Source organism: Aegilops tauschii, chromosome 3, assembly GCF_002575655.3.
Source record: "Aegilops tauschii subsp. strangulata cultivar AL8/78 chromosome 3, Aet v6.0, whole genome shotgun sequence".
NCBI classification, from domain to species: domain Eukaryota; kingdom Viridiplantae; phylum Streptophyta; class Magnoliopsida; order Poales; family Poaceae; genus Aegilops; species Aegilops tauschii.
Genome location: NC_053037.3, coordinates 1480796 through 1552884, shown reverse-complemented (window position 1 = coordinate 1552884; position 72089 = coordinate 1480796). Strand labels below are relative to the sequence as shown.

Genomic DNA, 72089 nt, shown 5'->3' with positions numbered 1-72089 from the left:
TTCGTGAACAAGATAAAGGTATAAAACACATAGGCTGATCCATCATCACGTGGAGAGGTGTGATATATGTATGCATCGATCCGTGACGTGTTTGCCTCCCCTTGTACAACAGAGTCGGTTCCAGCGTGACGAGCATGTGTACAAGTCCTTCCTGGACATTCTCAACATGTACCGCAAGGATAACAAGTCCATCCAAGATGTTTACCATGAGGTGCCCATTTCCTTTCCTTTTTGGCTTATTTCATTTTAACTTATTACTCTTCTTTCATTACAGTCTAGAATCTTTTTTGGCAGGTGGCTGTGCTGTTCAGCGACCACAAAGACTTGCTCGAAGAATTCCAGCACTTCTTGCCTGACACCTCAGCGTCTCCGCAAGCAGGGACCGCTCCAAGAGGCGGCTTAGTTAAGCGGGAAGCTCTAATGCCCCCTGCTAGTAGGGGTCACATTGAAAAGGTATAAATCACGTGAGGGTTGTTTTGTAAGCTTTATTAGCGACTGGCTAAATAGGTGGCAGAAAATAGTGGCATATATTGCAAGGAAAGGCGCCTGATATGTATCTTAATTCTAATATTTCCTAGAATTTTGGGGTAAAACACGGTTGTTGCTTGCCATTTTCTAATGAGTGAAATACACGTCGTGCATACACGGCTTTCATGTAGGTGAAAAATGCTTAGATGTTTAACAAATGCTGCTTCTTAAATTCTGCATGATATTTGGTGTATTCACCAGCTAGTTATATGTCTGTTAACTAAACATTGGAAACCAAGTTATTTTAATGTTCTCCGTTGATGTGATCGGGCTGAGCTGAGGTCAACACAATACCAATCATATGCTTTATCACATTACACATGTTATTGCAACCATGAGGTAATTACTGTATACAGTAGCCTGACCTGTCATCTTATGTCTCATTCCTCAGCCTAGGGCTTTTCCATCTCATACCGACCGTGACGCCAGTGTCGATCGTCCTGATGTGGACCATGATCGCCAAAGACAACGGGAGAAGAACAAGGAACGCAAGGCAGAAAGAGAGAGAAGGGATTATGATAGAGATGATAAGGATGGTGAACAAGACAGCAAAGAGCTGGATGTTGGCCAGCGTAAGCGCAAACCTTTTCCAAGCGCAAACCTTGCAGGTGCTGAGGCACACCAAGGAGGCCACCCTGAGATTCATGGAATTAATAGTGCCTCTGCCTCATCGTATGATAATAAGGATGCGTTAAAGAGTAAGTTTCTCTGAATTAGGAGTAACAAGTACTCCTAATTTGTTGCCTTACATCCACTTTTCATCTCCAAATTAGGAGTAGATAATATCTGGTCATTATGGCAGTTTTGTTGCCTTACATCCACTTTTCATCATACGATCACTAGAATGCAACTTTGTTGCCTTAAAATGCGTGCCCTTTGCAGAAACACTATTTATTGAATCCACCTGTCGCATAACTCAGTTCCAGTGTAGCCTTCTCTTTTCCGTGTTAGATATTCAGAAACAATGTGCATGTGTCTACTTGGTGTTTTTAATGGCTGAATATAGTCAACAGCGTCTTCATATCTGTACAATTTTCGTGTGCTTTCCACTTGCATATTACTTACATCCACAATTTTTCCTTGCAACATTAGGTGGATACACACAGGAGTTCCATTTCTGCGAAAAAGTCAAGGAGAAGCTGGAATATGATGCTTACCAGGAGTTCTTGAAATGTCTTCACATATACAGCCAGGAAATTATTACGAGGAGTGAACTGAAGAACTTGGTGGGTTTCTGTTGGACTTGTGCTTATTCAATATTTAAACTTAAGTTGCTTCACTAAGCATGCTTAAGGATCTTTCCCTTATCTGTTTTTTCTTAATTAGTTGTACGTGACTCGTGCATATCCTCACTGATTTTACAGGTGAGCGATATACTACAACACTACCCCGATCTTATGGATGGATTTAATGAATTCTTGGAACATTGTGAAAATATAGGTACGTTGCATACCTAATGCATATCGATGACCATCTTGCAGGGTTTACATTTAATTCTGTCTGTTTTTTTCCCACTCTGCAGATGGATTTCTGGCTGGAGTCTTCAGTAAAAGTATGTGCTCAAACTTTGTATCCCCCTTTACTAAATCATTTTGAATTTTCTTGTTAACACTATTTATCTGGATTGAAGAGCAACCTGGAAGGCTAATCAAGACAGAGGATAAAGAAAGAGATAAGGAGCATGAGAGGGAGGATAGGAACAGAGATCGGGACAAGGAAAGAGAAAAGGAACGGGAAAGACTACATCCAAAGGAAGGTTCTAGCCAGAAACCCTCGGTTGTCAAAGAGAAGTATCTATGCAAACCAATATCAGAGCTTGATCTCTCAAATTGTCAGCGATGCACTCCAAGTTACCGGCTTCTACCTAAAAATGTAAGATATCATTGCTTCCGCTGTTCTTTTTCATGCTGTGTTCCATATAACATTTGGTTTCATTTTTTGTTTCATCTAACATTTGGTTTAATCCTGTTTTCAGTACCCAATGCCTCCGGCAGGCAACAAGACTGATCTTGGTGCCTCGGTTCTTAATGATCACTGGGTGTCAGTGACATCAGGGAGTGAAGACTATTCCTTTAAGCACATGCGCAAGAATCAGTATGAAGAAAGTTTATTTAGATGCGAAGATGACAGGTATGTTTTATCCCACGTAAACTGCTCTGTTTGTTGAATCATCTATTGATGCTGGCTACAAATTGATCTGAATGTTTCCAGGTTCGAATTGGATATGCTGTTGGAATCAGTTAATGCAGCAACTAAGCGTGTCGAGGAGTTGATAGAAAAAATGCAAGATAACTCAGTAAAACCAGAAAGCCCAATACGCATCGATGAGCACTTGACTCGTAAGTACACTTGTGTTCAGCATATGTTGATACTGTTTGGTGATGCTTGAACTGAATGGAGCTTGACTAGTTGTTTTGGCTTATCAACCACTGCCTTGCAGCTTTGAATCTAAGGTGCATTGAACGGTTATATGGTGACCATGGTCTGGATGTGATGGACGTTCTTCGAAGAAATGCTAGCGTTGCACTGCCTGTTATCTTATCCAGGCTAAAACAAAAGCAGGAGGAATGGTCAAGGTGTCGATCAGATTTCAACAAGGTTTGGGCTGATATTTACGCCAAGAATTATCACAAGTCACTTGATCATCGCAGTTTCTATTTCAAGCAGCAAGACTCGAAGAATCTCAGCACAAAATGTATGTAAACCTTGTATACATGCAAATTTTTCTTATGCTTCCAGCATTGCCTAGTTGCCTAATTTAACTTGATTCTGTTTGTTGTTTGTGTAGCTCTACTGACTGAGATTAAAGAAATTAATGAGAAGAAAAGAAAGGAAGACGATGTTCTCATTGCTATCGCTGCTGGAAATAGGCGGCCTATAGTTCCCAATATGTCATTTGAGTATGTAGATGCAAATATCCATGATGATCTTTATAAGATCGTGAAGTACTCGTGTGGAGAAGTCTGTGGCTCAGACCAACTGGACAAAGTGATGAAGATTTGGACAACTTTTCTGGAGCCTATTTTGGGCATTCCGCCTCGATCCCACGGTACTGTGGATGCAGATCTAACTAAACCCAAGAATGGGATCACAAAATCTGGTACTGCAAATATGGGGGAAAGCAATACTTCTCCTGATGGAGTTGCTGCCCAGCAAGGCCATGGTGATGAAAGCATGCAACAGGAACAAGCACCATCAGCTGTGGCTAGATTGTCTAGGTTAGCGAAAGGAGTTGCAGCAGACTCCCAAAATGGTTCGCATGATGCAGATCGAACTGCTCGTAGAGATGAGGAAGCATCAAATGCTGCACTAAATGAAGTATCTGCAGTAAGCACCCAGAACATGCCTACCGGGAGACCAGCAGGACAACATAGCCATATGAAGGGAAACTCTGAAACTACGCCAGGTTTGCATTTCTGATAGTCGGATACTTCTTTATTTGTTATAATCTATAACTTGATTAGGTCTATTTTTGCCAGTTCTAATGATTTGTCTTGCCTGCCAGGAGTGAATGCATCTAAAAGTTCACATGCTGGAGTTAGTATGGCTGCCGGTGCCAGGGCTGGCCATGAAGTATTACCATCTACTGAGGTATATAACGTCTTGTGAGCTCAATTTATTCCCCACCTTTGTTAAATACGCCAGGACTTCCAATGAAGTATTACCGTCAGTTCACGTGCTGGAGGTCGTATGGCTGCTCATGCCAGGGCTGGCATGCTTTTTCTTTTTCTTCTTATAAGGGTTGTTTTCCCATTCTTGTGTATCTTCCTTTTTTTTCCTTTTTGTTGGTGTCTTTTGCTGCTTTTTTTCCCTCGCCCATTTTATCTGTCTTCTGCCCCGTTAACGACGATGCTTGGAATGTTTGTGCTTGTGTTGAGTGGTATCCGTTCATCAAAGGCAAAACGCACATTAATCCTTTTTACCCATAGATTCATCCAACACCATGCTCATATGTTTCTTTGTCAACAGGGTGGAGAGACTGGCAAGTCAGGATCATCTTTAAATGGTGGGGCTACCAGCGAGGGTAACAAGGGGCGCCTATTTAATGAAGCTGCTGCGCCCCACAATACTTCGAAAGTTGAAAGAGAGGAAGGTGAATTATCGCCTAATGGAGATTTTGAAGAGGACAATTTTGTGCCTTTCGAAGATGGTGCATCTAAAACAAAGGAAGGCTCTACAAGCAGAACGTTCAAGGTTAGACCTGGTCAGGTGGAACCTCATGCTGAGGCAGCCGGCGAGAATGATGCTGATGATGAGGAAAGCACTCAAAGGTCTACCGAGGACAGTGAAAATGCTTCTGAGGCTGGTGAAGATGCATCAGGAAGTGAATCTGGTGACGGTGAGCACGGTTCTCCTGAAGATCATGACGAGGAAGAAGATATGGATCATGATCAGGATCCGAAGGCAGAAAGTGAGGGTGAGGCAGAGGGGACAACTGAGACCCACGACGTTGAAGGAGGAATGTCATTACTTGGAATATCATTACCTTCATCAGAACGCTTTCTGTACTCGGCTAAACCACTGGCCAAGCATGTACCCACATCTTTACATGGCCGGGAAGATAGATCGTCGCATATATTTTATGGGAATGATTCGTTTTACATCTTGTTCAGGCTGCACCAGGTGATGAGCTTTACAACTAGCTAGTATTCACCCTATGTGTTTGCATGTGCTCTCCTTTGCTAAACCAACTTATCAATTGCAGATGCTGTATGAAAGACTGCTTTCAGCAAAGACAAACTCTTCAAGTGCTGAAAAGAAATGGAGAACCTCCAAGGATACAACCCCCCCTGACCTATATGCAAGGTAATTAATATTGCTTTTTTTTCTACTTGTTCAGTTGCTCATACCATACCCAGTCCGTTTGTATATATGACCGTAATTAATTGGTCTGTCATTTTAATGAAGGTTCATAAAGGCACTCTACAACTTGCTTGATGGTACTTCTGATAATACCAAGTTTGAGGATGACTGCCGTGCTATTATCGGGACCCAGTCATACGTTCTCTTTACTTTGGATAAACTGATATACAAAGTTGTGAAGCAGGTAAGTTGAGCCATCCCCTATTTTTATTATTTCACTCTGGGTTGGCTGCAACATTCATTCTTGTTCTTGCCTGGCATCAGCTTCAAGCTATAGCGACGGATGAAATGGACAGCAAGCTTCTCCAGCTTTATATGTATGAGAAGTCAAGATCCCCTGGGAGGTTCTTTGATCTCGTCTATCATGAAAACGCCCGTGTCCTACTCCATGATGAGAGCATGTATCGATTCGAATGTGTAAGCCTCATTCTAGTTTGTATCGATCTGTGTTGCAGATTAACTGGTTTACTTTTGCTGCAATTTTGATAATTAATTGTCCTGGAATAATAAGTTTTAAGCTTCTCTCCCAAATTACAGCGCTCAAGTCCAATGAGGTTGTCTATTCAGCTGATGGAGTATGGTCATGAAAAGCCTGAGGTGACTGCGGTATCCATTGAGCCAAATTTTGCCTCGTATCTTTTCAGCGAGTATCTGTCAAATTCGTCAGGCACGATGTTGCCTGAAGGTGTCTTCCTTGGAAGGTATCCACCGACCCCTACACCCCACAACCAAATTGAATCTCCTGATTACGTTTCTCCTATTTTAACCCATCATCCCACGATGTTGTTCCAGGAATAAGCGGAAACATTCAAATGATGGCGAGCCTTCAGATTCGTTGAAGGCCATGGATGGTATCAAAGTTGCTAATGGTCTTGAATGCAAGATATCCTGCAAGACGTCTAAGGTACTGTATCTTTATTTAATAGGGAATACCATGCGTTCAGTTCTACCTGGATATTGTAGACAGTATAGCTCACAATGCTATATATGCAGGTCTCCTATGTCCTTGACACTGAAGATTTCTTGTTTCGGTTGAGAAAGAGGAGGAGGCTTTCACCTGGTGGAAATGTGGCCGACAAGTCGCCGATCTCCAAAAAATATGATGCAAAAGTGCAGCGCTTTCATTTATTTCTATCCAAGCCTTAAGAGGGCCGTAGGCAAAAAACATTGGTAATTCCACTGTTCCTATCCGTGCATCATGTTATCTATCGTATTGTGCTGTCTGCCCTTTGTAGTATTACGGCAGATATTTTTCAATGCTGGAAAGTGCTATTCCAGAAAAAAATTCATGATTAGGCATTGATCTTTGTTGAAACATGTGCTTTGCAGACATTGTATCCAAATCAGGAGATGCTGCTGGGGTCGCGACCGCCTTGCTCTTTGCTTCGACAGTGACAAGAAGAATAACAATAATCAGCTGGGCGCTGGATAGATGATATACCCGGTAAATACAGCAAAGCAAAGCATGTTAGGGCCACCTCGGTCAGCCTTAGGCCGCGCCAAAAAAGATGTGTGTGTTTGTAAATATGTACTGGCAGAAGAAGGATGTTGTTTGTTCTGTTAACCTGTTATTACCTGTAGTGTCTTTTTTGGTCGTCGTAGAAGGAGGAGAAGGATTCTGTTGAAGTGATGATGATCACCATTTGTTGATGCTGGTATAGGTCTCTTTGTTATGTCGTGTTGACCGTCGGTTTTTCGGTTCAAGATATGTAGCCTTGGTCAGTTAAATGCAACAATTGCAACAGTCATTGTTTTTAATGCGTCGTTTGTGACATGATTATGTTTGGTGTGCTCTAGTTGTTTTTGAAATAATCATGATTGTAGTTTAAGGGAAACTAAGATCCAGCCCATCTATTCCTCTAACTCACCCTGGCCGTTGGATCTGACGAGCCATTATTATGAAGAACTGATACTCTTTATGAAGAAATGATCCAGTATGTCAGCACCAGGCCAAGGACGTTATGCATGCTGTTTGGGTGCAATCGGTCTGCTCAGATCTGGACGTTCCGTGTTAATCAAGCATTTAAAAATATATATTAATCTTGTATTTAAAAATCTTAATCAAGTATTTGCAAAATATGAAATGTGTACAAAAATGTTGACCATGTGTTAAACTATGTTAATCTTGTATTTGAATTTTTTAATCAAGCATTTGAAAAAGTTAAATGGGTATAGAAAAATGTTGACCATGTATTCAAAAGATATTAATCCTATATTGAATCTTTTACTCAAGCATTTTTTTATAAAAACATGTGTGAAAAAAATATTGACCATGTATTCATTTTTTAATATTATATTCAAAAAAATTAAACGTGTATTAAAAAAATGTACAATATATATACCAAGAAAATATAATATGTACAAAAAAGTAGACACCAAAAAATAGAAGTTTTCAAAACTGTTAATCATGTATTTTGATTTTTTTAACATGTATGTAAAATGTTTTTTATGTATATGATATTTTTGAATATGTACTGAAAACAGTTAACATGTGTTGAATAAAAAACAAAACTGATTAAAGTTGAAAAAAAGAGCAAATAAAAAAGAAACAAAGAAAGCCAAAGTATAACGAAGAACGAAAGAAAAATGAAAAAAAACAAGAGAAAAACAAAATAAAACGAAGTTTATAATGAAGAAAAAACCTCAAAGAAAATCAGTAAAGCTAAAAGGAAAAGAAAGAAAAATACCAAAGCAATCCAGCGAAACGAATGGATCGATTGCAGCTAGCGCTCAGCGTGCGAGCAAACGAACGGGCCAGCCCTGTACTGTGGTGAGCAGGGAAAAACGTTCGGCGAGCCGGGAATACAAGTTGGGCCCAGGCTGCCTCTTGAAGGCTGACAAGTTAAGCCTTGATGCAGCATTCCTGGCCCAACCTGATGCCTACGGGACATTTAGATGCTAACTGAGAGCAACTAATTAAGAAGCGTTCGTTCAAGAGCCTTCCAAAAGGTCATCCGCGGTGGGTTGAGAGCGCGTCACTTGGCGTGCTCTCAGATGCCACGTATCTTGTTCTGGGCGCTCCCTCTGATTTTTAATTTTAATTTTTATTTTTTTCACGTCTTTTTGGCTTTTTAGATGGGGTTTTTCGGGTTTTTTCTTCAGCTTTTAGGTCTTCACCAGTCTTTCTTAACTTTTGGACAAAATTCTTTTCTCTGAAAAAGTGTGTTTTTTGCTTCCGTGGGAGGCACAAATTTTGCTTCCTCGTGCCTCTCGGGAACGAAAAAATGTGTTTTTTCTTCTGCGGGAGTAGGCTTGGGCGTTCGTTTTTTTTCGTAAATTCGGTTTGCGGATGTGAAAACCGAATTTGACACTAAAAAACAGCTCACCAAACTTTTGGCCAACTGATCTTTCGGTTCCGTTTTTGGTTTAAACCGAATTCTGTCTCAAGTTCACAAAATGCACTTTTACAACATATTTTGACAGCAGAAACCGCGGAGACGCCGAAACTCAAAGGTCGAAGATCAGTGGGAGTTGGGTGAGAAAGATGATGCAGAAGCGCCGACGGTCCAGTCCTTTGATCCTCTCCTTCCTTGAGTCCAGCGACGGCGCGAAGGTCGGCGGCCGGTGGGCGCTAACGGAAACGTTAGCGGGCGGAGATGCAGAAGTTGCCGCCGGGGCGGACTCCGACAAGGTGGGGAAGAAGATGCGGTGGTGTTGGCCGCCATGGCGGACGGGCGAGGAAGAAGGTGCGGTGGCGCAGGCGGCGGCTCAACTGCATAGATGAGAAGCTTGGAGGAGGCGGCTGAGTCAAGGTGTGGGAAGGGCAGGGCTGCATGTATCTAGGTTTGGCATGCGTGGCTGCGTGCGGCCGTGCGTTGTGACCTGTGAGGGTGCGGTCGAAATCACTAATTGAGGAATACACCTTCCAAAGATCACTCCCACCTCCAAGGTTGTAACAACTGGCGCACTGCATGTGCGTCACTTGTCGCAACCTCAGAGTTTTTCCTTTTTTCGTAGATCCATTTATTCAAAATATTTTATCTCTTAAACTGTGCGTCTAAATCTCGAACAGTTTTCACCATTGGATTCCTCGCGTCGAGATTTTCAAAGCTATATCCCATGTTGATAGGTTTGACAAAAAAAAAATTTCGCAAAAAAAGGACGAAAAGAAGCAGACGAAAAAACCGAACTGGGAGCACGCTTTTTCCCTTTACGGAAGCCGTTTCCGAGAGGCACGACCGTGCCTCTCGCTGAAGCAAATCCGTGCTTCTCATGGAAGCAAAACCGTGCTCTCACGAAAGAAAAAAAAAGAAAATACATTTTTCCGGTTTTCGAGAGGCAAGGTCGTGCCTCTCACGAAAGCAAAACCGTACTTCTCACGGAAGAAAAAAGAAGAGAAAATGCGTTTTTTTTTCTGTTTCCTAGAGGCACGACCGCTTCTCGTGGAAGCAAACACCGTGCCTCTCATGGAAAAATAAAGAGAAAACCTGTTTTTTCGTTTTCCGAGAGGCACGACCATGCCTGTGGCGGAAGCAAAAAAAAAAAAAGCAAAATCGTGCCTCTCACGGGAACATCACATTTTTTTCGTAATTTTTTTTTATTTTTTTATCGAAAAGCTAAGAAAGACTGGTGAAAAAAATGAAAAGTAAAAAAACCCAGAAAAAACTACTCACTCTGTCCCGAAGTATAAGAACCATTTTAACACTGCACTAGTGTAAAAAACGTTCTTATATTATGGGACGGGGGGAGTATGTAAAAAGCCAAAAATACGTGCGGAAAAATAGAAAAAAAATTCTAGAGGGAGCGCCTAGAGCGCGACACGTGGCGATGACTGAGAGTGCGGCAACTGGTAAAGCCCAGATGCCTGGTAGCATTTGTTTCTTGTGAGGTTACTAAAAAATATAATTTGTTTCTTGTGAGTTGTAAGTCCGTATTTTTGGAGCAAAGAAAAAAACTGTCCAAGAGTTACTTTTTGCGGGGCTCCTGTAAAGGTCATTTTTTTTGGCATGCGAACGCGTCAAGTGATGCGCCCAACGGCCGTCACGTGTAGAATCCCATGCATCTCACATTTTGAAAAAGCAATAGTAACAGGTAACCAATCATGAGCTGCAATACACATCAGTTCGAAAAACCGTCTGTCAAATATTAAGAAGTTCTCAGTCATGTCATAAACCTTGGAAACATTGGCTCGTGCAGATACAATATTTATTTATCGTAGAAAGTAAATGGCGAACGGTTCAGTTTTTGAGACAGATGCGAACAATGCTAGCTTCGTCAGATTTGCATCTATGCATGCGAGCGTGTGGGCATGGGTTGCTTGGGTGCTGATCGATACTTATAAACGCACCATTTCAGAGGATGACAGGCGGAGGCTATTGATTTTGGAAATGTTGGTGTTGATTTTTCCACTTGACTGCAAACTGCCCACTCGCATTCAACTTAAGTTGGTGGGATGTTCAATTTTTTAAATCGTGCTGCCTCTCATCCAATTTTCTCCCCCAGTCCCCCCCCCCTCAATGGGCCGACCTAGTTGATCGCTTTATATCAGAATGATCCTTTGTTAAACTACAATAACATTTTTAATATTGAATATTTTTAAATAGGTGATTAATATTTTTCAAATACATATTTTAAACATTTTTTTGAATACTTCTGAAAAATGTTTCAAATACACATTGATTTTTTTGAATAACATGGAACATTTTGTTAAACTACAATAACATTTTTTACACTGTATATTATTTTTTAAATGTCAAAAACCTATTTTTGAAATGCGTGAACATCATTTTTAATATCACTTACATTTTTTAATTGTATGAAACATTTTTTAAACAATGCGAGCATTTTTTACATCATCTTAACATTCACGGACATTTTTTCAAAGGCGCGAACATTTTTGTAAAAATGTATTTCAATTATACAAACATTTTTTACATTGTATAATCATTTTTTCAAATGTGACGTACATTTATTTTGCAACACATGTCATTTTTCAAATGTCACTTTTTTAGAATGCTATCAACATTTTTAAAATTACGCTGACAACTATTAAACACCGTGTTAAAATTCTTTTGAAGAAAAAAACACGCGCTCTATTGTGCTTTAGCGGAAACCTTCGCCCGACTCATCTGAGTTCGCACTGTAAGTGATCGTCTCATACACCTCGCAACAAGCTACGTATGGGCGCTCCCCCAACTCCTATGATGCCTTCTGCGTCCGTTAATGTGGTATCCGCAAACCGGCGCACAACCCTTTCCACGCTGGGCCAACCCATGTATCTTTTTTTTTCTTCCTTTTTTTCTAACATAAAAAAGGTAGAACCGAGAAGATACGAACTCGCGATATCCTCGTTCACATAAATTGCAGTAACCAACTGGGACACCTTACCTGGTGTGAGTATTTGGTTTTTATTTTCCTTCTTTCTTCTTTCTTTTCTATCTTTTATATTTTTATTTTATATTGTTCATTTTTGGTTTCAAGTTCAATTCTTTTTTAAATTCATGAACTTTTTGTCCAAGTTCGTGGTCCTTTTTTTTAATTTTATGTTTTTTAATTTCGTAAAATCCATGAACATTTTTTTTCAAATTTATGATATTGTTTCAGTTTCGTGAAATCCATGACTTTTTTTAAACTCGTGAACTTTCCTCAAATTTGGGAACTTTTTTTCATATTTGCGAAATCCATTAACTTTTCTAGTCCATGAATATTTTCAAATTCCTGAATTTTTCTCAAATTCATGAACCTTTTCAAATTATATATATTAATTTTGCTGAATACATGAAAATTTTCAAATCCATGAACTTTTTCGAACATGTGAACTTTCCTTATATTTGTGAACTTTTTTTTTACAATTTCGCGAAATCCGTGAACATTTTTAAAACTCGTGAACTTCTACAAATTCCTGAACCTCCTCTTCATAACCCAAGTTCATGGTTTAATTCATGTGTTGCTACTGTTAACCCCAATGCATGTAGATGCCGGGGCGGGAGGGAAAGATGCAAAAGCTCTTTTTTACCAGCTGTAAGGCAGTGTGCAATGCAAGACCATAGTGGATGAGGGCACAAGACCAGCTTCAGGGTTTTAGACTTGAGCCAAGAGGAGAAAGGGCTCTGCGTATGAAAAGATACCATCATTATTGTTTCCATGAAATTGGTAATATACTCCTTCCAGTGGCATATGTTTGTTCATCTTTTCTGCAAGAGCAACTTGTGTCCTGACACCTTCTAGTGGTACTGAAAATAGGGACAATCTATCCTAAGTTTATTACTAACTCTATATGTGCTTCTCTACACCTATGCTTGCCTGTATATCTATTTGCTTTATGGACTTGACTCTTGTGTATGTTTGCTTGCTATACTATGACAATTGCAATGCTTATTTAGGCTACTAGGTTGTGTGCTTGTGCTTGTGGTAAAAAAAAACTGAAGATACGTGATTGATCCCAGCACATCTTGTGGTAACCGAACTGAAAATGTTCATCAACATCTTTTAATACTCTAGTTAGGTTAGAATTTTGATACATGCACGCATTGAAGAGAATCAAAATGGAAGGATCAGTTGATAGTTAAGCTGGCGACGACATGCTTGCTTGAAAAGAGCAGGCAAATTAAGTGAACCTGTACAATCTTTCAGTTCTTCCCAATGCTATTTCTATCAACACTTTAAAATCATTTGAGCCAAAAAAACCGCATTAGTCTAAATTGAGTTGGAATGGCAGATATACACATGATCCAAGAATCAAAACATGATATTCGTTGATCATGCATTCTGCTATTCTAGATCATCTGGAAGTAAAGTGTCATAGCCAAATAATTTGTCTCAATTTGATCATTTTCTCCTTCAAATAATCATGTCAGAAGCACAGCAATATGCACTTTCAGCAGTATCACCTGAATTGTGACTTTCTTTAGGTTCTTGTTCTTTCAGCAGTATTCTTCATATTTTTATTCATGAGGTTCTTGTTCTTCAGGTTCTGCCGGACGAGGAGCTCGACGACGCGCCGGATGAGGAGCTTGGTAGGTGCTGGAGCTCGGCGAGGCGCCGGACGAGGAGGTTGGCAAGGCATTGCAGCTCAGCCAGGCACTGGTCGAGGAGCTCTGCGAGGCACTGGAGCTCAGCCAGGTGCTGGTCGAGGAGCTGGAGCTCGGCGAGGCACGGGACGAGGAGCTCGGCAAGGTGCTGCAGCTCGGCTAGACGCTGGTCAAGGAGCTCCGCGAGGCGACACAGCTGGAGCAGAGGGACGGATGTGGGCCCGCGGCCAGGGCCGAGGGGCCTGGGGTAGGAGCTCCAGCCGGCGGTGGAGCGCCTGGAGCAGGATCTCCGGCCTGCGGCGGCGGAGCGCCTGGAGCAGGAGCTCTGGCGGCCGGCAGCGGAAGCTCATGGGAGGATTGAGATCTCGGGCAGGTGCGGAGATCATGGGGAGCTAGGATCGCGGGCAGGTGCGGAGGTCACGACGGGCTGGGATCGCGGGCAGGAGCTGGGATCGTGGATCACGGGGGAGCGTGACACTACTGTACTAGATCACTACCTATTTGAAATGTAAAGTTTGTAATTGCAAAATTGTGCTTAGTTCAAAAATTCTGTCCCTTGCGACAGATATTTCGGGACCAAGGAGTACATGTCTCTACGTCGACGACGCTTGCTGTTCTAGTGCGCTGATCCTATGGGGCCTTAGCATGATAATTTGACTATCTACTACAACAAGTTTTTCCTGGCTTCAGCAAGGGCGGGGTGATGATGGTGGCTTGCCTTTGGCTCGCTTTAGTGCTTGTAGTCATCGTTAGGTGGTCTACAGACCAGGATGTAAATTTTATTATTTATAGTGTTCCGTGTACTGCCATGCTTAATGATGAATATAGATAGGAAGTCCCCCCCCCCCCCCCCCCCCCAAAAAAAAAAGAATAAGTACATATTTTTATCAGGCGGGCACACAAAGACTAAGAGCAACTCCAACGCGCCGACCCAAACAGACGCACACTTTGTCCACTTTTTATCAGTTTGGGTCGGCCGCCCACTCGTCGTCCGCCCTCTTTTTCGTTTGGGTCGGTAGTGTGCTCAACGCGTAGACTCATTTTCTCCCTCACGGCCGGCCTGCCGTGGTTTTTTCTATCATAATTCAAACATTTTACATAGTTTTACAAGCAACCAAATATATCATAGTTCACAAGCCAAATAAATATATCATAGTTTACAAGCCAAATAAAAATTAAATTGTCTCAAGTACATAACTAAAAAAGATACATATATTGGTTGACAGCATGAGCCCACATATGCTCAACCAAATCATCTTGCAGCTGAATGTGAGTTTCCCAATCACGCATTTGATGATGAAATTGGGTGAACTATGCAAACGTTGCCGCTCCTCCATACTCAGGCATAACATTGTCACCTTAGAACTGAAACACTTGGTCGTAGATACGTTCCGGCGCTCATACTCTATGATCATATTGTGCATGATCACTGCTACCTCTTGAGCACTGCGTTGGTTTTCCCTTAAAGAGGAAATGGTGATGCAGCAAAGTAGCGTAAGTATTTCCCTCAGTTTTTGAGAACCAAGGTATCAATCCAGTAGGAGACCACGCGCGAGTCCCACACACCTACACAAACAAATAAGAACCTCGCAACCAACGCGATAAAGGGGTTGTCAATTCCCTCACGGTCACTTACGAGAGTGAGATCTGATAGATATGATAAGATAATATTTTTGGTATTTTTATAATAAAAAGTAAAAGTAAAGATTGCAAAAATAAACGGTGCCAGAAATAACTAAGTGTTGGAAGATTAATATGATGGAAAATAGACCCGGGGGCCATAGGTTTCACTAGTGGCTTCTCTCAAGATAGCATAAGTATTACGGTGGGTAAACGAATTACTGTCGAGCAATTGATAGAATTGAGCATAGTTATGAGAATATCTAGGTATGATCGTGGAAATAGGCATCACGTCTGTGACAAGTAGACCGAAACGATTCTGCATCTACTACTATTACTCCACACATCGACCGCTATCCAGCATGCATCTAGAGTATTAAGTTCATAAGAACAGATTAATGCTTTAAGTAAGATGACATGATGTAGAGGGATAAACTCATGCAATATGATATAAACCCCATCCTTTTTATCCTCGATGGCAACAATACAATACGTGTCGTTTCCCTTTCTGTCACTGGGATCGAGCACCGCAAGATTGATCCCAAAGCTAAGCACTTCTCCCATTGCAAGAAAGATCAATCTAGTAGGCCAAACCAAACTGATAATTCAAAGAGACTTGCAAAGATAATCAATCATACATAAAAGAATTCAGAGAAGATTCAAATATTGTTCATAGATAATCTTGATCATAAACCCACAATTCATCGGATCTCGACAAACACACCGCAAAAGAAGATTATATCGAATAGATCTCCAAGAAGATCGAGGAGAACTTTGTATTGAGATCCAAAGAGAGAGAAGAAGCCATCTAGCTAATAACTATGGACCCGAAGGTCTGAGGTAAACTACTCACACATCATCGGAGAGGCTATGGTGTTGATGTAGAAGCCGTCCGTGATCAATGCCCCCTTTGGCGGAGCGCCGGAAAAGGCCCCAAGATGGGTTCTCACGGGTACAGAAGGTTGCGGCGGTGGAAATAGGGTTTTCGCTCCGTATATGATGTTTCCGGGGTACATGGGTATATACAGGAGGAGGAAGTACGTCGGTGGAGCAACGAGGAGCCCACGAGGGTGGAGGGCGCGCCTGGGCGGGGGGGGGGGGGGGGTAGGCACGCCCCCTGCCTCGTGCCTTCCTCGTTGATTACTTTACGTAGACTCCAAGTCCTCTGGATCACGTTTGTTCCGAAAATCACGTTCCCGAAGGTTTCATTCCGTTTGGACTCCGTTTGATATCCTCTTCCTTCGAAACACTGAAATAGGCAAAAAAAACAGCAATTTGGGCTGGGCCTCCGGTTAATAGGTTAGTCTCAAAAATAATATAAAAGTGTATAATAAAGCCCAATAAACATCTTAAACAAAATATAATATAGCATGGAACAATAAAAAATTATAGATACATTGGAGACGTATCAAGCATCCCCAAGCTTAATTCATTCTCGTCCTCAAGTAGGTAAATGATAAAAACAGAATTTTTGATGTGGAATACTACTTGCCATAATTTTCAATGTAACCCTCTTAATTGTGGTATGAATATTCAGATCCGGAAGATTCAAGATAAAAGTTTAATATTGACATAAAAATAATAATACTTCAAGCATACTAACTAAGCCATTATGTCTTCTCAAAATAACATGGCCAAAGAAAGTTCATCCCTACAAAATCATATAGTTTGGTCATGCTCCATTTTCGTCACACAAGAATGCTCTCATCATGCACAACCCTGATGACAAGCCAAGCAATTGTTTCATACTTTAGTAATCTCAAACTTTTTCAACTTTCACGCAATACATGAGCGTGAGCCATGGATATAGCACTATGGGTGGAATAGAATATAATGATGGGGGTTATGTGGAGAAGACAAAAAGGAGAAAGTCTCACATCAACGCGGCTAATCAACGGGCTATGGAGATGCCCATCAATTGATGTTAATGTGAGGAGTAGGGATTGCCATGCAACGGATGCACTAGAGCTATAAATGTATGAAAGCTCAACAAAAGAAACTAAGTGGGTGTGCATCCAACTTGCTTGCTCACGAAGACCTAGGGCATTTGAGGAAGCCCATTGTTGGAATATACAAGCCAAGTTCTATAACGAAAAATTCCCACTAGTATATGAAAGTGACAAAACAAGAGACTATCTATCATAAAGATCATGGTGCTACTTTGAAGCACAAGTATGGAAAAAGATAGTAGCATTGCCCCTTTTTTTTGGGCCTTCCTTTTTTTCTTTTGGCATTTCTCTTTTTTTGGGACAATGCTCTATGAATGATGATCATCACACTTCTATTTATTTACAACTCAATGATTACAACTTGATACTAGAACAAAGTATGACTCTATATGAATGCCTCCGGCGGTGTACCGGGATGAGCAATGAATCAAGAGTGACATGTATGAAATAATATGCATGGTGGCTTTGCCACAAATACGATGTCAACTACATGATCATGCAAGGCAATATGACAACGATGAACGTGTCATGATAAACGGAACGGTGGAAAGTTGCATGGCAATATATCTCGAAATGGCTATGGAAATGCCATAATAGGTAGGTATGGTGGCTGTTTTGAGGAAGATATAAGGAGGTTTATGTGTGGTAGAGCGTATCGTATCACGGGGTTTGGATGCACCGGCGAAGTTTGCACCAACTCTCAAGGTGAGAAAGGGCAATGCACGGTACCGAAGAGGCTAGCAATGATGGAAGGTTGAGAGTGCGTATAATCCATGGACTCAACATTAGTCATAAAGAACTCACATACTTATTGCAAAAATCTACAACTCATCAAAAACCAAGCACTACGCGCATGCTCCTAGGGGGATAGATTGGTAGGAAAAGACCATCGCTCGTCCCCGACCGCCACTCATAAGGAGGACAATCAAAGAACACCTCATGTTTCAAATTTGTTACATAACGTTTACCATACGTGCATGCTACGGGACTTGCAAACTTCAACACAAGTATTTCTCAAATTCACAACTACTCAACTAGCACAACTTTAATATCACTACCTCCATATCTCAAAACAATTATCAAGCATCAAACTTCTCTTAGTATTCAACACACTCATAAGAAATTTTTTACTAATCTTGAATACCTAGCATATTAGGACTAATTTCACAATTAAAGAAAATTACCATGCTGTTTTGTAGGACTCTCAAAATAATATAACTGAAGCATGAGAGAACAATAGTTTCTATAAAACAAATCCACCACCGTGCTCTAAAAGATATAAGTGAAGCACTAGAGCAAAAACTATATAGCTCAAAAGATATAAGTGAAGCACATAGAATATTCTAATAAATTCCGAAGCATGTGTGTCTCTCTCAAAAGGTGTGAACGCCCCAAGCAAAACACATATCATGTGGTGAATAAAAATATAGCTCCAAATAAAGTTACCGATGGACGAAGACGAAAGAGGGGATGCCTTCCGGGGCATCCCCAAGCTTTGGCTTTTTGGTGTCCTTAGATTATCTTGGGGTGCCATGGGCATACCCAAGCTTAGGCTCTTTCCACTCCTTGTTCCATAATCCATCAAACCTTTACCCAAAACTTGAAAAACTTCACAACACAAAACTCAACAGAAAATCTCGTAAGCTCCGTTAGCGAAAGAAAACAAAACACCACTTCAAGGTACTGTATTGAACTCATTCTTTATTTATATTGGTGTTAAACCTAATGTATTCCAACTTCTCTATGGTTTATAAACTCTTTTACTAGACATAGATTCATCAAAATAAGCAAACAACACACGAAAAACAGAATCTGTCAAAAACAGAACAGTCTGTAGTAATCTGTAACTAACGCAAACTTCTGGAACTCAGAAAAATCTACCAAAATAGGACGACCTAGACAATTTGTTTATTGATCTACTGCAATTGGAATCAGTAATTTATCACGTTCTGGTGATTTTTAACAATTGTTTTCGTGAACAGGAAGTTTCTGGAATTTTCAGCAAGATCAAATAACTATCATCCAAGAAGATCATATAGGTTTAACTTGGCACAAACACTAATTAAGACATAAAAACAAATCTAACCAGAGGCTAGATCAAATATTTATTCCTAAACAGAAGCAAAAACGAAAAAACTAAAATAAAATTGGGTTGCCTCCCAACAAGCGCTATCGTTTAACGCCCCTAGCTAGGCATAAAAACAAGGATAGATCTAGGTATTGCCATCTTTGGTGGGCAATCCATAAGTGGCTCTCATAATAGATTCATAAGGTAATTTAATCTTCTTTCTAGGGAAGTGTTCCATGCCTTTCCTTAACAGAAATTGGAATCTAATATTCCCTTCCTTCATATTAATGATTGCACCGATCGTTCTAAGGAAAGGTCTACCAAGAATAATAGGACATGAAGGATTGCAATCTATATTAAGAACAATAAAATCTACAGGCACATAGTTCCTATTTGCAATAATAAGAACATCATTAATTCTTCCCATAGGTTTCTTAATAGTGGAATCCGCAAGGTGCAAGTTTAAAGAGCAATCATCAAATTCACGGAATCCTAGCAAATCACACAAAGTTTTTGGAATCGTGGAAACACTAGCACCCAAATCACACAAAGCATAGCATTCATGATCTTTAATTTTAATTTTAATAGTAGGTTCCCACTCATCATAAAGTTTTCTAGGGATAGAAACTTCCAACTCAAGTTTTTCTTCATAAGATTGCATCAAAGCATCAACGATATGTTTAGTAAAAGCTTTATTTTGACTATAAGTATGAGGAGAATTTAGCACGGATTGCAACAAGGAAATACAATCTATCAAAGAGCAATTATCATAATTAAATTCCTTGAAATCCAAAATAGTGGGTTCATTAATATCTAAATTTTTGATCTCTTCAATCCCACTTTTACCAAATTTCGTATCAAGATCTAAAAACTCCGAATTTTTGGGACGCCTTCTAGGTAAAGGTAACTCATCTCCAGTCCCATCATTATCAAGATTCATATTGCAAAACAAAGATTTAATAGGAGACACATCACTAACTTTTAGATCTTCATCTTTATTCTCACAAAAATTAGAAGAACACGCTTTCACAAAGCAATCTTTCTTAGCACGCATCCTAGCGGTTCTTTCTTTGCACTCATCAATGGAAATTCTCATGGCTTTGAGAGACTCATTGATATCATGCTTAGGTGGAATAGATCTAAGTTTCAAAGAATCAACATCAAGAGAAATTCTATGAATGTTCCTAGCCAATTCATCAACCTTAAGCAATTTTTCTTCAACCAAAGCATTGAAATTCTTTTGCGAATTCATAAACTCCTTAACACTAGTCTCAAATTCAGAGGGCATCTTATTAAAATTTCCATAAGAATTGTTGTAGGAATTACCATAATTATTAGAGGAATTACTAGGGAACGGCCTAGGATTAAAGTTTCCCTCTATACGCGTTGTTACCAAAATTATTCCTACCAACAAAATTCACATCCATAGATTCATTATTATTCTAAATAAAAGTAGACAAAGGCATATCATTAGGATCAGAAGAAACACTTTTAGTACCAAATAATTTCATAAGTTCATCCATCTTTCCACTCAAAACATTAATTTCTTCTATCGCATGCTCTTTTTTATTAGTAGATCTTTCGGTGTGCCATTGAGAATAATTAACCATAATATTATCTAGGAGTGTAGTAGCTTCTCCTAAAGTGATTTCCATAAAAGTGCCTCCCGCGGCCGAATCAAAAAGATTTCTAGAAGCAAAATTCAATCCGGCATAAAAATTTTGTATAATCATCCAAAGATTCAAACCATGTGTAGGGCAATTACGTATCATTAATTTCATCCTCTCCCAAGCTTGTGCGACATGTTCATGATCAAGTTGCTTAAAATTCATGATATCGTTTCTAAGAGAGATGATTTTAGCGGGAGGAAAATACTTGGAGATAAAAGCATCTTTGCACTTATTCCATGAATCAATACTATTCTTAGGCAAAGACGAAAACCAAGCTTTAGCACGATCTCTAAGTGAAAAAGGAAATAGCTTCAATTTAACAATATCGTTGTCCACATCTTTCTTCTTTTGCATATCACACAAATCAACGAAGCTATTTAGATAGGTAGCGGCATCTTCACTAGGAAGGTCGGCGAATTGTCTTTCATGACAAGATTCAACAAAGCAGCATTAATTTCATAAGATTCAGCATCGGTAAGAGGAGCAATCGGAGTGGTAAGAAAATCATTGTTGTTGGTATTGGTAAAGTCACACAATTTAGTATTATCTTGAGCCATCGTGACAAGCAAGCAATCCAACACACGAGCAAACAAGAAGCAAGCGAAAAAGAGGCGAACGGAAAAGAGAGGGCGAATAAAACGGCAAGGGTGAAGTGGGGGAGAGGAAAACGAGAGGCAAATGGCAAATAATGTAATGCGAGGGATGAGAGTTTGTGATGGGTACTTGGTATGTCTTGACTTGTGCGTAGACTCCCCGGCAACGGCGCCAGAAATCCTTCTTGCTACCTCTTGAGCACTGCGTTGGTTTTCCCTTGAAGAGGAAAGGGTGATGCAGCAAAGTAGCGTAAGTATTTCCCTCAGTTTGTTTGAACCAAGGTATCAATCCAGTAGGAGACCACGCGCGAGTTCCACGCACCTACACAAACAAATAAGAACCTCGCAACCAACGCGATAAAGGGGTTGTCAATCCCTTCATGGTCACTTACGAGAGTGAGATCTGATAGATATGATAAGATAATATTTTTGGTATTTTTATGATAAAGAGTAAAAGTAAAGATTGCAAAAATAAACGGTGCCAGAAATAACTAAGTGTTGGAAGATTAATATGATGGAAAATAGACCCGGGGGCCATAGGTTTCACTAGTGGCTTCTCTCAAGATGGCATAAGTATGGGTAAACGAATTACTGTCGAGCAATTGATAGAATTGAGCATAGTTATGATAATATCTAGGTATGATCATGTATATAGGCATCACGTCTGTGACAAGTAGACCGAAACGATTCTGCATCTACTACTATTACTCCACACATCGACCGCTATCCAGCATGCATCTAGAGTATTAAGTTCATAAGAACAGAGTAATGCTTTAAGTAAGATGACATGATGTAGAGGGATAAACTCATGCAATATGATATAAACCCCATCTTTTTATCCTCGATGGCAACAATACAATACGTGTAGTTTCCCTTTTGTCACTGGGATCGAGCACCGCAAGATTGAACCCAAAACTAAGCACTTCTCCCATTGCAAGAAAGATCAATCTAGTAGGCCAAACCAAACTGATAATTCGAAGAGACTTGCAAAGATAACCAATCATACATAAAAGAATTCAGAGGAGATTCAAATATTGTTCATAGATAATCTTGATCATAAACCCACAATTCATCGGATCTCGACAAACACACTGCAAAAGAAGATTACATCGAATAGATCTCCAAGAAGATCGAGGAGAACTTTGTATTGAGATCCAAAGAGAGAGAAGAAGCCATCTAGCTAATAACTATGGACCCGAAGGTCTGAGGTAAACTACTCACACATCATCGGAGAGGCTATGGTGTTGATGTAGAAGCCCTCTGTGATCAATGCCCCCTCCGGCGGAGCGCCGAAAAAGGCCCCAAGATGGGATCTCACGGGTACAGAAGGTTGCGGCGGTGGAAATAGGGTTTTGGCTCCGTATATGATGTTTCCAGGGTACATGGGTATATATAGGAGGAGGAAGTACGTCGGTGGAGCAACAAGGGGCCCACGAGGGTGGAGGGCGCGCCTCGGGGGGGGGGGGGGTAGGCGCGCCCCCTGCCTCGTGCCTTCCTCGTTGATTACTTTACGTAGACTCCAAGTCCTCTGGACCACGTTTGTTCCGAAAATCACGTTCCCAAAGGTTTCATTCCGTTTGGACTCCGTTTGATATCCATTTCCTTCGAAACACTGAAATAGGCAAAAAAACAACAATTTGGGCTGGGCCTCCGGTTAATAGGTTAGTCCCAAAAATAATATAAAATTGTATAATAAAGCCCAATAAACATCTTAAATAGAATATTATATAGCATGGAACAATCAAAAATTATAGATACGTTGGAGACCTATCAATCACACAAGAAGTCATCACCTCCCACAACTTCTTGGTGCTCCAAGTTCTAGCATGATACCATACAACGCTCCATCGAGATTGCAGAACACCAAAGACACGCTCCACATCCTTCCTAGCACTCTCTTGCTCTTGTGCAAATCTCCTCCTCTTCTCTTCTACAGGGTTGGAGATTGTCTTCACAATAGTAGTCCATTGAGGATAGATACCGTCAGCTAGGTAATATCCTTTGTTATAGTTGTGGCCGTTGATGTTAACATTCACCGGAGGGCAGTTGCCTTTGGCAAGCCTTGCAAACAACGGAGAGCATTGAACCACATTGATATCATTGTGAGATCCGGCCATGCCGAAGAAAGAGTGCCAAATCCAGAGATCTTGTAGAGCCACGACCTCAAGTATGATAGTGCAAACTTTGATATGGCCCCTATACTGCACCTACCAAGCAGAAGGGCAGTTCTTCCACACCCAGTACATACAGTCTATGCTACCAAGCATCCCTGAGAAGCCCCTACTGGCATTCATCGCCAACAAGCTGGCTGTATCTTCAACATTTGGCTCTCTCAAGTACTCAGGGCCAAACACTGCAACCACAGCCTTGCAGAACCTATACATGGAGTCTAGGCACATAGACTATCTCATACGGACATACTCATCAATGAGATCACCGGGAACTCCGTATGCAATCATCCGGATAGCCGTAGTGCATTTCTGATAAGAGGAGAAGCCCATCTTTCCAAGGGCATCCTCCTTGCACTCGAAATACTTATCATATCCGACCATCCCTCCCGAATACGGTTAAAAACATGCCTAGCCATACGGAAACGACGCTGGAATTGGTGATGTTTGAAGAGCGGGTTCGGTGTCTGAAAGTAGTCCTTCGAAAGAAGGAAATGATCCCTCTTTCGGTTGCGATTCAACGCCGGAGTGTGCCCCGGGATCGAGCCCCGGAACAACGGCCGCTGCCTACTAAGGTGGTCATGGACGACCAACACAGTAGCCACCATCTCCTCATCGTCCGATGAAGAATCATCTGAGTTGCAAAGGAAATTGTGGAAAAAGAACTCGCCGGCGGAGTCCATTTGTACCTTGCAGGGAAACCGCCGAACAGCTTGTGGGCGTCGTCGAAGAAGCTGGCCGGCGAAGAGACGCACGCCTCCCCTGGAGCAGGTAGCTGGCGTGGCGGCGTTGTTGAAGGAGCTGGCCGGGGGTGCGGGGGGAGGTCGTGCTTGCGGCGACGTCAGTGGGGGAAGAAAAGCGGACGCACGTCCGTTTGGGTCGGCGCGTTGAGCCGACTTTTGTGTCCGTTTTGACCCGTTTTGTTGCATTTGGACTCTGTTGATAGGGATATTCTGCGAAGTAAAAAACAAGCAAAAAACAGCAACTGACACTGGACACTATGTTAATAGGTTAGTCCCAAAAAATGATATAAAGTTGCTATAAAATGATTGTAAAACATCCAAGAATGATAATATAACAGCATGGAATAATAAAAAATTATAGATACGTTGGAGACATATCAACTGCTGACGAGGGCACATGAACTAGGTGGCAGCGGCAGCGTGGTGGAGCGGCGGGGGTGGGGGGGGGGGTGGGGAGGTTGTGTTCACAGCGGCATCGGTAAGGGAAGTTGCGGTCACCCGACGGCAAGGTGATTGTGGGGGTGACGTGGGAAGGTGGCGGTGACAACGTGGTGGAGCGGCTGGGGTGGGGTGGGGTGGGGTGGGGGGGGGGGGGGTTGTGTTCGCAACGACGTAGGTTGGGGAAGTTGCGGTCACCCAGCGGCAAGGCGGTGGGGAGGGGGGTGACGTGGGAAGGTGGCATGGCGCAATGGAGGTATGTGGATGCAGACTGCTGGCGAGGGCACATGAACTAGGTGGCGAAGGCAACGTGGTGGTGCGGCGGGGGTCGGGGGGGGGGGGGGGTTGTGTTCGCAGCGGCGTTGGTGGGGGAAGTTGCGGTCACCCGGCGGCAAGGCGGTGGTGGGGGTGACGTGGGAAAGTGGCGTGGTGCAAGGGAGGTATGTGGATGCAGACTGTTGGCGAGGGCACATGAACTAGGTGATGGCGGCAACATGGTGGAGCGATGGGGGTGCGAGGGGGGGGGGGGGGGAGTTGTGTTCGCAGCGGCGTCGATGGGGAAAGCGGCGGTCACCCGGCGGCAATGCGGTGGTGGGGTGACGTGGGAAGGTGGCGTGGTGCAAGGGAGGTATGTGGAGCCAGACTGCTGGCGAGGGCACAAGAACTAGGTGGCGGCGGCAACGTGGTGGAGCGGCAGGGGGTTTGCTGTCGATGGGAGGAGGATAATGGCCTATGTTCCACTGACTGGCGGGCGAGGGGGAGAAGTACATGTGCGTCCGTGCCAATGCAAGTGAGGCTTAAATTTGGGCCGGGAATGGGTCGGCAGGCGGAAGAAAAGCGGACGCGCGTCCGTTTGGGTCGGCGCGTTGAGCCGACTTTTGTGTCCGTTTTGACCCGAACAGACACGTGCAGACGAAATGGTTCGGCACATTGGAGTTGCGCTAACAGTCTTGAAATGTTAAAAAAGGGTGGTTGAGATGTTGCTCCACTAGATCAACTAGCTAGATGCTTGAGAGATAGGAGAAACAATGACTTGTAGAGTTTAGTCATGCAAAGATATTAGTTCCATTCAAACGAAGGCATTGGTTGTTACGCGCGCGATGATTGATTATATAATTTCGAACGTCGGGCCAAGACTTTGCTGCCGCATCTCGCGGATCTGGCTGGCCAGTAGGCACTTGTTGTTTGATGGATTTGTCCTTTAAGAATGCTGATTCCAGCAGCTCATTTCTAGCTAGACCCACGACCACCACACAAGAAAGAAGAAACACCTACCCCAGGCGGAAGAAAGAGAGAGAGGTTGCCAAGCATCATGGCAGACCGGTTGGCGATTGCGGTGTCGAAATCGGTGGTGGTAGGGGCGATCACGAAGATCCAGTCGGCCATCGACGAGGATGCCAGGCTCCGGCAAAAGGTGAAGCGTGACCTTGTGTTCATCACTTTGGAACTCGAGATGATGCAGTCCTTCCTGGACGACGCCAATGAGGAGATGAAGAACAATTTGGTGAAGACCTGGGTGAAGCACATAAGGCAACTGGGCTACGAGGTCGAAGACTGCGTCAAAAATGTTGTTCAACTGGACGACAAGCCAATCTTTTGGCGTAGGTTGCTCCCGTCCTGGATGACACCTCCTCTGCCACTGGACCTGGCGGTTGAGGATCTAGAGCATCTCAGGGCCAGAGTGGAGGACGTCAACAACTGCTACAGGCGCTACCACCTCATCAACGAGTCTGCAGGGTCCAAGATGTCGGTCGTCATACAGAAACAACGACAACCGCCAGTGCCCGGCGCGTCCGACATGCTTGCCGAGGCAAGAGCCGTCACCAAGAGGCAGCATGGTGCTTTTGGTGACCTCACCAAATTCATCAACAAGAAAGACAACGACCTTCAAGTGATCTCCCTGTGGGGGGCAGCCGGTGATCATGGGACAACATCCATCATCAGGGACACCTACAACCACGCAGAAGTATGCAAAAACTTTGCCTACCGCTCCTGGGTGAAGGTCGTGCATCCTTTCAGTCCCCACGACTTCATCCGGAGCCTGATGGCTCAGTTCTATGCAAACTTTTGCAGAGAGCAAAGAGCAACCGTCCTAAGGAAGATGGAGGTAACCCAGGAAGATCTGTTCAATGAGTTCGAGAAGATAGTAACGGAGAGGACGTACCTCATCGTCTTGGAAGGCTTGTCAAACATGGTAGATTGGGATGCTATGAGGGCATTACTTCCTGACATGAAGAACGGCAGCTGGATCATTGTGTCAACGCAGCATCATGAAATAGCACGCTTGTGCATCGGCCAATCTTATCAGATATTAGAGCTCAAACAGTTCTCGGAAGAGCACTCTGTTTGTGCCCTCTTCAAGGTAAGACTCAAACACTTTAAGTTGATCATTGATATTGGAGCTGAAACTTTTGTTATAAATGTTAGTTTATTCGTATATCTTCACAATACAACCTCCATTGCATTACTATGCAATAGAGATCCCATCATTTTTTTTCTTTGCGGAAAACATTTTTACCAATTGTCATTTCCATGCTTACAGCAAATTAATCTAGTTAATACTCCTATATGCATTCTGGTTTGTAAGACTTTGACTAAGAATTACGTATTTTGTTAAGACGAGATTGGTGACATAAAATTGAAGTCCCTGGATTTGTATTAAAAATTACTTATTCATGACTATGATTTTATGTAACATAAGCAGCATTTCAGTCAAATAATTATTGTCTAAAGCTTTATCTTGCAAATTAAAATATGCAATACATTTGGACGCAAGTACTATAATCATGTTCTTGAAAAACGAGAAATGAAAGAATCACAGCTATTCGACAAGTTTACGAGAGCATGGCTTCTTCCTTGTTTGATATATTTTATCAAGGTTTGACGAGCAATTGGTTGTTTCAGCACCTAATTGACCCATAATTTTGATTGACTCCTCACGGGCTGAGCATATTACGTATCACTCTTGTTGCAGTATTATTTTCGACCCTCCACTTTATTAATATTCGAGATCTGAACATTTCGGCTGATTTGAGATCTGAACTGACACAATAATTTACTAGTTGGTGGATGTGGCATCTTAGTCTGTCGACCTGACATATATATACTAGCAAAAGAGCCCGTGCGTTGCAACGGGAGAGAAAACATAACACACGCTCTCAACACAACAACCATCACCGAAGACCATAGTAGGTCCATCTCCTTTATTTTAGCGAGGCATCATATTTGTGTTGCAACTTATCCTCCTTCTCACCCTCGCCGGCGATGGCCTCGGTGTTCACACAAAACAAAACAAAATGTGTTTGAATATGGTTAATCCTAAGGCGTCTCTCTCTCCCTCTCTCCTCCCTCTCCCTCTCTCTCTGTCGCTTTCTCTCACTCTTGCGAATCTGTTGTTTTCCCCTGCTACATTTTTCAAAGGTATGCATGTGTAGTTATCGATGTTTTCTTTTCCCTATATGGTAATACTGGGGTGTTTATTTGCAATTCGGATCGCCGCCGGTATGAAAAAAAACGGATCGTGCGCTATAAATTATAAGTTTGCTTCCAAAACAATATTTAAAAAATATTTAACAGGTAAAATTAACATCATATTCAGATTCCACACATTTTTCTAATCAAATTTCATATATAACATGTGAAAATCGGAATTACGGTTTAAAACATACAGATAATTTAGAAAATCATTTGTCTGACTTAATATCTTCCAAAATAATATTTAAAAATACTTAACAGGTAAAAAATAATCTCATATTCATATTCTACATATTTTTCTAATCAAATTTCATATATAACAAATAGAGGAACTTTTCTGAAAAATGCCATGACGGACGACCAGAAGCACTATTTGGTTTATTATTAGGGGAAGATATCTATGCAAACATGTCCGTGCGTTGCAACGGGAGAAAAAAAATCACCCCTCAAACACACTCGACGACATCTGACGGGAATCAACATCTCATATAGTGCCAATAATAACTTTTGTGATAGCACAATATAATCATATTTACTCCATTTAAATGAGCAGGAAACATATATAATAGACATTTGGAAAGTACCCCATATAAAAAAGTATTAACTGTTAATTAAGGTTGCATCCAAAACATAATATTAAAAATGATTAACATGCAAGATATATTGCATACATGGAATCTACATATTTTCTGTGGCATTTTCATATATAATAAATTATATTTGAAATTAGGGTTTAAAAGATATGAATGTTTCAAAAAGCATTTTGAATCTGCCTGAAAAAAAATAAATAAAACTTTAAAACGGAGTAGCGCTGGGCCTAAAAAGGAAGCCTAGGGTCGGAGTTATATCCTACACCCATAAAAAATCGGAATTACGGTTTAAGAGATACAGATAATTTAGAAAATCATTTGTCTGACTTAATATCTTCCAAAATAATATTTAAAAATACTTAACAGGTAAAAAATAATCTCATATTCATATTCTACATATTTTTCTAATCAAATTTCATATATAACAAATAGAGGAACTTTTCTGAAAAATTCCATGACGGACGACCAGAAGCACTATTTGGTTTATTATTAGGGGAAGATATCTATGCAAACATGTCCGTGCGTTGCAACGGGAGAAAAAAAATCACCCCTCAAACACACTCGACGACATCTGACGGGAATCAACATCTCATATAGTGCCAATAATAACTTTTGTGATAGCACAATATAATCATATTTACTCCATTTAAATGAGCAGGAAACATATATAATAGACATTTGGAAAGTACCCCATATAAAAAAGTATTAACTGTTAATTAAGGTTGCATCCAAAACATAATATTAAAAATGATTAACATGCAAGATATATTGCATACTTGGAATCTACTTATTTTTTGTGGCATTTTCATATATAATAAATTATATTTGAAATTAGGGTTTAAAAGATATGAATGTTTCAAAATGCATTTTGAATCTGCCTGAAAAAAATAAATAAAACATTAAAACGGAGTAGCGCTGGGCCTAAAAAGGAAGCCCAGGGGCGGAGTTATATCCTACACCCATAAAAAATCAGAATTACGGTTTAAAAGATACAGATAATTTAGAAAATCATTTGTCTGACTTAATATCTTCCAAAATAATATTTAAAAATACTTAACAGGTAAAAAATAATCTCATATTCATATTCTACATATTTTTCTAATCAAATTTCATATATAACAAATAGAGAAACTTTTCTGAAAAATGCCATGACGGACGACCAGAAGCACTATTTGGTTTATTATTAGGGGAAGATATCTATTCAAACATGTCCGTGCGTTGCAACGGGAGAAAAAAAAATCACCCCTCAAACACACTCGACGACATCTGACGGGAATCAACATCTCATATAGTGCCAATAATAACTTTTGTGATAGCACAATATAATCATATTTACTCCATTTAAATGAGCAGGAAACATATATAATAGACATTTGGAAAGTACCCCATATAAAAAAGTATTAACTGTTAATTAAGGTTGCATCCAAAACATAATATTAAAAATGATTAACATGCAAGATATATTGCATACTTGGAATCTACATATTTTCTGTGGCATTTTCATATATAATAAATTATATTTGAAATTAGGGTTTAAAAGATATGAATGTTTCAAAAAGCATTTCGAATCTGCCTGAAAAAACAAAAATAAAACATTAAAACGGAGTAGCGCTGGGCCTAAAAGGGAAGCCCAGGGGCGGAGTTATATCCTACACCCATAAAAAATCGGAATTACGGTTTAAAAGATACAGATAATTTAGAAAATCATTTGTCTGACTTAATATCTTCCAAAATAATATTTAAAAATACTTAACAGGTAAAAAATAATCTCATATTCATATTCTACATATTTTTCTAATCAAATTTCATATATAACAAATAGAGGAACTTTTCTGAAAAATGCCATGACGGACGACCAGAAGCACTATTTGGTTTATTATTAGGGGAAGATATCTATGCAAACATGTCCGTGCGTTGCAACGGGAGAAAAAAAATCACCCCTCAAACACACTCGACGACATCTGACGGGAATCAACATCTGATATAGTGCCAATAATAACTTTTGTGATACAACAATATAATCATATTTACTCCATTTAAATGAGCAGGAAACATATATAATAGACATTTGGAAAGTACCCCATATAAAAAAGTATTAACTGTTAATTAAGGTTGCATCCAAAACATAATATTAAAAATGATTAACATGCAAGATATATTGCGTACTTGCAATCTACATATTTTCTGTGGCATTTTCATATATAATAAATTATATTTGAAATTAGGGTTTAAAAGATATGAATGTTTCAAAAAGCATTTTGAATCTGCCTGAAAAAACAAAAATAAAACATTAAAACGGAGTAGCGCTGGGCCTAAAAAGGAAGCCTAGGGTCGGAGTTATATCCTACACCCATAAAAAATCGGAATTACGGTTTAAAGGATACAGATAATTTAGAAAATCATTTGTCTGACTTAATATCTTCCAAAATAATATTTAAAAATACTTAACAGGTAAAAAATAATCTCATATTCATATTCTACATATTTTTCTAATCAAATTTCATATATAACAAATAGAGGAACTTTTCTGCAAAATGCCATGACGGACGATCAGAAGCACTATTTGGTTTATTATTAGGGGAAGATATCTATGAAAACATGTCCGTGCGTTGCAACGGGAGAAAAAAAAATCACCCCTCAAACACACTCGACGACATCTGACGGGAATCAACATCTCATATAGTGCCAATAATAACTTTTGTGGTAGCACAATATAATCATATTTACTCCATTTAAATGAGCAGGAAACATATATAATAGAAATTTGGAAAGTACCCCATATAAAAAAGTATTAACTGTTAATTAAGGTTGCATCCAAAACATAATATTAAAAATGATTAACATGCAAGATATATTGCATACTTGGAATCTACATATTTTCTGTGGCATTTTCATATATAATAAATTATATTTGAAATTAGGGTTTAAAAGATATGAATGTTTCAAAAAGCATTTTGAATCTGCCTGAAAAAACAAAAATAAAACATTAAAACGGAGTAGCGCTGGGCCTAAAAAGGAAGCCCAGGGGCGGAGTTATATCCTACACCCATAAAAAATCGGAATTACGGTTTAAAAGATACAGATAATTTAGAAAATCATTTGTCTGACTTAATATCTTCCAAAATAATATTTAAAAATACTTAACAGGTAAAAAATAATCTCATATTCATATTCTACATATTTTTCTAATCAAATTTCATATATAACAAATAGAGGAACTTTTCTGAAAAATTCCATGACGGACGACCAGAAGCACTATTTGGTTTATTATTAGGGGAAGATATCTATGCAAACATGTCCGTGCGTTGCAACGGGAGAAAAAAAATCACCCCTCAAACACACTCGACGACATCTGACGGGAATCAACATCTCATATAGTGCCAATAATAACTTTTGTGATAGCACAATATAATCATATTTACTCCATTTAAATGAGCAGGAAACATATATAATAGACATTTGGAAAGTACCCCATATAAAAAAGTATTAACTGTTAATTAAGGTTGCATCCAAAACATAATATTAAAAATGATTAACATGCAAGATATATTGCATACTTGGAATCTACTTATTTTTTGTGGCATTTTCATATATAATAAATTATATTTGAAATTAGGGTTTAAAAGATATGAATGTTTCAAAATGCATTTTGAATCTGCCTGAAAAAAATAAATAAAACATTAAAACGGAGTAGCGCTGGGCCTAAAAAGGAAGCCCAGGGGCGGAGTTATATCCTACACCCATAAAAAATCAGAATTACGGTTTAAAAGATACAGATAATTTAGAAAATCATTTGTCTGACTTAATATCTTCCAAAATAATATTTAAAAATACTTAACAGGTAAAAAATAATCTCATATTCATATTCTACATATTTTTCTAATCAAATTTCATATATAACAAATAGAGAAACTTTTCTGAAAAATGCCATGACGGACGACCAGAAGCACTATTTGGTTTATTATTAGGGGAAGATATCTATTCAAACATGTCCGTGCGTTGCAACGGGAGAAAAAAAAATCACCCCTCAAACACACTCGACGACATCTGACGGGAATCAACATCTCATATAGTGCCAATAATAACTTTTGTGATAGCACAATATAATCATATTTACTCCATTTAAATGAGCAGGAAACATATATAATAGACATTTGGAAAGTACCCCATATAAAAAAGTATTAACTGTTAATTAAGGTTGCATCCAAAACATAATATTAAAAATGATTAACATGCAAGATATATTGCATACTTGGAATCTACATATTTTCTGTGGCATTTTCATATATAATAAATTATATTTGAAATTAGGGTTTAAAAGATATGAATGTTTCAAAAAGCATTTCGAATCTGCCTGAAAAAACAAAAATAAAACATTAAAACGGAGTAGCGCTGGGCCTAAAAGGGAAGCCCAGGGGCGGAGTTATATCCTACACCCATAAAAAATCGGAATTACGGTTTAAAAGATACAGATAATTTAGAAAATCATTTGTCTGACTTAATATCTTCCAAAATAATATTTAAAAATACTTAACAGGTAAAAAATAATCTCATATTCATATTCTACATATTTTTCTAATCAAATTTCATATATAACAAATAGAGGAACTTTTCTGAAAAATGCCATGACGGACGACCAGAAGCACTATTTGGTTTATTATTAGGGGAAGATATCTATGCAAACATGTCCGTGCGTTGCAACGGGAGAAAAAAAATCACCCCTCAAACACACTCGACGACATCTGACGGGAATCAACATCTGATATAGTGCCAATAATAACTTTTGTGATACAACAATATAATCATATTTACTCCATTTAAATGAGCAGGAAACATATATAATAGACATTTGGAAAGTACCCCATATAAAAAAGTATTAACTGTTAATTAAGGTTGCATCCAAAACATAATATTAAAAATGATTAACATGCAAGATATATTGCGTACTTGCAATCTACATATTTTCTGTGGCATTTTCATATATAATAAATTATATTTGAAATTAGGGTTTAAAAGATATGAATGTTTCAAAAAGCATTTTGAATCTGCCTGAAAAAACAAAAATAAAACATTAAAACGGAGTAGCGCTGGGCCTAAAAAGGAAGCCTAGGGTCGGAGTTATATCCTACACCCATAAAAAATCGGAATTACGGTTTAAAGGATACAGATAATTTAGAAAATCATTTGTCTGACTTAATATCTTCCAAAATAATATTTAAAAATACTTAACAGGTAAAAAATAATCTCATATTCATATTCTACATATTTTTCTAATCAAATTTCATATATAACAAATAGAGGAACTTTTCTGCAAAATGCCATGACGGACGATCAGAAGCACTATTTGGTTTATTATTAGGGGAAGATATCTATGAAAACATGTCCGTGCGTTGCAACGGGAGAAAAAAAAATCACCCCTCAAACACACTCGACGACATCTGACGGGAATCAACATCTCATATAGTGCCAATAATAACTTTTGTGGTAGCACAATATAATCATATTTACTCCATTTAAATGAGCAGGAAACATATATAATAGAAATTTGGAAAGTACCCCATATAAAAAAGTATTAACTGTTAATTAAGGTTGCATCCAAAACATAATATTAAAAATGATTAACATGCAAGATATATTGCATACTTGGAATCTACATATTTTCTGTGGCATTTTCATATATAATAAATTATATTTGAAATTAGGGTTTAAAAGATATGAATGTTTCAAAAAGCATTTTGAATCTGCCTGAAAAAACAAAAATAAAACATTAAAACGGAGTAGCGCTGGGCCTAAAAAGGAAGCCCAGGGGCGGAGTTATATCCTACACCCATAAAAAATCGGAATTACGGTTTAAAAGATACAGATAATTTAGAAAATCATTTGTCTGACTTAATATCTTCCAAAATAATATTTAAAAATACTTAACAGGTAAAAAATAATCTCATATTCATATTCTACATATTTTTTTAATCAAATTTAATATATAACAAATAGAGGAACTTTTCTGAAAAATGCCATGACGGACGACCAGAAGCACTATTTGGTTTATTATTAGGGGAAGATATCTATGCAAACATGTCCGTGCGTTGCAACGGGAGAAAAAAAATCACCCCTCAAACACACTCGACGACATCTGACGGGAATCAACATCTGATATAGTGCCAATAATAACTTTTGTGATACAACAATATAATCATATTTACTCCATTTAAATGAGCAGGAAACATATATAATAGACATTTGGAAAGTACCCCATATAAAAAAGTATTAACTGTTAATTAAGGTTGCATCCAAAACATAATATTAAAAATGATTAACATGCAAGATATATTGCGTACTTGCAATCTACATATTTTCTGTGGCATTTTCATATATAATAAATTATATTTGAAATTAGGGTTTAAAAGATATGAATGTTTCAAAAAGCATTTTGAATCTGCCTGAAAAAACAAAAATAAAACATTAAAACGGAGTAGCGCTGGGCCTAAAAAGGAAGCCTAGGGTCGGAGTTATATCCTACACCCATAAAAAATCGGAATTACGGTTTAAAGGATACAGATAATTTAGAAAATCATTTGTCTGACTTAATATCTTCCAAAATAATATTTAAAAATACTTAACAGGTAAAAAATAATCTCATATTCATATTCTACATATTTTTCTAATCAAATTTCATATATAACAAATAGAGGAACTTTTCTGCAAAATGCCATGACGGACGATCAGAAGCACTATTTGGTTTATTATTAGGGGAAGATATCTATGAAAACATGTCCGTGCGTTGCAACGGGAGAAAAAAAAATCACCCCTCAAACACACTCGACGACATCTGACGGGAATCAACATCTCATATAGTGCCAATAATAACTTTTGTGGTAGCACAATATAATCATATTTACTCCATTTAAATGAGCAGGAAACATATATAATAGAAATTTGGAAAGTACCCCATATAAAAAAGTATTAACTGTTAATTAAGGTTGCATCCAAAACATAATATTAAAAATGATTAACATGCAAGATATATTGCATACTTGGAATCTACATATTTTCTGTGGCATTTTCATATATAATAAATTATATTTGAAATTAGGGTTTAAAAGATATGAATGTTTCAAAAAGCATTTTGAATCTGCCTGAAAAAACAAAAATAAAACATTAAAACGGAGTAGCGCTGGGCCTAAAAAGGAAGCCCAGGGGCGGAGTTATATCCTACACCCATAAAAAATCGGAATTACGGTTTAAAAGATACAGATAATTTAGAAAATCATTTGTCTGACTTAATATCTTCCAAAATAATATTTAAAAATACTTAACAGGTAAAAAATAATCTCATATTCATATTCTACATATTTTTTTAATCAAATTTAATATATAACAAATAGAGGAACTTTTCTGAAAAATGCCATGACGGATGACCAGAAGCACTATTTGGTTTATTATTAGGGGAAGATATCTATGCAAACATGTCCGTGCGTTGCAACGGGAGAAAAAAATCACCCCTCAAACACACTCGACGACATCTGACGGGAATCAACATCTCATATAGTGCCAATAATAACTTTTGTGATAGCACAATATAATCATATTTACTCCATTTAAATGAGCAGGAAACATATATAATAGACATTTGGAAAGTACCCCATATAAAAAAGTATTAACTGTTAATTAAGGTTGCATCCAAAACTGTAACATCCCAAATTTGCTATTTGGAATGTTATACATAGATCATCATTTGCATATCATGTTTTGTTGCATTTTGACAAATCCTCGATAAATCCTAAGCAACTTAAGGACCCTCGGAGAGAGTTGGGGATTTTCTCGAATTTTTCTTATTTGATTTTTCAAACGAGGATTGGGATTTTTAATTATTTTCTTTCCGGAAAAATATTTCTTTGTTAAATAAACGAGTGGAGAAAATATGACTTCTCCAAAATATTGAAATACTGGAGGAAAAATGTTAAAATCATTATTTGGAATTTATTTGGATTTTATTTGCAATTTTTTTATTGCATTTAAAAATATGCATGTTTTCAAATATTTATTTTTGATTTTAAAAATGTTCACCCTATTCTAGATTTTCTAACTAGACAGGGAAAATTTATTTCATATTTTTCTAATTTTTATTTATTTTTCTACGCAATATTTTCCGCGGAACTTATTTAAAAAAAAATGCGCCCGCGCCGACTGGGCCGAGCCCAGCCGACGGCCCGCCCGCGGGTTCTCCTCTTCCCGCACGGAGCTCGCCGCCGCCATGACCGACTCCGGCCGCCGCACGCCTCCCCTCGCCCGACCCCTTCCCCAAGCCGCCCTAGCCCCCCTCCATATATACCCCCATCTCCGTTTCTCTCACCACCGCCGCCGGAGGAGCACGCCACCGCCGCCGCATCTAGCCCGCCGCCGCCGCCGCCGGGAGTCGCCGGAGCCCCGCCCCCTCACCGCCGGAGCCGCCGCCCCGAGCCCCGCACCCCCGCCCCGAGCCCGCCACCGGAACCCCTCGCCGGAGCGAGCCCCGTCGAGGTACTGCCGCCGGCCGTCTTCAACGTTGACCGGTTTTCTGAAAAAAAAACCTTTTGTTAAAAAAAAACCTAGATCGGTTTTTTTTCGGTTTTCTTATTTCACGAGCGTTCACCGAACCGTTCGTTTTAACGAACGCGTTCGTCGGTTTTTCTCTGTTAACGAACGTCCGTTTTTCTTTTTCGTCGGATTTTCTCGTTATTTTCTCAGATTCGATTTCTGATCGAATTTTCGAATCTGTTTAACTTCTCGCTCGTTTATCGGAATCAGGTGATTCAAGCGCCTAGAGTTTCGTCTCGAAATTCTCTTTCCGTTTAATCAACTCAAACAAGTTTTTGCTACAGTAAAATTTGACCTAGATCCAGATTAGCAAACGAAGTTTCTTTCTTTCGCCGTTTGACTTTCGTTGCTGCTTTCGAGTTGATTCTTTTTGCAAACCGGAGTTCTTAAGTTGAACTTTCTGGTTGGATCTTTCATTCGAGTTTTACCTGTGCATTAGATGAGTACTGATTGTATGCTTGTTTGTTTGCGATAGAGTACCCGGAGTGTGCCGCTTGTTACTTCGAATCGCTAGGTTTTGCAGATCATCAGCAAGGCAAGTAACACTTTGATCATACCCCGTTCATACCCAGTTTTATTGCATTAGATCTATTTTTCCTCAAACACATTGCATGATTAGGATCTAATTAAACTGTGGGTATTGGGAAGTAGTTGAGGTAGTACCTATTACCTGTTTTCTATCAAACCCTTGGGAGTTACTTCTACGTTGCTATTCTTATTGCCATGCTATGCTCGTAGACGTGGATTGGGTTTGAGAGATATCCATGACAGATGTGAGATGTTTAATAATGGTTCAACTTAAGGTGGCAACTAAAACTCACATCTGGGTGGATTGAGGCACCTGGAGAACCCAGTGCTGTCTGTATGTATAAGGTCCGCCACCCAGGCTCAAAGGGATCATGAGATTATTCATGCTAGAAACTTCCGTGTGCAGCCGCAAGCTATTATGGGCTCTAGCATAGTTGAGTAGGTTACAGGATCTCTTGAAGAGGTGGACTAGCAGATGTAGGGGAAAGTAGGTGTACCGGTCCATCCAGAGTAGAGAGTGACTGTTTCTGAAAGACTGTGTCTCGGTCACCCGTTTCTCAAACATCATGCAGTGCGAGAATCAAGCGGAGGCGATCGAGTCTTGTGGGGAAAAGTGCACAAACCTCTGCAGAGTGTACAAACTGATCATGATTAGCCGTGTCCCCGGTTATGGACAACTTGAGTATCTAGTACCTGGATTATCATTTGAATCTCATCACCGTGATACTTATAATTAATTTTGTTGGGTTAATGATGTTACTTAATTGGGATTGAGTTGGAGGTACCTTCTCAATGTTTCAACCACCATGATAGTTAAATAAAAATTTATTCCTTTGATGTAGGATAAAATTGGCTTTTCGCAAAAACTGTAACCATAGAGCCTTTCCACCAGCCATATATGCATATAGTATAGCCTTATCATTGTTTATTGCTCTCTATGTGTTACTTTGCCAGCATATTCTATGTGCTGACCCGTTTCGGGCTGCAACGTTTCATGTTGCAGACTTTTCAGACGACGAGTAAGGTGCCTTAGGTCGTGGTCTTATACTCAGTGATGCCGCTGGAGTTGATGGACTCACTTATCTTCCAAGTCTTCCGCTGTTATCGTTATTAGATGGCCTTAAGCCATGTTTATCATACTTAATCTCTTCAGAGATATCGATGTAATAAGTGTGTGATTGCTACTCTGTTATAAATCCTCCATTTGTACTGTGCGTGTCAGCATTACTGATCCAGGGATGACACTGGTGCACAGCAGCACAGGCCATTTGAGGTCTGGTCGCTACAAAGTTGGTATCAGAGCACACGTTGACTGTAGGACACGACCACTAAGCTTAAGCCCTAGAAAACTTCTCTCTTCTCATTTCTGACCCCTCTCCACTTTCTACTCTTTTAGGAATGGCGAATGCAAGGAGCAAGTTCATGCAACCAGATGAAGACACGCCGTTTGGACGACACTTGAAGGAAGTCACCAAGTACTTGAACATAGGAATACCAAGCGTCACCGGAACCTACAACGCTACATTACCTGAAGAGGAGAGCTGGAAGATTCAAGTTATCATTCCAAGAAGAACGTTTGCGCCAATTACGGAACCCATAAGATTGGTTTTCGAAGCACCAACTTGGAGTTTAGGGAAGAGCATGGCCGCACATATCGCCATGGGACGTATTGGAGAAGTCTATCACCAGGAGCTTAAGGATACCATTTATCAAATTTGTGGACGTCGAGACGCGCAATGGGAGATGATCAAGACCAAGAAGGATGGATCAATTGCAGCTTTCATCCAGGAGCAGAACCAACATATTCGACACCAGGAGAACCAGATATGCACGGACAAGGAAGAACTGAAGAAGGCATTCACGAAGATCAAGGAACTCCAAGAGGAACTCAAGGCTAAACGCGAAGATTATTTGGAGGAAATCAACGCGCTAGTCGGGAAGATTGATGACCTGGAGAATAAGATTGGAGCATTCGTGGGAAATCCAGTGCCAAAAGCAGAAGTCGACGAATGCACTTGTCCGGATAACTACATCATCATCGACGACACCGACTCGGAACCAAGTGAAGAGGAATGGATTGATGAAGCTGGAGCAGACATCATGGAGTCTTCAACGGATCAGAATTTTTAGTAGACTACCATATCAGTAGTAGTTTTTCCCCCATTTAGTAGTATAGTTCAAGCACTTTGTAACGCTAGATAGATCGATTGTTTTGCCTTGTTTGGATTGATTGAGTGATATTGATTGTATTTTGTCTCATGAGCATATGGGTAGTGTTTTCTCTCTAGACCTCATTCTATTCTTAAATCTCATCTTTTCTAAAACCTATCAGATGCCTCCAAGACGCGACACCGGATTTGTTTTCCCGCCAGAGATCACCCAGTTGATTTAGCAACAGAATGCCTTGATGCAAGTGTTAGTTCAGAACCAAGGCAACAACAACAACAACCCACCGCCACCACCACCTGTTGACCACTTAGCCCGTTTCTTAAGGCTAAATTCGCCGGTGTTTTCCAGTAGCACCGAGCCGATTGTTGCAGATGATTGGCTCCGCAAAGTTGGAAGGGAGTTGACCACTGCAGGATGCACAGATGCAGAAAGAGTGCGTTTTGCCGCACATCAGCTTGATGGACCCGCAGCATCATGGTGGGAGAATTATACAGCCACGCACCCTATTGACACTGTCACATGGGACCAGTTTCAGCAAGCTTTCCGTACAGCTCATGTTTCAGCAGGAGCTATGGCTATGAAGAAGCATGAGTTTCGCAACCTACGCCAAGGAGGACGCACCGTAGGCCAGTATGTGGAGGAATTCAGTAAGTTAGCACGTTATGCACCAGATGACGTTGCTACGGATGCTGCCAAGCAGGAGAAATTTCTGGAAGGACTGAATGATGAGCTGAGTATGCAGTTGATGGTAGCAACCTTCAACAACTACCAGGAGCTGGTAGATAGAGCTCTCATGATTGAAGGGAAGCAACAGCAGATTGAAAACCGCAAGAGGAAGTATGGACAAGGGAAGTACAATTCTGGAGCCCAGCAGAAGCCACGATTTACCCCGAAGCCGGGAGGACAGTTTCAGCATACCCATGGAGGAGGTAGTTCGCACAACCATAATGGCTCCAAGAATGGTAATGGGAATGGAGGAGGAAACGGACAGAACCGCACCAACCCATCTACCCCAACTAAGAGAGATCTAAGTCACATTACTTGTTTCAAGTGCCAGAAGACGGGACATTATGCAACTGATTGTCCTGAAGCCCAAAATGGAAATGGCAATGGAAGCTCTGGGAAGAAGCCGAACCCGTTCAACAAAGGACATGTGAACCACGTGAGCGTGGAGGAGATTGAAGCTCAGCCTGATGCAGTAATAGGTAAGTTTTTGGTTAAGTCATTTACTGCAACTGTTCTTTTCGATACTGGTGCATCGCATTCATACATATCAAGGGGATTCGTAAACAAGTTTAAGATGTCCACCCAAGTTCTCAAAAGCCCCATGTTAGTAACCTCGCCAGGAGCAGAGTATATGGCCACCCAAGGATGTTTTCAGATACCATTGGCCATTGGAAGGCATGTTTTCCCCACAGACCTCATTGTTTTGGAATCACAAGGTTTGGATGTGATTTTGGGAATGGATTGGCTATCGTTGTATGGAGGAAACATCGATTGTGCCAGCAAGACGATTTTGCTTACCACCCCGGAAGGAAAAAGGATCAAGTATGTATCCAGGCATATGCCGAAGAGGACTCAAGTGAATTCCTTATCAGGAGTTGTACAGGAGGAAGTACCAGTGGTGAAGGATTATCCGGATGTATTTCCAGAAGAGTTGCCAGGCATGCCACCAGATAGAGACATTGAGTTCTTGATTGAACTTTTGCCAGGCACAGGGCCAATATCTAAGAGACCGTACAGGATGCCCACAAAGGATTTGGAGGAAATTAAGAAACAGATCAAGGAGTTACTGGATAAAGGCTATATTCGCCCAAGTTCGTCACCTTGGGGATCACCAGTACTTCTAGTAGAGAAGAAAGATGGATCACTAAGGATGGTTGTTGATTACCGAGGATTGAATGAAGTGACCATCAAAAACAAGCACCCACTGCCGATGATCAATGATTTGTTTGACCGCCTGCAAGGAGCTAAAGTATTTTCCAAGATCGATCTACGATCAGGATACCATCAGTTAAAGATTCGAGAGCAGGATATACCCAAGACAACATTTACCACCAGATATGGATTGTATGAGTATACCGTTATGTCATTTGGACTGACTAACGCACCGACCTATTTCATGAACCTGATGAACAAAGTGTTTATGGAGTTTTTGGATAAGTTCGTCGTGGTGTTCATTGATGATATTTTAATCTTTTCCAAGGATGAAGAAGAGCATGAGGAGCATTTACGATTGGTACTTGAGAAGCTCAGGGAACATCAGTTATATGCCAAGTTCAGCAAATGTGAGTTTTGGTTGAAGGAAGTTGGATTCCTTGGACATGTTATTTCTGGAGAAGGAATAGCAGTAGACCCTGCCAAGGTTGACACAGTGACAAGTTGGGAATCGCCCACGACAGTTGGAGAAATCCGGAGTTTTCTTGGACTTGCAGGATACTACCGGAGATTTATCGAGAATTTCTCAAGGATTGCTAAGCCCATGACTGAGCTATTGAAGAAGGACACCAAATTTAATTGGACTGAGGAGTGTGAAGCTAGTTTCCAAGAGTTGAAGAAACGATTGGTTACATCACCAGTGTTGATTCTGCCAGATCAACGCAAGGACTATGAAGTTTATTGCGACGCTTCTCGTCGAGGACTTGGAGCAGTGCTCATGCAGGAAGGAAGAGTTGTTTCGTACGCTTCACGACAACTTAAACCCCATGAGAAGAATTATGCTACGCATGATTTGGAATTAGCAGCCGTGGTGCATGCATTGAAGACATGGAGACATTTTCTCATCGGAAACCATTGTGAAGTGTACACGGATCACAAGAGTTTGAAGTACATTTTCACGCAGAAGGAGTTAAACCTCAGACAGAGGAGATGGTTGGAGCTCATCAAAGACTATGATATGAGATTGCATTATCACCCCGGAAAGGCCAACTTAGTAGCAGACGCGTTGAGCCGCAAGAGTCATGTCAACACCCTCATGACAGGAGAGTTACCTCAGAAGTTAGCCGAGGACCTACGCGAGCTATGTTTGGAGATAGTCCCAAGAGGCTATTTAGCGACATTGGAGATTCAATCTACCTTGATGGAAAAGATCAGAGAAGCTCAAAAGACAGACAAGGAGATTGAAGAGATAAAGGAGAAGATGAGCAAAGGAAAAGCCAAGGGATTTCGTGAGGATGAGCACGATACCTTATGGTTCGAGGACCGTGTATATGCGCCAAATGATCCGGAGATCAGGAAGTTGATTTTGCAAGAAGCCCATGATTCACCGTACTCGATTCACCCAGGGAATACCAAGATGTATTTGGATTTGAAGAATACTTTCTGGTGGACCGGAATGAAGAAGGATATTGCGGAGTTTGTAGCAGTTTGTGATGTATGTCAGAGAGTGAAGGCAGAGCATCAGAAGCCAGCAGGATTGCTACAACCATTGCCGATACCCGAATGGAAGTGGGATAAAATAGGCATGGATTTTATCACAGGATTACCCAGGACTCGTTCAGGCTATGACTCGATATGGGTTGTAGTCGACCGTTTGACGAAAGTGGCTCATTTCATTCCAGTAAAGACCACTTACACCAGTGCTAAGTTGGCGAAGATATACATGACCAGGACAGTATGTTTGCATGGAGTTCCGAGGACCATTGTATCAGACAGAGGAACCCAATTTACCTCGAAGTTTTGGAAGCAGCTACATGAAACATTGGGAACCAGACTGGAATTTAGTACATCATTTCACCCGCAGACAGATGGACAGACCGAGAGAGTCAACCAGATTTTGGAGGACATGTTGAGAGCATGTGCACTAGATTATGGATCTAGTTGGGACGACAATTTGCCATATGCGGAGTTTTTGTATAACAACAGTTATCAAACCAGTTTGAAGATGGCCCCTTTCGAAGCTTTGTACGGAAGGAGGTGTAGAACACCGTTGTTGTGGGACGAAGTTGGAGACCGGCAGTTGTTTGGACCAGATTTGATTAAGGAGTCTGAACAGAAAGTAAGGTTGATTCGCGATAGGCTCAAGGTAGCCCAGTCCAGGCAGAAGAGTTATGCTGATTCTAAACGCAAGGAGACAGTTCACGAAGTCGGAGACAGAGTGTATCTTCGAGTATCGCCACTTCGAGGAGTAAAGCGCTTTGGAGTTAAGGGAAAGTTAGCGCCTCGTTTTATCGGACCATACAGAGTGTTGGAACGTATGGGAGAAGTTGCCTATAAGCTGGAATTGCCCGAAGGATTGGGTGGAGTACATGATGTATTTCACGTTTCGTAGTTGAAGAAGTGCCACGCAGAGATGGCTGAGATACCACTGAGAGATACTGTGCCACTGGAAGCAATTCAGTTGGAAAGTGATTTGACTTATGAGGAGAAGTCAGTTAAGATTCTCGAGTATGCCACCGAGTTACCCGCAGCAAGGTTATCAAGTTTTGCAAAGTTCAGTGGAGTCACCACACAGAAGATGAGGCCAACTGGGAGCGAGAGGAAGATCTACGGAAAAACCACTCCCACCTGTTTTCTAGCCAACCCTCAAACACACTCGACGACATCTGACGGGAATCAACATCTCATATAGTGCCAATAATAACTTTTGTGATAGCACAATATAATCATATTTACTCCATTTAAATGAGCAGGAAACATATATAATAGACATTTGGAAAGTACCCCATATAAAAAAGTATTAACTGTTAATTAAGGTTGCATCCAAAACATAATATTAAAAATGATTAACATGCAAGATATATTGCATACTTGGAATCTACATATTTTCTGTGGCATTTTCATATATAATAAATTATATTTGAAATTAGGGTTTAAAAGATATGAATGTTTCAAAAAGCATTTTGAATCTGCCTGAAAAAACAAAAATAAAACATTAAAACGGAGTAGCGCTGGGCCTAAAAAGGAAGCCCAGTGGCGGAGTTATATCCTACACCCATAAAAAATCGGAATTACGGTTTAAAAGATACAGATAATTTAGAAAATCATTTGTCTGACTTAATATCTTCCAAAATAATATTTAAAAATACTTAACAGGTAAAAAATAATCTCATATTCATATTCTACATATTTTTCTAATCAAATTTCATATATAACAAATAGAGGAACTTTTCTGAAAAATGCCATGACGGACGACCAGAAGCACTATTTGGTTTATTATTAGGGGAAGATATCTATGCAAACATGTCCGTGCGTTGCAACGGGAGAAAAAAAAATCACCCCTCAAACACACTCGACGACATCTGACGGGAATCAACATCTCATATAGTGCCAATAATAACTTTTGTGATAGCACAATATAATCATATTTACTCCATTTAAATGAGCAGGAAACATATATAATAGACATTTGGAAAGTAGCCCATATAAAAAAGTATTAACTGTTAATTAAGGTTGCATCCAAAACATAATATTAAAAATGATTAACATGCAAGATATATTGCATACTTGGAATCTACATATTTTCTGTGGCATTTTCATATATAATAAATTATATTTGAAATTAGGGTTTAAAAGATATGAATGTTTCAAAAAGCATTTTGAATCTGCCTGAAAAAACAAAAATAAAACATTAAAACGGAGTAGCGCTGGGCCTAAAAGGGAAGCCCAGGGGCGGAGTTATATCCTACACCCATAAAAAATCGGAATTACGGTTTAAAGGATACAGATAATTTAGAAAATCATTTGTCTGACTTAATATCTTCCAAAATAATATTTAAAAATACTTAACAGGTAAAAAATAATCTCATATTCATATTGTACATATTTTTCTAATTAAATTTCATATATAACAAATAGAGGAACTTTTCTGAAAAATGCCATGACGGACGACCAGAAGCACTATTTGGTTTATTATTAGGGGAAGATATCTATGCAAACATGTCCGTTCGTTGCAACGGGAGGAAAAAAAAATCACCCCTCAAACACACTCGACGACATCTGACGGGAATCAACATCTCATATAGTGCCAATAATAACTTTTGTGATAGCACAATATAATCATATTTACTCCATTTAAATGAGCAGGAAACATATATAATAGACATTTGGAAAGTACCCCATATAAAAAAGTATTAACTGTTAATTAAGGTTGCATCCAAAACATAATATTAAAAATGATTAACATGCAAGATATATTGCATACATGGAATCTACATATTTTCTGTGGCATTTTCATATATAATAAATTATATTTGAAATTAGGGTTTAAAAGATATGAATGTTTCAAAAAGCATTTTGAATCTGCCTGAAAAAAAATAAATAAAACATTAAAACGGAGTAGCGCTGGGCCTAAAAAGGAAGCCCAGGGGCGGAGTTATATCCTACACCCATAAAAAATCAGAATTACGGTTTAAAAGATACAGATAATTTAGAAAATCATTTGTCTGACTTAATATCTTCCAAAATAATATTTAAAAATACTTAACAGGTAAAAAATAATCTCATATTCATATTCTACATATTTTTCTAATCAAATTTCATATATAACAAATAGAGAAACTTTTCTGAAAAATGCCATGACGGACGACCAGAAGCACTATTTGGTTTATTATTAGGGGAAGATATCTATTCAAACATGTCCGTGCGTTGCAACGGGAGAAAAAAAAATCACCCCTCAAACACACTCGACGACATCTGACGGGAATCAACATCTCATATAGTGCCAATAATAACTTTTGTGATAGCACAATATAATCATATTTACTCCATTTAAATGAGCAGGAAACATATATAATAGACATTTGGAAAGTACCCCATATAAAAAAGTATTAACTGTTAATTAAGGTTGCATCCAAAACATAATATTAAAAATGATTAACATGCAAGATATATTGCATACTTGGAATCTACATATTTTCTGTGGCATTTTCATATATAATAAATTTTATTTGAAATTAGGGTTTAAAAGATATGAATGTTTCAAAAAGCATTTTGAATCTGCCTAAAAAAATAAATAAAACATTAAAACGGAGTAGCGCTGGGCCTAAAAAGGAAGCCCAGGGTCGGAGTTATATCCTACGCCCATAAAAAATCGGAATTACGGTTTAAAAGATACATATAATTTAGAAAATCATTTGTCTGACTTAATATCTTCCAAAATAATATTTAAAAATACTTAACAGGTAAAAAATAATCTCATATTCATATTCTACATATTTTTCTAATCAAATTTCATATATAACAAATAGAGGAACTTTTCTGAAAAATGCCATGACGGACGACCAGAAGCACTATTTGGTTTATTATTAGGAGAAGATATCTATGCAAACATGTCCGTGCGTTGCAACGGGAGAAAAAAAATCACCCCTCAAACACACTCGACGACATCTGACGGGAATCAACATCTCATATAGTGCCAATAATAATGTGACGCCCCCGATTCGACCGTACACTAATCATGCACGCAAATGTGTACGATCAAGATCAGGGACTGACGGGAAGATATCACAACACAACTCTAAAACATAAATAAGTCATACAAGCATCATAATACAAGCCAGGGGCCTCGAGGGCTCGAATACAAGTGCTCGATCATAGACGAGTGAGCGGAAGCAACAATATCTGAGTACAGACATAAGTTAAACAAGTTTGCCTTAAGAAGGCTAGCACAAAAGTAGCAACGATCGAAGAGGCAAGGCCTCCTGCCTGGGACCTCCTAACTACTCCTGGTCGTCGTCAGCGGCCTGCACGTAGTAGTAGGCACCTCCAGTGTCGTAGGTGTCGTCGTCGACGGTGGCGTCTGGCTCCTGGACCCCAACATCTGATTGCGACAACCAGATAGAAAGGAAAAGGGGGAAAAGAGGGGGAGAAGCAACCGTGAGTACTCATCCAAAGTACTCGCAAGCAAGGAGCTACACTACATATGCATGGGTATATGTGTAAAGGGGCATATCAGTGGACTGAACTGTAGAATGCCAGAATAAAAAGGGGGATAGCTAGTCCTGTCGAAGACTACGCTTCTGGCCATCTCCATCTTGCAGCATATAGAAGAGAGTAGATTGAAGTCCTCCAAGTAGCATCGCATAGCATAATCCTACCCGGCGATCCCCTCCTCGTCGCCCTATTAGAGAGCGATCACCGGGTTGTATCTGGCACTTGGAAGGGTGTATTTTATTCAGAATCCAGTTCTAGTTGTCATAAGGTCAAGGTACAACTCCGGGTCGTCCTTTTACCGAGGGACACGGCTATTCGAATAGATAAACTTCCCTGCAGGGGTGCACCACATAACCCAACACGCTCGATCCCATTTGGCCGGACACACTTTTCTGGGTCATGCCCGGCCTCGTAAGATCAATACGTCGCAGCCCCACCTAGGCCCAACAGAGAGGTCAGCACGCCGGTCTAATCCTAAGCGCGCAGGGGTCTGGGCCCATCGCCCTATGCACACCTGCACGTTGCGTACGCGGCCGGAAGCAGACCTAGCCTAGTGGCGTTCCAGTCCAATCCGGCGCGCGCCACTCAGTCGCTGACGTCAAGAAGGCTTCGGCTGATACCACGACGCCGGGATACCCATAACTACTCCCGCGTAGATGGTTAGTGCGTATAGACCAAATGGCCAGACTCAGATCAAATACCAAGATCTCGTTAAGCGCGTTAAGTAACCGCGAACGCCGACCAGGGCCAGGCCCACCTCTCACCTGGGTGGTCTCAACCTGCCCTGTCGCTCCGCCACAAAGATCCACTTGCGGGTACTCCTACGAGCCGACCCGACTTTAGTCATCACATGTGTCATGTATGTAGTATATAAGTATATACCCGCCATCACCGCCCAGGTGATCACGGCCCGATAGTATAGCACAGCAGACGGACAAGAATGTAGGGCCACTGATGGAAATCTAGCATCCTATACTAAGCATGTAGGATTGCAGGTAAAGGTATCAACAGTAGTAGCAAGGATAGGCTATGCATCAGGATAGGATATCGAAAAGCAGTAACATGTTACACTACTCTAATGCAAGCAGTATAGAGAAGAATAGGCGATATCTGGTGATCAAGGGGGGGGGGGGGCTTGCCTGGTTGCTCTGGCAAGTAGGAGGGGTCGTCAACTCCGTAGTCGAACTGGGCAGCAGCAGTGTCGGTCTCGTAGTCTACCGGAGAGAAGAGGGGGAAGAAACAGTAAATACAATGCAAACATAAGCATGACGATGCGTGACATGACAATGAGCGGTGCTAGGTGTGACCTAACGCGACAGTAGGTGGTACCGGTGAAGGGGGGGAACATCTGGGAGGTATTCCCGATGTTTCGCGTTTTCGGACAGACGGACCGGAGGGGGAAAGTTGCTAGTTCGATAGGTTAGGGAGGTGTGGTGGACGAACGGACTGCGTATTCGGATTCGTCTCGTCGTTCTGAGCAACTTTCATATAGAAAACATTTTCATCCGAGTTACGGTTTAAAAGATATGAATTTTCAAAGTTTATTTGAATTTCTGGAATTATTTAAATTAAGCAAAAATGAATTATGACCTCAGCATGAGGCAATGCTGACGTCAGCAGGTCAACAGAGCGGCTGACCAGGTCAAACTGACCGGTGGGCCCCACCTGTCATAGGCAGTGGGCTAACAGAAGATTAAACTAATTAATTTTTAGTTAATTAACTACTGGGCCCACCTGTCAGTGAGTGATTAGATTAATTAATTAGTTTTAATTATAAAAATATTTTTCTTTTCTTTTTCTTTTTCTTTTTTTTTTTAATTTTTGCGGCGGGGCCCGCATGTCAGTGGCTGGGCCTGCCCAGTCAGCAGTTGACTGGGTCAACCCAGTCAACTGGGACCCACGGGGCCCACTGGCAGTGGCACTGGGCTGGCCCCAGGCCAGCCACGTCGGCGGCCGGCGCCGGAGCAACTCCGGCGACCAAAACAGCGGCGGTCCCTCGCCGGAGTTGGCCGGAATCGCGCTACGGGGCTCGGGGAGGAGCGGGGCTAGGCCCATTCGAAGGAGCTCGCAGCGCCGCATCCAGTGGTGGCCGGGGCTTCGTCGGACTTGGCCGGAATCGGCGCCGGCGAGCGGCGGAGGCGGCGGCGCGCACGGGTGCCCGACGGAAACGAGGCTACGGTGGGCTATCGAGCAAGCGGAGGGGCTGGGGGGCATCTACGCGAGGTGGGGAGTGCAACGGGCTTGAGCCCGTGACCAAATGGTCACCGGAGCCTTGCCGGCGGCGAGCTCCGCGGCGCGGCGTTCGGGCGTGCGTGGGGAAGCAGCTAGGGGGCGCGCGAGAGAGAAAGGACAGGGGAGGAGGGGGAGAGGCTCACGGCGAGGCTGTAGGGAGACGGCAGTGTGCTCGGGGAGGCTCGTCGGAGGCGAAACGGGGCGGCGATCGACGGCGGCCGTGCGGGGAAGAAGAGTTCGGGGAGGTCGTTGCAGGGGCTCCGGTCTCCAACGGGCTGCACCAGACGAAGCAGCGGGCGACGGCGGTCCTTGGAGACACCTTGGGGCAGCGAGGTGGGTACGGTGGCCGTGTGAACGACGATGAACGGCGGCGACCGCGTCGGGCGTGGGGAAGGGAGGAGCGGCGCGGATCTGGGGGAAAGAGAGAGGCGCAGAGGCCGAGAGGAGAGCGGGGGCGAGTGGGAGAGAGGCCCGAGGAGGCGGGGGGTGCTGGCGCCCTTATCCTCCCCGTCGCCGGCGAGGTGGTGCGGCGGGGACCGGCCCCTGTTCCGACCCCGGTCTGGGGAACAGGGAAGGGGGCGAGTGGGAGAGGTGGGCTGGGCCGGGGGTCGGCCTAGTTGGGCCAGGGGTCTAGTGGGGGGGGCCTTCTCCCTTTTCTTTTTCTTTTTTCTTTGTTCTGTGCTCTTTTGCATTTCTTTTTATTTGTTTATTTTCTTTTCTGTTTTATTTCATATAAAAGTATTTAGGTATCTTATAAAAATGTGTTTTCTCCACAATAATTATCAGTGCAATTTCTGGCATGGCCCGAACATTTTTGTTTAAATTTTTGAAAACTTTTATTTCCCACTTTAAATTTAATTGAAGTTTGAATTAGGAGTTTGAAAAGAAATGTGTTTCAAATGTGATCAAGCCCTGTTTAGCAACATGATTAGCTTAATCACAGAGAGTTACTGTAGCATGATTCTCGGGGTGTTACAAATAACTTTTGTGATAGCACAATATAATCATATTTACTCCATTTAAATGAGCAGGAAACATATATAATAGACATTTGGAAAGTACCCCATATAAAAAAGTATTAACTGTTAATTAAGGTTGCATCCAAAACATAATATTAAAAATGATTAACATGCAAGATATATTGCATACTTGGAATCTACATATTTTCTGTGGCATTTTCATATATAATAAATTATATTTGAAATTAGGGTTTAAAAGATATGAATGTTTCAAAAAGCATTTTGAATCTGCCTGAAAAATAAATAAATAAAACATTAAAACGGAGTAGCGCTGGGCCTAAAAAGGAAGCCCAGGGTCGGAGTTATATCCTACACCCATAAAAAATCGGAATTACGGTTTAAGAGATACAGATAATTTAGAAAATCATTTGTCTGACTTAATATCTTCCAAAATAATATTTAAAAATACTTAACAGGTAAAAAATAATCTCATATTCATATTCTACATATTTTTCTAATCAAATTTCATATATAACAAATAGAGGAACTTTTCTGAAAAATTCCATGACGGACGACCAGAAGCACTATTTGGTTTATTATTAGGGGAAGATATCTATGCAAACATGTCCGTGCGTTGCAACGGGAGAAAAAAAATCACCCCTCAAACACACTCGACGACATCTGACGGGAATCAACATCTCATATAGTGCCAATAATAACTTTTGTGATAGCACAATATAATCATATTTACTCCATTTAAATGAGCAGGAAACATATATAATAGACATTTGGAAAGTAGCCCATATAAAAAAGTATTAACTGTTAATTAAGGTTGCATCCAAAACATAATATTAAAAATGATTAACATGCAAGATATATTGCATACATGGAATCTACATATTTTCTGTGGCATTTTCATATATAATAAATTATATTTGAAATTAGGGTTTAAAAGATATGAATGTTTCAAAAAGCATTTTGAATCTGCCTGAAAAAACAAAAATAAAACATTAAAACGGAGTAGCGCTGGGCCTAAAAGGGAAGCCCAGGGGCGGAGTTATATCCTACACCCATAAAAAATCGGAATTACGGTTTAAAAGATACAGATAATTTAGAAAATCATTTGTCTGACTTAATATCTTCCAAAATAATATTTAAAAATACTTAACAGGTAAAAAATAATCTCATATTCATATTGTACATATTTTTCTAATTAAATTTCATATATAACAAATAGAGGAACTTTTCTGAAAAATGCCATGACGGACGACCAGAAGCACTATTTGGTTTATTATTAGGGGAAGATATCTATGCAAACATGTCCGTTCGTTGCAACGGGAGAAAAAAAAATCACCCCTCAAACACACTCGACGACATCTGACGGGAATCAACATCTCATATAGTGCCAATAATAACTTTTGTGATAGCACAATATAATCATATTTACTCCATTTAAATGAGCAGGAAACATATATAATAGACATTTGGAAAGTACCCCATATAAAAAAGTATTAACTGTTAATTAAGGTTGCATCCAAAACATAATATTAAAAATGATTAACATGCAAGATATATTGCATACATGGAATCTACATATTTTCTGTGGCATTTTCATATATAATAAATTATATTTGAAATTAGGGTTTAAAAGATATGAATGTTTCAAAAAGCATTTTGAATCTGCCTAAAAAACAAAAACAAAACATTAAAACGGAGTAGCGCTGGGCCTAAAAAGGAAGCCCAGGGTCGGAGTTATATCCTACACCCATAAAAAATCGGAATTACGGTTTAAAAGATACAGATAATTTAGAAAATCATTTGTCTGACTTAATATCTTCCAAAATAATATTTAAAAATACTTAACAGGTAAAAAATAATCTCATATTCATATTGTACATATTTTTCTAATTAAATTTCATATATAACAAATAGAGGAACTTTTCTGAAAAATGCCATGACGGACGACCAGAAGCACTATTTGGTTTATTATTAGGGGAAGATATCTATGCAAACATGTCCGTTCGTTGCAACGGGAGAAAAAAAAAATCACCCCTCAAACACACTCGACGACATCTGACGGGAATCAACATCTCATATAGTGCCAATAATAACTTTTGTGATAGCACAATATAATCATATTTACTCCATTTAAATGAGCAGGAAACATATATAATAGACATTTGGAAAGTACCCCATATAAAAAAGTATTAACTGTTAATTAAGGTTGCATCCAAAACATAATATTAAAAATGATTAACATGCAAGATATATTGCATACATGGAATCTACATATTTTCTGTGGCATTTTCATATATAATAAATTATATTTGAAATTAGGGTTTAAAAGATATGAATGTTTCAAAAAGCATTTTGAATCTGCCTAAAAAACAAAAACAAAACATTAAAACGGAGTAGCGCTGGGCCTAAAAAGGAAGCCCAGGGGCGGAGTTATATCCTACACCCATAAAAAATCGGAATTACGGTTTAAAAGATACAGATAATTTAGAAAATCATTTGTCTGACTTAATATCTTCCAAAATAATATTTAAAAATACTTAAAAGGTAAAAAATAATCTCATATTCATATTGTACATATTTTTCTAATTAAATTTCATATATAACAAATAGAGGAACTTTTCTGAAAAATGCCATGACGGACGACCAGAAGCACTATTTGGTTTATTATTAGGGGAAGATATCTATGCAAACATGTCCGTTCGTTGCAACGGGAGAAAAAAAAAATCACCCCTCAAACACACTCGACGACATCTGACGGGAATCAACATCTCATATAGTGCCAATAATAACTTTTGTGATAGCACAATATAATCATATTTACTCCATTTAAATGAGCAGGAAACATATATAATAGACATTTGGAAAGTACCCCATATAAAAAAGTATTAACTGTTAATTAAGGTTGCATCCAAAACATAATATTAAAAATGATTAACATGCAAGATATATTGCATACTTGGAATCTACATATTTTCTGTGGCATTTTCATATATAATAAATTATATTTGAAATTAGGGTTTAAAAGATATGAATGTTTCAAAAAGCATTTTGAATCTGCCTGAAAAAACAAAAATAAAACATTAAAACGGAGTAGCGCTGGGCCTAAAAAGGAAGCCCAGGGGCGGAGTTATATCCTACACCCAAAAAAAATCGGAATTACGGTTTAAAAGATACAGATAATTTAGAAAATCATTTGTCTGACTTAATATCTTCCAAAATAATATTTAAAAATACTTAACAGGTAAAAAATAATCTCATATTCATATTCTACATATTTTTCTAATTAAATTTCATATATAACAAATAGAGGAACTTTTCTGAAAAATGCCATGACGGACGACCAGAAGCACTATTTGGTTTATTATTAGGGGAAGATATCGATGCAAACATGTCCGTGCGTTGCAACGGGAGAAAAAAATCACCCCTCAAACACACTCGACGACATCTGACGGGAATCAACATCTCATATAGTGCCAATAATAACTTTTGTGATAGCACAATATAATCATATTTACTCCATTTAAATGAGCAGGAAACATATATAATAGACATTTGGAAAGTACCCCATATAAAAAAGTATTAACTGTTAATTAAGGTTGCATCCAAAACATAATATTAAAAATGATTAACATGCAAGATATATTGCATACTTGGAATCTACATATTTTCTGTGGCATTTTCATATATAATAAATTATATTTGAAATTAGGGTTTAAAAGATATGAATGTTTCAAAAAGCATTTTGAATCTGCCTGAAAAAACAAAAATAAAACATTAAAACGGAGTAGCGCTGGGCCTAAAAAGGAAGCCCAGGGGCGGAGTTATATCCTACACCCATAAAAATCGGAATTACGGTTTAAAAGATACAGATAATTTAGAAAATCATTTGTCTGACATAATATCTTCCAAAATAATATTTAAAAATACTTAACAGGTAAAAAATAATCTCATATTCATATTCTACATATTTTTCTAATTAAATTTCATATATAACAAATAGAGGAACTTTTCTGAAAAATGCCATGACGGACGACCAGAAGCACTATTTGGTTTATTATTAGGGGAAGATATCGATGCAAACATGTCCGTGCGTTGCAACGGGAGAAAAAAATCACCCCTCAAACACACTCGACGACATCTGACGGGAATCAACATCTCATATAGTGCCAATAATAACTTTTGTGATAGCACAATATAATCATATTTACTCCATTTAAATGAGCAGGAAACATATATAATAGACATTTGGAAAGTACCCCATATAAAAATGTATTAACTGTTAATTAAGGTTGCATCCAAAACATAATATTAAAAATGATTAACATGCAAGATATATTGCATACTTGGAATCTACATATTTTCTGTGGCATTTTCATATATAATAAATTATATTTGAAATTAGGGTTTAAAAGATATGAATGTTTCAAAAAGCATTTTGAATCTGCCTGAAAAAACAAAAATAAAACATTAAAACGGAGTAGCGCTGGGCCTAAAAAGGAAGCCTAGCGTCGGAGTTATATCCTACACCCATAAAAAATCGGAATTACGGTTTAAAGGATACAGATAATTTAGAAAATCATTTGTCTGACTTAATATCTTCCAAAATAATATTTAAAAATACTTAACAGGTAAAAAATAATCTCATATTCATATTCTACATATTTTTCTAATCAAATTTCATATATAACAAATAGAGGAACTTTTCTGAAAAATGACATGACGGACGACCAGAAGCACTATTTGGTTTATTATTAGGGGAAGATATCTATTCAAACATGTCCGTGAATTGCAACGGGAGAAAAAAAAATCACCCCTCAAACACACTCGACGACATCTGACGGGAATCAACATCTCATATAGTGCCAATAATAACTTTTGTGATAGCACAATATAATCATATTTACTCCATTTAAATGAGCAGGAAACATATATAATAAACATTTGGAAAGTACCCCATATAAAAAAGTATTAACTGTTAATTAAGGTTGCATCCAAAATATAATATTAAAAATGATTAACATGGAAGATATATTGCATACTTGGAATCTACATATTTTCTGTGGCATTTTCATATATAATAAATTATATTTGAAATTAGGGTTTAAAAGATATGAATGTTTCAAAAAGCATTTTGAATCTGCCTGAAAAACAAAAATAAAACATTAAAACGGAGTAGCGCTGGGCCTAAAAAGGAAGCCCAGGGGCGGAGTTATATCCTACACCCATAAAAATCGGAATTACGGTTTAAAAGATACAGATAATTTAGAAAATCATTTGTCTGACTTAATATCTTCCAAAATAATATTTAAAAATACTTAATAGGTAAAAAATAATCTCATATTCATATTCTACATATTTTTGTAATCAAATTTCATATATAACAAATAGAGGAACTTTTCTGAAAAATGCCATGACGGACGACCAGAAGCACTATTTGGTTTATTATTAGGGGAAGATATCTATGCAAACATGTCCGTGCGTTGCAACGGGAGAAAAAAAATCACCCCTCAAACACACTCGACGACATCTGACGGGAATCAACATCTCATATAGTGCCAATAATAACTTTGGTGATAGCACAATATAATCATATTATTCCATTTAAATGAGCAGGAAACATATATAATAGACATTTGGAAAGTACCCCATATAAAAAAGTATTAACTGTTAATTAAGGTTGCATCCAAAACATAATATTAAAAATGATTAACATGCAAGATATATTGCATACTTGGAATCTACATATTTTCTGTGGCATTTTCATATATAATAAATTATATTTGAAATTAGGGTTTAAAAGATATGAATGTTTCAAAAAGCATTTTGAATCTGCCTGAAAAAACAAAAATAAAACATTAAAACGGAGTAGCGCTGGGCCTAAAAAGGAAGCCCAGGGGCGGAGTTATATCCTACACCCATAAAAAATCCGATAGAAAAAGGGTGGCAGTGGGGAATCGAACTCAGGTCACTTGGCTACAACCAGTGGGACGACCATGTAGCTGTGAATTATTCATGGATCGCTTTCTTTTAAACAAGGCGAACTGCCGACGTGAAAAACTGAAACGTTTTCTTCACTTACGGGTGGCATGGTGGGTAATTTATAGCAACTTTCGGGGTATTTTTTTTGACGGACGACCAGAAACCCAATTTGCTTTATTATTAGATAGAGATATATAATGTTATTAAAACAGTAAATTAATTTGACCATTAATTTGGAACAAGAAAGATGTGATATCATGAAATGTTTAGGGTGCGAAACATCATCTGTTTCGGAGTCAACGAAATAGATTTTTCTTCTAATAACAGCGAGGTTCGAGTATTTATTTTTTATTTTCGAAGACTAGGTTGCTACGTGCACTAACCCACTGGCATATCATCAACCATAGACTCATACTGCTTTGCCTGTAAGGAAAGTGAGGTTTCATTATGCCCTCTTTTGAACCTTTGGACCAAAGCTAAATTCAGCCAATAGCTTCCAAAGGTGACTGGGTGGCAAAACAGTATTTATAAGCACTATGTAAAACTATAGTTTTTTTTTGCGGGGCTACCACAGCCTAAGTTAGTATAGTATTTTTTTTGCGAAGGAAGTTAGTATAATTAACCACAATGGACACTAGTTGTTTGTGGTCCAAGTGGCAAGGCTCGTTTTCAACCAGGTAGGTCCCATGTCACTACGCAGAAAGTATAAAAGAAATCTCCTAACCTTGCGAAATTATTACTCCAAGCTTTTTATGAGAGTATGTACATACACCGTCTCTCTGCTGGACACTGAGCATCATTATCGCAACATGCATACACAGGAATCAGGGGGCGTGAGATGAGCCTAATCTCATTCTCCTGCAAAATGCTCTCTAAAAAGGAAGAAGCGATCCTGTGGAAGAAGAATTTTAAGCTTGTTGGACGCAGATCACAAACATATAAACTTTTCAAATATCTGAGTGATGCCAACTTGCACCAGGTTATATCTGTCTGGGGGATGGCTGGTGTTGGGAAATCAGCCTTTGTCAGAGACTTGTACTATGACAAGATGCTTTCTAGCAGCCAGGAATTTGACGAGTATAGTGGATGTGTCCCATCCATTCAGTTTAAGGGGTTTCTTTCGGAGCTTACTTTCGGATTTTGTTTCTGAAAAAGACCCCATTCAAGAATGTCATAAGCTTGTGGAAGAACGTCGCTGCCTCGTTGTAATCAATGATCTCCAGTCTGTGGAAGAGTGGGACTTGATACAAGCAGCCTTGGTATCTGGAGATTCTAAAAGCATTATCATTGTGATTACAATTGAAGCAAGCATCGCTGCGCACTGCACAGAAAAAAGAGAGCACATTTTTAATATCAAAGGTCTAGAAGCCTGGGTAGCCTATGATCTCTCCAATGGGAGGTATGTTTACAAGTATCCGGTTTTGATAGTTGGGAGACTAGGTTATATTGGTTTTATAGTAGAAGGGCCGTTTCTAAACTATTGGTAGAATGGGACGAGAAATATACTTTTCTCTTTCTTAAGGGACAGAGTTTTCTGGCTAGTGCGTAAATGCCATGCATGTTTGTTTTCATAAACTTAACACCTCTTGCAGTAGTCAATGTATACTTTGTTTCTAGACTGCTCACTTTATATTCTGCAACTGCAACAACAAAATGCATTGTATGTACTTAGTGTTTGCATACCGACTAACGTTGACCTTTTCATTGTTTGATCAATAGGTATCCCATAAAAATCCATTATCCCCTTTGAACGATTACAGAAATATACATGACCAACGCAAACTTATTATGAAGTGTGGAGTAATAGCTGCGACAGCTAGGTTACTGGCCATAAAGGCGGACGAATGGAAGGATACAGCAGACTCTTTGAATCACAGATTTATGCATCATCTAGAGACCGACCCAGAGTTTAATAATTTAAGGGGTCTATTTCATCAGATGCATTCCATCATACTTAATCCTCCAGATTTTCTCAAGCCATGTATCTTCTACCTGTTAATTTTTCCTCGAGACACTTACATTCAGCAGAGGAGACTAGTAAGGCGGTGGATCGCGGAGGGCTACTCCAAGCAAAGTGTGGAAATTCTCGTGGAGGAGAATGCAAAGAATTTATTCTCAGAGCTCGTTCAACTGAACATATTCCAGAAGATACAACATTTTCCAAGGACCAATACAACGAAGGTTTTTTACGGGGTGAATGGTTTCATTCGGGAGTACATCACCTCAAGGCAGGTGGAAGAGAAGCTTGTGTATGAACTCAGTGGAGATTGTGCTATAACCACCCAAACCAAAGGGCGTCACCTTATCATATTGCCAAGTTGGAAGAGAGACAGAATTGTGCTTGAAAGTTCAGACTTCTCACGGCTATGCTCACTCACAGTGTTTGGGAAGTGGGAGTCTTTCTTCATCTCCAAGAGTATGAAGCTTCTCCGGGTGCTTGATCTTGAGGATGCGTTAGGTGTAAATGATGCCGACCTCGACAATATGCTGAAACTGCTGCATTGCCTCATGCTCCTCTCTCTACGAGGATGTCGTGAGATCTATCATCTGCCAAAGTCATTAGGAAATTTGAGCCAGCTCCAAACTCTGGATGTCAAAAACACGTCCATAGTCACCCTGCCAGCGAGTATCACTCAGCTACACAAGCTGCAGTATGTCCGTGCAGGCACCACTAATGAACCACTGGATCAAGGCCACGATGCACAACCAGCAGCAGCACACCATGATATCACGAGCACAAGCCAAAGATCAGAAACGCCATCGGAGGATGTTGACAATGAGGACAGGGCATCAACTGCAGTAGCTGCGCCATGGAGGAGAAACACAAGCCACTCGTTGTCCAACACTAGTAGAAAAAGGGCCTTTAGTCCCGGTTCATAAGGGCCTTTAGTCCCGGTTCTGGAACTGGGAGTAAAGGGTCGTTACTAAAGCCTCCCCTTTAGTCCCGGTTCTTACACGAACCGGGACTAAAGGCCCTCCACGTGGCCGCTGCCTGGAGGTCCACCTTTAGTCCGGTACTAAAGGAAATTTTATGATTTTTTTTGAATTTTTTTTGATTTTCAAATTTCTGAATTATTTTAACCTCTAATCTCTAATCACCCCTCATCACTGCTCAATTTAACCTCTAATCTCTAATCACCCCTCATCATTTCAAATCATCTAACTTCCGGACGGTCACCCATCCTCTCACTACTCCAGCCTGAGCACGCTTAACTTTCGGGTTCTATTCTCCCTCGTTTCCAAGTCTGCACTTGTTGTTTTCCTGACAATAGTAAGATGTCAATCCTATTAACCCTCAGGAATTTAGCTTGAGCATGAAGTCACACATTTCACTGTTTGAGTTTGAAACTATGGTTCTAAAAAACAATAATTATTTAGGAACACTAATATTTCTTGAATAAGTAGTTTGACCATAGTTTGACCACAGTTTGACCAGATTTGACCAAAATTCAAAAAAACTGAAATAATTATTTAGTAACACTAATATTTCTTGAATAATTAGTTTGACCACAGTTTGACTAGGTTTGACCAAAATTCAAAAAAAACTAAAATAATTATTTAGTAACACTAATATTCTTGAATAATTATTTAGTAACACTAATACTTCTTGAATAAGTAGTTTGACCAGATTTAAAAAAATTCAAAAAAAAAAGAAATTTGAGCATAACTTTTTTTTCTTTTAGAATTTGAGGATTCTAAAAATTTGCAAACAGGCCGTAGTATTATTCGTGCTGAACATTTTGATATATTATACGTTTTTTCTGACATCGTATGCAAAAGTTATAGCCGTTTTACATTTTCCCTACACTTTTTGCAAAACATGTCCAAATTTAAGTTTTTAAATTTTCCTAACTAGTACATGTAGTAACATAACTACATCTGGAAGGATTTTAATTTTTGAAGTTTTTATCATTTTCTTTTGCTTTTTACAAAACTGAAAAGGCGATCCACCGGGGGGGGGGGGGGGTAGAGTTTGAAAATGGGACCTTTAGTACCGGTTCGTGCCATGAACCGGTACTAATGCCTCAAATCCCATTAGTACCGGTTGGTGGCTCGAACCGGGACTAATGGGCATCGCACCCTTTAGTCCCGGTTCGTGGCACCAACCGGGACTAAATGTCCCATTTGAATCGGGACTAATGCTTGTACGGTGCCCTAGCCGCTCGAACCGGGACTAATGCTCACATTAGTCCCGGTTCGTAATGCAACCGGGATTAATGCTCTTTTCTGTCCAAACCAAAGCCCTGTTTTCTACTAGTGCAAGAATAAGAAGCAGCGGCCACCCCAAGTACTTGACAATGTTAATGGCAGCGGTGTTGAGGTTGTTCGAGCTGCTGCACGGAGGATTGGTAACCTGGCTGCCTTACAAACTCTCGGTGTTGTGAGTGTGAGTAGTGCAAGTGGTAAGGCCATCCTCAAGGAGCTTAAGAAGCTTATCCAATTGCGCAAGCTCAGGGTGTCCGGCATCAACCAGAAGAACTGGAAAAGCTTGAATTCAGTCATCTCCTGTCTTGTCCATCTCGAGTCCTTGTCAGTGTATCTTGACAAGGAGGAACCAGCTGCAAAAAATTTCGTGGGTGACATGTTCTCCAAACTACCCAACACCTTGAAGAGCCTTAGGTTGTATGCATCAGATGGGAAAGGACAAGTATCGCCAGCCTGCATCAAGCATCTTGACAATCTAAGGAAGGTTCATTTTGAGTTGACTGCATCAACGCAAGAGGACATAGACAACCTTGTGGGTTTGCCATGCCAAGATACAATACATTGTCTTTGTGTCAAGCCGATTCAGGAGAGACATGTCATAAAGGATAGTCAAGCCTGCAGCTCTAGTAGTGCACATGTACATTAAGTGAACAAGTGACTTGCAGTTTTAATCCTGTGTAGTGGCTTGATATTTTGATCAAGAAAGAAAGATGTTTGGTGCTGACCTTGTTATTCCTACAGCGGAGTACATTTCTTACAAATTGATTATTACAAGGTCAGTTCAATGTACGCTGGTTAGATGTTTACGAGGTGTGTGGGCCATACTCGGCCCGTTGACCTCATCGCACCTGTTCTTGTGCGTGCGTTGGTGTAGGTGGGCTCCGTTCTTTTTTCGGCCTGGTTGTTCGGTTGCGTGTTTGGTTCGCCGGGCCGCACTTGTAGATGCGTCTGCTTTCCCCGTGGTTTGTCGACCGTTTCCTTCCTTGGCTCTGTTTCTTTGTTTTCATCTACGTTAGCTCCATGGTCGGTTCTTCGTCTAGCCGTAATGGCCCGCGGCGTCCGGGTTGACCTTCTCGGCTACGTGGGGTTTGGTTGGTCGGCGTGGTGTTCGGGGTCGTTCCGCTGCTTTGCTCAGTGTATCGGGTCGGCCTCGCTTCTATCGTTCAATCTAGAGACGTGGCAGCAGCATGATCCAGGTCGGATCCTTGGTGTTCAACGTCGGGGACGCGGGTGAGGAAGACGTCGGTGCCGTGGATGGTAGCGGTGTGGTCTGGATTGGACGGCGTTTAGGCACGGAGGCAGGCATGTCAGAGTCGTACATGTGGACGAAGACGCCCGATGCCGCCGCTGCTCTGCAGAGCGGATGTGTCCGTGACCGCCGGTGCGGCCTCCAGGTAGGTAGTGTGTCCCTGACGGCCGCTGCGGCCTCCAGGTAGGTAGTGTCCGTGACCGCCGGCGCCGGCGGTCATGCCGATCATTTGCCTCGGCGGGCCAGCAGAGTCTTTTGTTGCGCGCAAACTCTACATTATTACAGTGCGTAAATGAATGAATGATATATACAGTATAATCCATGGGTGCCATCGATGTGCAGGGGAAAAAAGTGGATTCAGTTGTGGGGACGAACACATGACTTACATTCAGGCCGCGGCCACTGGAACATACCATAGATATGGCCTGAGAGCACACGCAATGATCCATCCAGGATTCAGCACACGGCTGCGCACCATGAACCTTTGCCTGACCTGCCGCACATCTTGTCCAAAACAGGGGAGGGGAGGGAGAGGAAGCACCGAAGCAGAGCAGCTCTCCCATCTTCTTCTTCGTCGTCGTCTTCGTCCTTTGTTTTAACATCCGCTCCCTCATCTTCCTTGCAGGACTCGGTCTTTCATCTGTCCCGGTGCCACGCGGCGGCCGCATGCTGCCCAAGTACTGTATGTACACAGGAAAAATTCATACTGTATTACAACCTTGAACTACGATCGAAGTGTAATATACACCCCTGGACCGGTTTGAGACTGATTTTGACTGGTCAGCAGCCCAGTCATTGTTCGTCCGTCAGTCACCACGTATAGAGTATCTGCTACCAACAAATAGAAGTGCCCAGATTTTTTTTTTCAAAAATGGGCAAAAACTAGAAGGAAAATTCAATCTGGGCAAGTTTTAACATGTTTTGTCGAGCAGGAAAAATCAAATTCAAAGCGATTTTGAGTCAAAATTTGGCCAAAAATTCAGTGTGCCCGGAATTTTTTGAAAAGGTTCTAAAAAATCCACACTACACATACATTCAATCCGGGAAAGTTTCAGCATGTTTTGACGAGCAGAAAGAAAGCTAGTAGGAAATTCAAATTAAGAGCCATTCCGAGCCAAAATCCGACCAAAACTTGACTGTGCCTAGAACTTTTTGAAGAACTTCTAAAAAAATCCACACGACCCTTACATTAATCTAGGAAAGTTTCAACAAGTTTTGACGTATAGTAAAAACTAGAAGGAAAATTCAATATGGGTGACGTGGCCGCTTACTGGGATGTTGACCCGTCAAAACCAGTCTCAAACATAGGGTTGTTTCTTGTCCGGTTTTTGAAGTGCGAGGTTGTAAAATAGAAGGTTTCGTAGTTTAGGGTTGTACATTAGATTTTGGTGGTAGTTCGAGATTGTAAGATAGACTTCTCTCTTCTAAACATAGGCATGTTCCGGGCCTTCGCACGAAAAAAAAAATTATATTTCTATTTTGAATGAAAATGAGATTTGTTTTCAGGAAATGTTTCCTGTCAACTTGCGGATCTTTCGTGCGCGTCGACCGTGTCTGCAACCGTCCGATTAACACTTGATCGTGCAGCGCGGCACAAAACACCCTCGTGTTTTGCAATTTTGCATGTGTTGCAAAACGGCCGAGCATTACACAGTTCATGTTACAGACATACCATCTGCATGCCACGTGTCCCATGGACAACCGCATGACCCGTGTTGCAAAAAAAGAAACTATAACAAGATCTTTGTTGCAAAAAAAAACTACAACATGACCTGTGTTACAGAAATTTCCTGCAATACAACCTGTGTTGCAATGATAAAATATGACATTGGGTCGTTCATTCATCAAATCCAACAACTTGCGAGGTGATAGATCTTTTAAAAAGATCCGTCAGCCGACGCGTAACAGCGCCCTTTGTTTCGAACAAAAACAAAGACTTCTATTTTGAATAAAAATGAGATTATTTTTGAACGAGAACAAAGGTCAAAGCCTATTGTACAGTAAACCTGGGAGGAGAGTAAAATAAACATATTTTGTTTGAACTGGTGGCCTTTGTTGTTATACTTTCCCAAACATGTTTGCTATTAGATAAGGCAGGGTGTGGTAGTTTCCTTTTAACATTTTTTTATCATGCGTGTAAGGAACTGTTAGTATTTTATTTATTTTTATAACTTGGATGAGAAGAAGTGGATATGGCTGCTGTAAGTTTGGTTTCAATTTCAATGAAAAATGTAGCCGGGGCTGAGCTCCTGTTCCTATTGATCGAAGTTACAAAAATTTCTCATTAGGGAAAAAATGGGCAGAAACAGATGCACACTTGTTTACAGATTGTATTCTAAACAGCCGCCACGTCCATCTCCACGTTGCAAGGAGAGGGAACAAGGTCGATCCGATGCACGCCGGGCGGAGAGAGAGAGAGAGAGAGAGAGAGAGAGAGAGAGAGAGAGACGTATGGGGGTGTACTCTGATAGGGGTGTGTGGCAGCGGCTGTGCTTGGGAGGGGAGGAGGCAGTGCCCAGCCGCCCAGGACGGAGTGGGGAGGAGGTGAGGCAGGGTGGATCGGTGCTACTGTGTACGTCCTGATGTTTACGGAAGGGACGATTGCGCGTGAAAGAAAAAAAAAACTTGAATCGGCGGTGGTCGAAGGCGAGCGAACCGAGGGTGACGAAGGGAAGGGCGGAAGACAGGAAACGGAATTCTTTTAGGTAGTGGAAGATAACTTGGATGAGACCAAGTGGATATGACTGCTGTAAGTTTGGTTTCAATCTTCTATATCTAAATAGTTAGCCCCCACTAACATATTTCTTTCAACATGCAAGCATGCCACCTCATCAGTCAACATGTATGAAAAATGCCCACCACAACATGCAAGTATTCATAATAAAAACTCACCTCAACATGCATGCATGGAAAATCCCATTATATTATGCTATTTACATTTAATTTTTATATTCATTCAAAACCTATTATTTCAAATATTCATGTTTCATATAACCAAAGCCTCACTGAAATATTGCAAAACATTTCCGCAACAACGTGCGGACATCAGCTAGTTTTAATAAAAAATGGAGCTGGGGGCTGAGCTCCTGTTCCTATTGATCGAAGTTACAAAAATTTCTCGTTAGAAACAGTTGCGCACTTGTTTAAGACACAAAACGCCAGGAATTAAACAAAGGAAATTAAGACACAAATCGCCAGGAATTCCCGTTGTACTCATTGCATGAACATGCATGTCACCCTATACTACCGGAACCGACGTCTTAATAAGTGTAATACGTCAGGCACACGCTAAAGCCTGAGCCCTATACCCAGGGACAAGGAAAACACCGGTATATAATTATACAACACTCGGTTTAGCCAATCATTTACCGAGTATCGGCCCAACCATACTCGATAAAGAACCTGACACCCGGTAAACAACTCATCTCGCGTCTCCATTCTCACTGCGGGTGACCGTGGGGTGACGGCACCCATCTTTACCAAGTGTTTCATGTTAGACAATAGATAAAATATGTTTAGTATTGTTCATACTTGTTGAGTGTTGCTTCTAGGCACTCGGTGAATAATTTTTATTTTGTTGTGGATATGAGATCTAAATTTTGATTATAAAGGTTATATGAATTTTAGTTGAATTAGAAGTCTTCTTTTAGTTAAAATATTTATCCCAACACTTTTTCCCCTCCCATTATCTCACACATTTTTTCCCGCCCTTTTCTCGGGCCACCTCATTTTTATAAAACGCTCTCGCCTATTTGTTAAGTTGCCTAGGCGTTTTAGCTGGTTAGCTTATTGTAGACATACTACGACTTAACCAGATTAGACTAGTAGAAACAAGCCACCGCCTCCTACTCATCCAAAAAAATAGCTAGGGTTCCTGCCTCTCACCGGCTCCGCCGCAGGTCCGCCTCGTCTCCGGTGGCCTTAGGGCCATGGGGGCACGGTGAATCTCGGCAAGGGCCGGCGGGAGGGCTCCGATTTTTGTCGTTCCTTTTCGTTTTGTTAGGGTTTGTGTCCTGCTCAGGAAGACGAGACGGCGGCGGCTCTCTGAAGATGGAATAAAGGTCTCCCTGCCTAGCCCCCGTTCCGGCGGTGCGTCTAGCATCGTTGGTGGGCGTGTGGAGTTGTGTCTCCGGCGGATCTATCTTTGATGGATTTGCTCGGATCTCATCGTTGTTCATCTACGTTCGTGTGTCTTTGGGTTGGATCCTTCCGATCTACGTTATTCTTCATTAGCAGCGGTTGCTGTTCTGGTGTGCTGGTCCTATAGGGCCTTAGCACGACGACTTCCCGACTGTCTACTACAACAAGTTGCGCCTGACTCCGGAGATGGAGGGGCGATGACGGCAGCACGCCTTCGGCTCGCTTCAGTCCTTGTAGTCGTCGCTAGGTGGTCTATGAATCTGGATGGATTGAAGATGAATGGATTGAAAGTTTTCTCGTAAAGAAAAAAGCTTATTGTAGACATGTCTATTGATCCTCGGTTTCATGGTTTTGGCATGATGACGTTTCATCTCATTTTGAAAAGCGACATTAAATAAAATGAAGAAAAAAAAAGACATGTTACATGCATACATATTAAAGCCAACGTCATTACTGGACGATGGACAGATCATGCATCAGTGGCGGAGCTTGAGCCGAATATATGGGTGGCATGGGCTGGAGGGGGGCAAACATAACTATTTTAGCTGGCTTTTAGTGGAAAATATGCCTAATACATTGGAGTATATACAAGTTTTTCTTTTGAGACGGGGCCGGGGCCATGGATCAGGTTGGCCCCCATGAAGAAGCTCCGCAACTGCATGCATGTCCGGAAAGAACAGAAATGGACGACTTGATAACAAAAGAACAAATAAACTAGCAATACCAAGAAAAGAGGGAGAACACGTTTGAGAAAAAAAAATGTATCGACATGTTAAAAACTCTAGAATTTGCAAACAGTGAATGGTTCCAGTAGCTGATGCATGTGTTGGGTGGAAGGAAAGCCATGCTGCCGATGCCACACCGTCTTAACTTAATACTAACACTTTGTGTGTCCTCGGTGATGTGAGTAGTCCAGGTGCATAGCATGTTGGTTGACCTTGTGCATTCCCAGTGTTTTTGCAAACCTATTAAATTGCTGAAGTGAGGATGGCGCGATATCATCTTTGAGAACCTATCAATTTGCGGGCAGGTCCTGTCATATGCAAATGAAGGGGAAATCACTCAGTTTATGTGGGTGCACTTTAAATACAAAATGCAGATGTTTCAGATTTATTTATTTTGTGTCCTGTTTTTTGAATTTACTGTTCATGAGGGTGTCCCAACACTTGGGAGTAGGAAAAACCACTCTCTGAACGGATTGCGTGACCTAGGTTGGGTCTCTTTGGTGTCGGTCTTTACTCATTTTGAAATGGAAGAAGACCTGGCAGGCATGCACACACATAGTCAATCAGCCCAGGTAGGTAGTGTCTATGACCATCGGTGAGGGCCTCTAGGTAGCCAGTGTTCGTGACCGCCAGTGCCGCTGCGCTTGAGGGTCATGTCATGTCGATCATTACCCTCATCGGGGGTAGAGTCTTCTCGGGGGCTCATGACCGCAGGTTGATCCCGCCTTGCACGCTCGTCCACTCTACCTTACAAGGATATATAATCAGTGTCATCGATGTGTAGAGGGAAAAAGTGCATTCAGTTGTGAAGACGAACATACTATTTTTATTCAGGTTGCGACCACTGGAACATACTGTCACGGCCTATTTGATGACAGACGAGAGGAAGATGGGCAAATTAAAGGGGAGAGCTGAGCGACAAGCGAGGTGTTGAGAAATTGCACATGGGCTTCAAGTGAGGCAGGCCGGCCCATGCAAGACGTCACTGACAACAGGGGAGGCCTGACTCATGAAGGAAACACTAAATATTCGTTGTGACGGTGATGCGAGGCAGTCCGTAACCGAGGAGCAAATAACCAAAGGGCACCTCTTGGAGTCCTTCCAGCGCCGTCGTGTCATGTGGCGCGTGCTGGGTGACCGTTGGAAAGGTTTTCCTTCAATTTTAATTTAATTTTTTCTAAGGTTTTTTGGCTTTCTGTTTTCTTTGGTCTCCGGTTTTTATGTTTTCACGTGAAACATAGTTGTGCTTCTCGGTTTGCAACTGTGCTTCCATAAAAAATAAAGCAACAGATGTGCTTGTGTGCTCGTTCAGAAAAGTGAAGTACAAATGTGGTTCCGCGTGAAGCACACACCCCGTGAAAAGCACAAGTTAGCCTTGAAAGCATGGGTTACTACAGTTTAACAGCAATAAGTTACTATTAGTTGGACACACATATTTGTCCAAGAAAGAAGTTTGTTGAAAGCTATGAACGTGGGATCGAGTTTTGATACTCCTAATTTGGAGGCAATTGTTCAAGAGATAAGACGTCTAAAAAGCAATTTACGAAAAAAGCAGTACACGTACAACATGTCCCGTAGGAGCACGGTCGATGAACATACACCTGAGCGAGAAAAAAAGGGTCCATACCTGGGCCTGAAGTGAAGCGTGTGTTGGTATGCCCGGACAGCAGGGTTCTGATTTGGATTAGAACGAAGTTGACGATGAGACTGATCGACCTGCGGCCTTGTCACGTCCATGTTAAGAAACATGCATGGCTGATGGCTGCATGCTCTCAGTCTTTCTGAAACCCGCGCCGAAGGATTTCGAATTCATTAAGAAAGATGAGAGTTGTCCAGTTAATTAACGGGAAACCGGGTTAAAATCGTTATAACACGCCCACAAAAACAAGGCACTCGGGACGACCTGACAACCCATGCAAGAACGCACACACGCTGCAGAGGAGAAAAGCGTCTTCGAGGTTGCAAACCGGTGTCATCGTCATCACAACTATGCGAGGGCGACTCCGAGTCCACCATCGACGTAGCCCGCCCCGCAAACAAACGTCGAGGCCTGCGCCAGCTGATGCCAAACAGTCAACCGCACAGGCTAGCGAGTAGGCAGCTACGATTTTGTCGATGAGCATTGCAGGATAAAGGCGTTGGGTCAGCGCCCTAACCGACCACCGACTTTGTATCATAGTGACCGCAAAGCCCTCCTCAGCAACTCCGACTTTATAGAGACAAAGTGAGGCATGACGACCCCTCTATAGCCAAAAGGAGTATATCACCAAAGAGTACTCATTACCGAACTGTGATTGGCCTGATCTACCTCTGTAGCCATGATGTAAACGGGATCCTTTCTAGTTATCTGATCTGTTGTAATCCCACCTTGCATCTCCATCTGCTGTGCGCTCAGTCGCTTAATTATCAGCTAGCGCCTTAATTAGCCGTATCAGTATCATTGATATTGAAAACGATGTCAATCGATAACACGTGTCTATTTTCTGTTAGCAAATAAGCCACGGCACCATAGTCTGGGTTGTGTCCGACTAGTGTATGGCTTGGCCATGGTCTGGGCATAGTCCGACTGGTGTCTAGGGTTAGTCTGACTTGTGTCTAGGCTTAGTCCAGCTAGTGTACGGGTGCGTGCGTGTGCGGTGAGCGTGCTGGACGCGAGTCCGTGGCCGCGCCCAGTCCATGGCAAGTGTGCGTGCGTGCGTGAGTCTGTTGGCGAGAGTAGCGGGAGGTTGCGTGGCGATCGGGTGCAGCCGGCTGCGTAGGACGCGTTTGTGCGCGTCGTGGGCGCGCCGGGCTTGCGGATCGTGGGCGTGGGAGAGTGGAGCGCGGCGTCGTGCGTGCGCGCACGCGTATAAGTCTCCCTCCTGTGTACTGGTTCAGCTGTGGGTTGAGTTCATGCTCAAGGAAAGAAACGCCTTTTGAGCGGCGGTGGCGTTCGTGCGCCTGCAAATTCTCTGTCTCCACCTATTCCTCCTTCTTCCTTGTCTCCGGTGACCACTGGTGACCTGCAGTTTCGTTTTTGCGCCAACATTTTCGTGGTGAACATGTGTACCACACTTGCTAATAATTGGCCATATAAACACAACAATGGCCCATGTCATAGTGTTACAGGGAGGAAGTAACAAAACTAGATAGAGATCACCAAGAAGAAGAAGAAGAAGAAGAAGAAGAAGAAGAAGAAGAAGATGATGATGATATAGTACTGAAACACAGATATCCAGGAGCTAGCGCCAAATATGATGTAATCCCCCGGATTTAAACCATATCGATGGCAATTAATTTGCTTAATAATGCCGATGAATGCACTACGTACAGCATGCCCTCCGGCTAGAGCACAGTCGATGAATTGTTCAACTATCCGAGCCCGTGATGGATGCATGCAGAGCGGACACAAACCTGAGCCAAAGAAAAAGCAGATACCTGGACATGAAGTGAAGTGTATGTTGGCGATGCCCAGATAGCAGGGTCGTGATTTGGATCACAATGAAGTCGACAACGACGATGACACGACTGATCATCCTGTTCGCGTGCGTCACGTCTTAGCTTTCCTGTTATGTAACGCCCATATGCATGCATATATACTCCCTCTATTCCTAAGTACAAGTCTTTTAAGAGATTCGAATATAGACTACATACGTAGCAAAATAAGTAAATCTACACCCTAAACTATGTCTATATACATTCGTATGTAGTTCATATTGAAATCTTTAAAAAGGCATATATTTAGGAACGGAGGGAGTACATGCATGGCTGATGGCTGCATGCACCCACGTGCAGTCGTCAGTCCAGTGAAAACATGCAAAGTTCAGGTGAGATTCCCAGGAAAAAAAAGGTGAGATACCCAGAAAAGAATATTTGCAGGCAGGTCAATAACGCACGATGATCTACAAGGATGAACTATATCAACAAAGAGTACTCATCACCAAACTGTTGCCGCCATGATCTACAATAATACATCGGCGTCCTTTTGGCCGGCTCCTACGTACTTACGTGTTCCTTGGTGGTTGGACGTAAGCTGCTAGTGCTACACATAGCAAGTGGTATGCTTCCTTTCATGCATGCAACCAGTGACCGGCATATACTATACGATCAAGCACTCAATCTAACTGGCGCCCAAACATTTTTTTCTAGACACATAAAACAATGCGTATAGTATTATAGTAGGTCCATAACGTACATAGCAGTACCACGTGATGGTCGACATGGATCACTCACTATCAAACTAATGCATCAGTACTACTTCCACTTCTGTAGCCATGATCCTGGGCTCACCCTGCCCTGCCCTGCCCTATGTGTTCCTCCGTGGCTGGCCATAGCTCACGGGGAGAAGAGCTGGGCGCCCGTGTTGGACGTTTGACGTTAGTGCACTCGCAATAACTATTATGCGGATACCTCCCAGATGTAGCAAGTGGCACTTTTCCTTTCCTACGCGCTGCGCTCCTCCCTATAAAGTATAAGCCTCCATCGGGAGAGCTCACACTTCCGCTCGCTATGCGTAAGCTAGAAGAGTGAGCTTCATATATGTACGAGAAGTCAGGATGGCTTGCAAATTTCCCCATGTGTCACGGGCAAGGATACCCAGGATGGCTTGCAAATATCGTAGGACTAAATGTAGACATGGGATCAATGTAGTAGGCCTTTTTCTAAGCATTAGACATTGGATCGGTGTAGGCGGCAACTGTATTCAATACTGCATTGGTAAGTAGTGTCTTGAACTTAAGACCTCTTGGCTTCGATACCATGCTAAAATCATCCACTAGCCTT

General features: G+C 40.7%; 1 protein-coding gene and 1 pseudogene across 1 annotated transcript in view; both read left to right on the top strand.

Annotated features, from left to right (window-relative positions):
* Positions 1-7171, top strand: part of LOC109777562 (paired amphipathic helix protein Sin3-like 3) — an 8445-nt gene extending 1274 nt beyond the window's left edge. Inside the window, exons 3-23 of the mRNA XM_020336180.4 lie at positions 1-18; positions 113-211; positions 295-453; positions 920-1226; positions 1621-1754; positions 1893-1968; positions 2051-2080; positions 2159-2400; positions 2504-2658; positions 2740-2867; positions 2969-3223; positions 3317-3934; positions 4034-4119; positions 4498-5151; positions 5234-5334; positions 5437-5575; positions 5656-5808; positions 5929-6092; positions 6184-6295; positions 6385-6561; positions 6721-7171. The exon at positions 1-18 is cut by the window's left edge and continues 154 nt beyond it. Of these exons, the coding sequence (XP_020191769.1) occupies positions 1-18; positions 113-211; positions 295-453; positions 920-1226; positions 1621-1754; positions 1893-1968; positions 2051-2080; positions 2159-2400; positions 2504-2658; positions 2740-2867; positions 2969-3223; positions 3317-3934; positions 4034-4119; positions 4498-5151; positions 5234-5334; positions 5437-5575; positions 5656-5808; positions 5929-6092; positions 6184-6295; positions 6385-6537 (3783 nt within the window). The 3' untranslated portion in view covers positions 6538-6561; positions 6721-7171. The remainder of the gene's footprint in view (positions 19-112; positions 212-294; positions 454-919; positions 1227-1620; positions 1755-1892; positions 1969-2050; positions 2081-2158; positions 2401-2503; positions 2659-2739; positions 2868-2968; positions 3224-3316; positions 3935-4033; positions 4120-4497; positions 5152-5233; positions 5335-5436; positions 5576-5655; positions 5809-5928; positions 6093-6183; positions 6296-6384; positions 6562-6720) is intronic.
* An 18416-nt stretch (positions 7172-25587) lies between these two features.
* LOC109757063 (uncharacterized) lies at positions 25588-63186 on the top strand (annotated as a pseudogene).
* The last annotated feature ends 8903 nt before the right edge of the window (positions 63187-72089 follow it).